General features: G+C 47.2%; 1 protein-coding gene across 4 annotated transcripts; it reads left to right on the plus strand.

Moving 5' to 3' along the window:
* Positions 1 to 7,086: 7,086 nt before the first annotated feature.
* ST3GAL5 (ST3 beta-galactoside alpha-2,3-sialyltransferase 5) lies at positions 7,087 to 56,142 on the plus strand. 4 transcript variants are annotated; one of them, XR_010378833.1, is made up of 9 exons: positions 7,087 to 7,204; positions 25,499 to 25,622; positions 26,239 to 26,350; positions 35,570 to 35,913; positions 37,812 to 37,998; positions 39,153 to 39,311; positions 42,996 to 43,322; positions 49,675 to 55,321; positions 55,463 to 56,142. XR_010378833.1 is itself a non-coding variant. In XM_064481947.1 (7 exons), the coding sequence occupies exons 1-7, from the start codon at positions 7,102 to 7,104 to the stop codon at positions 43,242 to 43,244; spliced, it is 1,278 nt and encodes a 425-aa protein (XP_064338017.1). In that variant the 5' UTR covers positions 7,087 to 7,101; the 3' UTR covers positions 43,245 to 44,250. The 4 variants fall into 4 exon arrangements, 1 of the variants encoding a protein (XP_064338017.1); XR_010378832.1 differs by having other exon boundaries at positions 49,675 to 56,142; XR_010378834.1 differs by lacking the exon at positions 7,087 to 7,204 and adding an exon at positions 7,442 to 7,767 and having other exon boundaries at positions 49,675 to 56,142.
* The last annotated feature ends 15,120 nt before the right edge of the window (positions 56,143 to 71,262 follow it).

A 71,262-nucleotide genomic window follows, 5' to 3' on the forward strand; every position in this document is an offset into this window, starting at 1 on the left:
TAAAAACATGCTTTTAATAGTTTCCCCAGCGTCTTAGGGATTTTTGACTTGGCAGGTTTCTCCAGAACCTAGTCTGCTGTGTTGCTGGAAACACAACACTGACTTTCCTATCTTCATTTTCCAATAGTCTCTCGGAATCCTTTGCTCATCAAATTTCCTCTTCCTGGATTGATCTTCCTCATCTTCTGCATTGGCTAAATCTGACTGTGGGAGGCAGAATTCTAAGACGGCTCCCCAGATCTCTAGCCTCCTGTGCATGCACACTTTCTCCTGGTTATTCAATCAAACAGTAACCTTGGTGTTGCTATGAACAGATTTTTCCAGATGTTATTAACATCCCAAATCAGTTGATCTTAAAATAAGATTTTTTTTCTGCATGGGCCTGAATTAATCACATGAAGTTTTTAAAAGCAAAGACTTTTTCGTCCAGCAGGTAGCAGAAGGGAATGTCATGGAGCTATGCTCTGGCTGGCCCAGGAGAAAGCAAACATCCGCGTTGTGAACTTCCTATGGGCAGCCTCTAGGAGCCGAGGGTTGTCCTTGGCCGACAGCTAGCAAAAGAACACGTAGACCTCAATCCTGTAACTGCAAGGAAATAAATTCTGCCCAGACCAGTAAGCCTGAGTAAGAATCCGGAGCTAACGTGAGAATTGCAGCCCTGGCCAATTCCTTGATTAGCATAATACCTGGCACAGAATAAGCACTTGGCAAATGTTTGTGCAATGAATATATGAGTGGAGGATGGATGGAATGAGAGCCTGCAGACGTGCTTGAATCTACGTGTGTGAAGATGTGTCCTTTTAAAGGATGCAGTCTGTGCAGAACTGTGTCCTTAATCTGAGCCATCCTTTGTCCATTGATAGCCGCCCCTGATGCTTTTGTAACAATTCTTTTCCTCCCTTTATTGCTCTCAGGGAACATTCCTACAAAAACCTCAAGGGATTGACTTCCTCTGTGCTTCGGGGCAGCAGATGGGGTATGTGTTCTGTTGGCTACAGCTGTGCTCCAGCCCCTGGGGACTGAGGGAGACACAGCACCTCAGGAGGACCGGGGTGGGAGTCAAACAGAAGGTGAAGCCCACCAGGGGGAAAAGACAAAGACAGTGCCTGGGCTGGAACCCCCATGAGGTGGTGATGGTGGTGCAGGTCCAGGGATTCCCGACCCCCCACCTCATACACATCCTCAGTCTCAGCTGCTACAACTTCCTTCTCTCCTTTCCTTCCGGCCACTTACAAAATAGTCACATCAGCGTCACCCCTAACAGCTCCAAAGATGCCAGGCCCTGGGGAAGGCAGAACGTCTGTCTTGGTGTCAGATGAGAACCATTTGGCAGGCGAAAAGAAACAGGCCATCTGGAGAAGCCTCTGAGACCGTGGTAATTTGAACCAAGGACTTCCTGCATTTTTATTTATTGTAAAAAACAACATTTAGCAACATGGAAGTACATTTCTTAAAAGGGAAGAAAAGATGACTCATGGTCCCACCACCCTAACACCACAACTGGTTTCTTCTTCCAAGTTCTCTTCCAGTTTTTGACCATGTACTGGAAATTCGCATCCAATCTGTATCCTCTTTTTTTTGTTTTCACTTAATGTTACATCTGAAGCCTTTTCCAGTGTTTACATAATCTTCACACTGGTCTTACTCTCTCTCTCTGTTTTTTAACTGCAAATATTCCAGCCAGTTTGCTTAAAGCATAATTAACGATTCCTTAACCCTTGGGGATGTTGTTCATCCCCTTGATTCTTTGAAGTTGGCTCTTGGCAAAGCTAGAAATGAAAGGAAGTTTATTTACTGGGCCCATCTGTATACCTTACAGATCTTCTTTCTTCCCTGCTAGCAATTTTAGCCCAAGAGCTCTCTCACCATAAGAGCAATCTGCTCTCCAATCCCAACCTGCTCTCTAAGCTGAAGCCTGCATTCAGTGGGGTATTAAAAAAATGATAGTATAGTACTATTTTTTTTTCTTAATGTATCAGCAGTACATGCGCATGTTGTCCAATTTGGGAAAACATAAAAGCAAAAGAAAATAAAAATATGCTATAACCTTGCTATTCAAGATCAGATGCCACTGGTCCTTATTGCCCTCAAAATTGTTGATGGCACTTTTGATGCCACTCAGCTGTGCTAGGTTTCCTTCCTCCTTCCAACTTCACTTTAGAAACTATTTTGTGTTGCAATGATGATGGCTGAAGGAGTAAGCCCTAGAAGGGATATTATCCTGAGGCCTTAGCACCTACTGTGGGGAAAAATATGCCCGAACAGTACATAGTGCATCAACTGGGGCACCTGAAGTTGGCTAGCTTACCCACAGTGGAATTCATAAAACTGGAACATACAGAGGTAAGATGGATTAAAGACTTAAATGTAAAACCTAAAACCATAAAACGCCTAGAAGAAAATCTAGGCAGAATACTCTCTGACATCAGTCTTAGTAACGTTTTGGGGGGATATGTCTCCTCAGGCAAGGGAAACAAAAGCAAAAACAAATGCATGGGACTAGTGCAAACTAAAAAGCTTGTGCATGGTGAAGGAAAGTACCAAGAAAACAAAAAGGTCACCTACTGAAAGGGAGGAGATACTTGCAAATGATACAGTCAATAAGGGGTTAACATCTGAACTATACACAGACAACTCAACATCAAGAAGACAAATAATCCAATTAAAAAGTGGGCAGAGGATCTGAATAGACATTTTTCCAAAGAAGACATACAGATGGCCAATGGGCACATGAAAAGATGCTCAGTCTCACTAATCATCCGGGAAATGCAGATCAAAACCTCAATGAGATATCACATCACACGTGCCAGAAAGGCTGGCATCAAAAAAGACAACAAATTATAGGTGTGAACAAGGATCTGGAGAAAAGGGAACCCTCGTGCACTGCTGGTGAGACTGTAAATTGGTCCAGACACTATGGAAAACAGTATGGAGATGCCTCAGAAAACTAAAAATAGAACTATCATGTGCTAGCAATTCCACTCCTTGGTGTTCACACGAATAAAATGAAAACGTTAATTCTAAAAGATATATGCACCTCTATGTTCACTGAAGCATTATCTACAATAGCCAAGATATGGAAGCAACTTAAGTGCTCCATCAATACATGAATAGGTAAAGGATGTAAGACACATATATGGGACTTACATGTGGAATCTAAAAAACAAAACAAAGGAGCAAACATAACAAAACAGAAACAGAGTTACATATACAGAGAACAAACTGGTGGCTGTCAGAGGGGAAAACATTGAGGGAGAAAGGAAATAGGTCAGGGTGATTAAGAGATACAGATTTCCAGTTGCAAAATAAAGGAGTCACCAGTATGAAACGTACAGTGTAGGGAATATAGTCAATAATTATGTGATGGCTTTGGGACAGATTATAACAGGACTTACCATGGTGATCATTTTGAAATGTATAGAAATATCAAACCACTATGTTGTGTAACAGTATTGTAGGTTCATTATACTTTAAAAACAAACAAACTCATAGAAAAAGAGACCAGATTTGTGGCTACCAAAGGTGGAGGATGGAGAGAGGGGAACTGGATGGAGGAAGTCAAAAGGTGCAAAGCAGTTGTAAAATAAGTGCCAGGAATGTAATGTACAACATGATAAATATAATCAACAATGCTGTACGTTATATATGAGCATTGTTAAGAGAATAAATCCTGAAAATTCTCATCATGAGGGAATACTTTTTCTCTATTTCTTATGTATAATCTAATTTTTTCTATTTCTTATCTATAATCTAATTTTATATCTATATGAGATGATGGATGCTAACTTACCTCACTGAGAAAATCATTTCATGATGTATGTAAGTCAGATCATTATGTTGTACATCATGAATTTATACAGTGCTGTGTGTCAAGTGTATCTCAATAAAACTGGAAGAAAATTTAAATTTATTAAAAATAATACAATTATTCATTAAAAAAATAAAATTACATGTTAACATAACATGTTGACCAAAAAGCCTATGTTTTCCAAAACAAAAAGATGGTGAGAATAATGGCTTTTTTAAAAATAACATATTTGCAAGTCTCTTTAAGTCTGGCTTAACAGAAGACAGCTGGATTTTCATATCTGCTTCTGCATGCAATCTGTTGCAAATTGTTTTAGTTAAAGAATATGAAGAAAGTCTGCTTCACATTGATATGTAATTGGAAAAGAGAGTAGTGTTTTCATAGTCTTTTAGGATAATTGTCGATATTCTTTGATACTACACCAAAACTCTACAAGAGGTAATTTCTTAAAAGCTTGTTGCACTGTGGAATCTGAAACCTTATCTATAAACTTTTCATATTGTTAAATTAATATCCATTGTCTGCCTTGCATTTAAAATGTATCTTTTACCCATGTATGATTTTGTAACATCATGCATCAGCCACTTGGAAATTTTGGTTCACTGAGTAAATGCAGGTCTTCCAAATGTTGGCACACAACACATTACCCAACTTCCAAAAATCACATTCATTTATATCACCACTGAGCTGATCAGAAAAGTCCTTAAATATTGAGAAGCTGTCAAGCTGATGGCAATGCAAGCTTCCAAAATTCCAAGAAAGTTGAAATTGGTCATCATTAGCAACAAACAGTCGATTGTTTTCCTTGAAGAGACAAGCTCACTTAGTTCATTTTCAAGAAAATGTCTACCAAATACCCAGGTTGAAATAACCATAATTTGTCAGTTGTTTTCTCAAGTAAAAATGGTATTCCATGAAAACAAACAAACAAAAACAACCAGCTAGCTCAGCTTACAACTCAAATGATTGCATGAGTGCTTCTCCTTAGACAACCATCATATTTTGGTTTGCAGCAAGAGTATTTTACGTGCAGTTTCCATTTTGTCATATAAAATTTTTTAGAAAGATTTTAAAATCTTAGGGGTTGAGATTTTAATTAGTTGATCACATTTTTGCCGCTCCATCAGAAACATTCTTAAATGCAACCGCATTTTTTTCCACCATGAGTTTGTGGTGGTGCAAACACTAGCACAGTCGGGTGCCATTCCCTTGATTTGGGAAAGCATCAGCACATCTTTTACATACTTTTGCTTTTGGCACCATCAGTGAGAAAAGTAAATAATGTCTTATATTATAATGAAATAATTTTGACTCCAGAGATTCTCTGAAAGGTCCTCAGGGACCCCCCCCACCACCACCAGGGGTCTTCAGACCATACTTTAAGAACCACTGACTTAGACCAATCAGAGCCCAGTCATAGAGCTAAGAGCGGTGGAGACTTGAGTTGCATCCAAGAGCGGGGAACTGGGATGGATGTTGGGGACAACCACAATGCCTGCTATGAGAATGATCAAAGTAATGAGCACAAGTCAGCCTCTCTCGTTACCAAATGTGAGTGAGGTTGTGGGCAGGGTGAATTTAACAGCTGTCCTATTAGGCTCAGATGCAGCTTCAAGCTCCCTTTCTTCCTCACTCCTACCATACACCCACTCTTCCAAGCCAGGACACCGCCGACCCCCACGCCAGCCATAAAGGGTGTCTGGGCTTTGCCTGTCTCCGGGCTGGCTGAAGTGTGGTGGTGGATGGATGGGGCCCTGCTCAGGAAAGGAAGACAGTGGTGCTCAGGTCTCACCATGGTTCTGCTAGTGGTGGAGTAACTGGAAGTTTAAGTGTTTCTGTTCTAAATAAATACTTTCAAATAAGGCCTGGCTTTATGGACAAGGAGTAACTGGGAGAAAAGGCGAAGAAGAGCTGAGGCAAGCAAAGACTGGCTGATCAAGCAGGCAGGTCTCGGGCTGGTCTCCAAGTGAGAGGGGGTATGAGGTCCTCAGCTGTCACTGATCCCACTGAGCCAGCCACTGCTCTGCTGGCCAGCCTTGGCCAACACACTGGATTTAGATCTCCTAGTGACAGGGTTTCCTCCAATAGTTTCAAAATGCTCAGGTGTCCTCACCTTAGAATAATCCAGAAACATTTTTATGGCAAGATCCCTTTGGGAGGTGTGAAGGCAGAGTCCTTCCACCCTTTCCTTTCCAGGATCTCCCCTCTGATCTTTGTTACCCAGACACCACATTTTTCCCCCAGCACCCCTGCCTTCACGGGCGGAAGAACACAGACAACGTCAAAACTTGTTTGCAAACCCTGTGAAGATGTTGCAAAAAAAGTGACAAGACTGTCAGTTTATGCGAATATATTTTGCTCAGTGTCTAGGATTTTCCTTTTCAAATTGGAAAGGGTACGGACATCACAGGCACATGACTGCGATGCTCTGTATTCGTCAACCCGGAAGGACATTCTGGGAGCAGACCAACTTTACTAAAGAGTCAACAAGTCCAACGGCGCAGAAATGTCGCAGGTAAATCAGACACACTCAGCTGTGTTAACGAAATAGCGTATCTGTGCTTTCAACTCTTTTTCATTCCTGAATTCTGGGATTCACTAATATTCATGCTTTTAAAAACTGTGTGACATTTTCTCTCCGGAATCACGGGGGACTCAGGAGGTATGGAATTAGGCGCTCCAGGCGCAGGTTCTGATCCTGGCTCCACTCAGTGCTCCAATGATGTAGGGTAACTGCTCTCTGGGTCTCAATTACCGATCTATGCAATTAGTGCTATCTCGCTTTTCTCTGACATGTGGAACAACATAAAGCTGTTCTGCAAATCTCAGACACACTTAGGCTGCCCCTGAGCTGGTCTCGAGGCCTCTGGGAACACCGAAACAGCGTCGCCTGGGGGGGGTTCTTCCTTGAGAATGAAGCACGTGACTACGTAAAGCCCGTTCATTCAGCGGCTCCGCATCGACGAGTGCTCTGCGCAGTAAAAAGCCTATAGCGAGTCTAAATACATCTTTTGTTCCTTCCACCATCCAACCGCACGCAGAGCTCCCAGGGGCAGTGGGTGTCCGGGACCCCTGCCCCGGCCGTCCGGCTGAGGGCGCCCGGCTCCCCTAACCCCGCGGGGTGGAGGTTGCGCGTCCAGGGAGCGGGGCCGCAGCGGGAGCCCTCGCGCGCTCCGATTGGCCTCTCTTGTCCCCGTGACGCCAGGCCCCGCCCACATCCCGCCTCCGCATCCGCGCCGGGGAGCAGACGGTCCCGGACTGAATGGGCGCGAGCGCGGCGCCCCCTCCCTAGTATGCGGACGAAGGCGGCGGGCGGCGCCGAGCGGCGGCCCCTGCAGCCGCGACCCGAGGCGGCGGCGGCGGCGGCGGCGGCGGCGGCGGCACCTGCCGGCCGAGGTACGTGGCGCAGCCCCCTCCTTGGCTTAGCCGGGCCCGCGGGCCGGGGGCGGCGGCGGCGGCGGCGATCCGTCCCTGCCCCCGCGTGGCTGGGCCCGGCGGCTCCGCCCCAGCCCCCGCGGGCCGCGGCCAGGGCTCGGCTCCCCCAGATGCGCCTCGCGGGGTCGCCGGCGGAGAGCCGTGGCCTCGCGCCGAGTGGACTGGCGGGGGACGCCGCGGCCCGGGCAAGTGTAGACACGGTGGAGGCGGAGGGGTGAACGGCCGGGATGTGGGGTCCAGCCGCAGTGGCCCTTTCCCCTCAGCCTGCCGCAGCGGCTTGGGTTTTAATTCATTGCTGGAAGCTTCCGAGCCAGGAGAGCCGACTTAATTCATTTCCCTGGGACAGGATTGGGGACTTTTCGCGGTGTGGCTAGCAGATCCCGAAACTGCCCTTTGCACCTAGCGGGAAGGCGTGATGTGCGGTGTCTGCAGATGGAAATTCGCCCTTGACCTTCCCTGCCCCCTCTCTGCGGCCAGCCCTGCGGAAGAGACAAGTTTTGGTGACTTTTAGTTTCTCCTGAATTGTAAGCAGTGCCTTGACGTGGGCAGGCATTCATTTGCGCCTTTGGGATGTAAATAAGGCAAGGTTTTCGGAGAGCTGCTTCGGGGAGCAAGTGAATAGGAAGAGGCCAGTGACTTTGGCTGACACTGATCCCCCTGTGGGGCTCTGTCTCCTGGTCTGCACAGGGAGGCTTGACCTACTGATGGCCGAGGACCCTTTTAGGCCCCTGGTTCAGTGGTTCTAACTGCAGAATGCGTTTACCAGTGAAGAGGGTCCTGCAGAATCACTAGCTGACTTGAAAGACAAATTTTACGTCCTAGTGTCTTAATTCATGTATGTGGCCTTTGCTTAAGTAGGTATCGGTCCTTTAAAGGGGGAATTGGTTTTACCTGCTGGGCTGCATCTGGCACCCTTGTGTTGCCTGCCCGTTGGGCCAAGCACTGTGCTGAGTGTTGGGATTACAAAGAGGAAGGAGACGCATCTCCTGCCCTCTGGTGTTAAACCGAGCCCTCCTCTGGGCTGATGACTGGTAATCCTCTTCCACAGAAGGATGAGTCCTGAAACTGGAAGAGGAACCCACGGCTGCTGAGTGAAGGGGCGCAGACTGAAAAACGGCCAGGATAGATTGGGGTTTCACTTGTATAATCTTGAATGCTTGACAGTTTAGAAGAATAGCTTACATTTCTAGTCGTGGAGCCAAGGATCACCTAAAGTCCAGCCTGTGCTTGGACGAGGAGAGACTGATGTGAACTAGGAGAGTCCAGGCATCAGAATGCCAGGGACTTTTTCGCATGTCTGTCCATTGTTCGAGTGCTGCTGGTCCTGTAAGATGAAATGAACCTTGCTTTGTTCCTCCAGGCAAGAAAAGAAATGGGTGGGAAGACAGGAAGGTGTTTATGGAAGAGAGAGGGAGAGGACTAAAAGACCCAAGTTCTAAAAATGAGCTTTTATGACTGCCTTATTTGGAAATGCTTATAATTTTGGCACAAACTGCTAAATTGTCCCATACAATAAAAATAGATTAGTATTGGTTTTAAAACTATATTCAAGGTGGAATAAGAACAAACCCTTTGTTCTTTGATGTGCCTCCTCTGGTCCTTCCCTGCCTTCTCCAACAAGACTGTTTGGCAGGAGTCTCTTGGAAGGTGAACGGGCAATAAAAAAGGTTCCGGGTCCTCAGTGGGCATCCATCCAGGTGCTGGGGACAGGCGGGAGTGTTTCGGAAGAACAGTTAAGGCTCACTTTCCACACCTTTCTAGCTCCCAAGGAGCAATTTAATCGATTTAATCGGAGCTGACCGTGGAGACGTATTGAGATCACTCCCAGAGGGCGATCTCTGTTTTTGGTCTAGCTGGGAAGCCTTGGCGGAATTAAAGCAACTGGGATTATGCGCATATTAATGATGGTATGAACTCCCTAACAGCTGAGGAAGGAGAAGCAAGGGCCGGATGGATATGCGTGGTGTAGGTTAGTGGAGGCATCCGAAAGTGGGTGAATCTCTGGCCTGGTGTGGGAGGAAGCCATGAATGTGGCGGTGACGCATGGGCTCTCCGGAGAGAGACCAGCTTAAGCACACGGGCAGAGACGGAGTGAGGAAGATGTTTCAGGGAGCAGGAAAAAACGAGGTTAGAGTGGGTACGAGGGAGGACACTGCCAGGCTTGTCCTACCTGGAGAGCTGTCTCTTTTTCTTTTTTCCCTAAGTATATCATACATACTAGAAAAGCAGGCACACCGTAAGTGTGCTGTTCAGCACATTTTCCACACTCAGCATACCATGCCCTCAGATCAAGAAGCAGAAGGCTCCCTTCTTGTCCCTACCTCCTCAAAGATAACCCCTGCTGGCTTCCTATGTGGAGTCCTGCACTGTCCATCTTCTTTCCTTATGAGTTGAGTTTCTGAGCTTCACGCCTGCCCTTGTAAGGTGCTCACTCTCATTGCTGATTTGGCCAGTTGCGTGGATTATATACCGTATATTTGTGTGTGCCCTGTTGATGGCCATTTGGTGACTGCTTTTGCATCTGTCTTTGATATCCATGCATACGCATTTCTGATAGGGGTCTATGGAAGGGAGTGGTTCCTGGGTCACAGAATCCAGCGTGTGTACTCAGCTTTGGGAACCACGGGCAGAGCTATTTCATTCCAGTTTTGGAATAACTGCATTGGTAGTTCTTCACTACCAGCTGATGATTGTGACATTGACTTTCAGTGGAGGAGACTGAGGCAGGAGTTGTACCAGGAGCCGCGGTCAGTCTGTGCTTGGCTGTGCCCTGTGTGTTCTCAGCATGTGAAGTCATCCCCCGATCCCAGGGACAGGGCGAGCTGTGGGGAGCCCTTTGGTTTCATGAGCCATCGTGGTGAGGGGATGGTGTCTCTGGCCAAACTGCTGCAAACGCTCCGGGGACCTCTCCTCGCTCAGGTTTCCTGACGCCGCACTTTCCCTACTTTGTTTTTGCTTATGTGGCTTCCCTGTACCTGTGGATTCCTACGTAAGAACTCTGGTGTGTCCTAGAAGAAGGACCTATTTCTTGTTTTGTCTTTCGAGACCATACAAGACATGTTTGTGGAAAAATATCCAGCATTAATTTATTGGATGGTTCACCAACTCTTAAACAGCCATGAATTCTTCCCCCTTTCAAGTTTTTAATATCTGGAATGAATGGTTCAGTATCATGGGATATGATCTGATTAACTTAAAGAGAGAAACATTGATACAGATAACAAATTTGAAAAAAGGTCTTCTTTGATGGAATAGTACGTCTGTGTTTTGAACATGAAGGCTGTCTTTGAGGCTGGGGCTCATTGTCATATTTAAAGACTTCTATGTATTGGGTTCAGAGCAGGAGCAGTTTTTCTGTTATGCAGAGTTCCTTCTTCCACAGCCTTCTTCTCTCCTCAGCTTCTCCTTTTTCTTTCTCTTCTGCCTCGTTCTTCACCTCCTTTCTGCTTTTCACAAACCTCTTGTTCTCATTTCTAATCTAGATCCCAGCAGCAAGAGAGGAGGAGAGAGTTGGGGTACTTTTACAAGGCCACTGACACCCTCTTCTCTTTGCTTGTCATTTTCTGCAATCAAGTCCTTTGTCCCCCAGGATTTGTGGCTGGTTCAGGCTTCTTGCTTATTCTTCTTCTGGGCAATCTCTGTCCAGTGGAAATATAAGCCAAGCCATATATATATAATTAAAATTTTTCTAGTAGCTACATTTTAAAAGTTAAAAGGAAACAGGTGGATCAGCATTTCAATTTCCCAGGAAGATTAAAAACTTCTGAACTCCGATGTGCCTAATAATACAACTTCAAACTGTATAAAGTAAAAAGTGACAGAATGACAAAAAAAAGTTGACAAATCTGCCAGCATAGTGAGAGATTTTAGCATACCTCTTTCAGTAACAAAACAAGCTAACTAAAAACCAATAAGGGATTGATCCAACAAACAGCACAGTTAACACATTTGATCAAACTGATTAAATAGAAAGTATAGTTTCAGCAAGTGAAGATTATACTTTTACAAAAGTTGAACATACACCAGGTCATAAAGTAAGTCCTAACATGTTTAAAATAATCAGTGCCATATAACCCAAGTTCTCTGAACATAATGAAGTTAAATCATGTATCAATTAAAAAATATAATTAAAAAAACATATTTGAAAATTTGAATTAGAAAAATTTAGATTTGCTTACAAAAAAGAGACAAATTTATTTACAAAACAAAAACAGACTCAAAGAAAACAAACTTATGGTTACCCAGTGGGGATGGGGGTGGGAAGGGGTAAATTGGGAGTTTGAGATTTGCAGATACTGACTAATATATATATAAGATAACCAACAAGTTTATACTATGTAGCACAGAGAACTATATTCAGTATCTTGTAACTTAGGGTGAAGAAGAATATGAAAATGAATGTATGTATGTTCATGTATGACTGGAGCATTGGGCTGTCACCAGAAATTGACACAGCATTGGAAACTGACTATACTTCAATAAAAATATATGAAAAAGGAAATATTTATATTTGAATGATTAAGAACTAGTAACAATGAAATATATATCAAAACTTGTAGAATGAATTGTACACTTAAAGCTTGTGGGATGTAACTAAATCATTATTTAGAGGGAAATGTGTGGCCTTAATTACTCCTATTAGCAAGAAAATAGGCAAAAATTAAATGAGCTAATTGGCTAAATCAAGAACATAGCAATTAAAATAGATCCACGGAATCAGAAGGAAGTTTTTTTTAAAAAAAGGTGAATTAATTTTAATAATATATTTTAGTTAATCCACTATGTGCAATATATTATGAAATCAATATAAATATAAAAATTATTAGCAAGCTATTGTACATTTTCTGGTCACACTGTCTCCAAAGCCTGGTGTGCATCTTACACTTGTGTTAGAGCACATCTCAGTTTGGTCTGGCCATGTTTGAATCACTCAGCAGCTGCACGTGGCTGGTGGCATCCTAGCCTATAAACGCTGAGGAGATCTATCTGGATAAAGGGGACAATTCAGAGCTAGCGGGTGGGATTTAGTTATTTGCCAAGTGAATTGAGGGTCATGGGAACCTAACAGTGTTTTGTGGTTGGCAGAGAGAGAGTGGACTCTTGGTGAAACTCTTATACTACCCCACCGCCCAAACAAACCCACATGCTACAAAACAAGAGACAGGACAGAACTGAGGATAAATACTGTACAGACTCACTTTATCCTTACCTGCTTTAGACACTTCTATCTATCAGTTCATGAAGTTTTCACAAAAGCCTTATGAGTGTGGGACCATTATTATCCCCGTTTTACAAATGAGGATATTGAGGCTCAGAGAGGTTAAGAAACTCAGAAACTGTGGTACAGAGACAGTGGGGGTTCAGACTCAGGCCGTCTGGCCTGGGGGTGATGGATGAGGCAAACACATCCCTGTCTTTGCGGGATACAGTGCGTTCCCACGCTACCCCTCAGAAGGGCTCCTATTGAATTCCTGGTTGGATTATCTGAAGTGGCTGACGTGGTTGTGTTCCCTGGTCCATGTTCCTGCGCTCCCAGGCACCATCATCACTCTGCTGAGTCTCCATGGCAACCTCCTCACTGGTCCTGCCTCACAGAAGGACTTCCCCATCTCCAGTCTTGCCTCAAGAAAAGTCTCTCCAAAATCCAATTCCAGTTTAAATCCACCCCCTCCCCGACAGTTGCTTCTTTTCTCTTAGGATAATATTCCAGCCCCCCATGGCGTGGCCTGCTTCCTTTCCCCGCCTCTCGTTCATTGTTCCCCTGCTGTCCGTTGTTCCCTGCGGGGCAGGACCTTCAGACACTCCCCTCAATGCCTGCTGTCCCTGCTCAGGCGGTACCTGCCTCTCCAACCCCTCCCTGCCCAGCCCTACCCATTCCTTCCTGGAGTCAGGAGCCTTTTCTGAGCCGCCTTCCAAACACCCACATACACAGATGTACCCCAAATGTATCTCCTAACACTGACCTCAAGTCCCATGTAGAATAAGTTAAAAAGAAAAACGAGGAAAATAATTGCATTGGTGATAGAGCTACTTGTCTGATTTTTAAAATGAGAAGAGAGCTTTCTGCAGAAGAGGCTGTCTGTATTGCTTCTTCCTCCATCCCCCGGCACCTACTCCATGCTTGACTAAAACCCAGTTACAGGAGTCATGGTACGCCTGTTTGGGAGCCTGCCCAGGGGCTGGCTCTCACATTCTTGGAGCAGAGAGTAAAATGGATGTGCGTGATCGGGATGTAAAAGGAAATTGGGTGTTTCCACCATGCCCCTTACAGACTGAAGTACCTGCTGTCGGTTTTACGAATTCAAATGTGCTTAACTTGTTCTGAGCTTGAAGTGACCCAAACACAACTTTCCTTTGTCTCCTGTGATTGCCGGTTCTCCTTCGGTCTCTCAGCTGCCAGGGCCTGTGTACTTCCAGATCGTTCCCTGTCACTGTCCCCCTCAGTTCCATCTCTAGGGTCATGAACACTTTCTGATTTGGGGTTTTGTATGACTAGTTTTGTTCTTCTGTTCCTAGAGGACAAATAGAATTATGGAATACAGTCAGCCCTCCATATCAGCCAACTGCAGATCAAAAGTATTCCAAAAGGATCATTTCCTGAAAGTGCCAAAAAACAAAACTTGAATTTGCCGCATGGCAGCAACTATGGACGTAGCATTTACATTGTAGCAGGTGTCACAAGTAACCAAGAGATGATTTAAAGTATACAGGAGGTTGTGCATAGGTTATACGCAAATACTACACCATTTAATAAGGGATTTGAACTTCTGTGGATTTTGATATCCGAGGAGGGTCCTGGAACCAATCCTCTCTGGGTACCAAGGGACCACTGTACCAGATTATTGCCTAAACTGCCCAGCAAATCCTTCACCTTTCCTTCCTCATCCACCAGCCAGCTGCTCCCCGAGGAATATTTCTAAGATCTTGTTTGGTGATGTCACTTCATGATCCCACTTCTTAAGAACCCGTACCCTCACCCTTTCTTTTGGGGGGTGGGGTCTTGGTTACTTTTAGAGTTTTCACACACTTTCCCATCATCTCATACATGGTGTTTCCCGTTATCATCTGGTTTGGGGGAAGGTCCCTGTGCTAGAGCTTGTTTATGTTGGGTCCCAGAGTTGCTTTTATGTTAATGTTAGTTCTACTGACTTTCACTTTCTATTAAGCTCTATTTCTTCAGCCCATCTCCTCGTATGTCCTTTAGCTAAGGGGGAAATCTTCCATGAAAGAGCTGGCTTCTAGATTTCGCTTTATTTGTGGCGCTTGTGGGGGTGCCACAGACGTGTTCTGCTGTAGCGCATGCTGCGTGTATAACCTGTCACATGAGGGCCCACCACCGGAGAGCTGCTACGGAAGGAGTTTTGTTAGAGCTTGGAGGAGCCCACGGAGGACAGGCAGTTGCACAGGCAGCTTCCTCAGTTTACCCCAGTGTCCTGTCATTTCTCTGGCCTCCTCCTCTTTGACAAATGCCCCTACCTCGGCCGTTAAATCATCTCAGAGGATGGTGGGATGGTGGCAGCTGATGGTGCCTTCTTGCAGGCTTTGCTTTGCTTCTTTTTTAAAAATTTTCCCCCATTAGCAGCTTGAATTAGTTATGCAGGCCAGATCTCCACTGGCTGGTGCTAAAAGAACAGCCCCTGGCAGCCCAGTCACCAAGTTCTGTGTCACCTTCTTCCTTCACAGCTATTGTCAGCTTCCCTCCTTGCTGTCCCTGCTGCGACCCGGCTGCCCCATCAGCCCTGGCTGTGGTGGTCACAGCAGCCCCCTGACCACGCCCTCCCACGGCCTCCCCACTGGTGTGAGCTCTTCACCTTCCTGCTTAAGAACCACTTGGGGGGGAAGGCTATAGCTCAAGTGGTAGAGCACGTGCTTAGCGTGCACAAGGTCCTGGGTTCAATCTCCAGTGCCTCCTCTGAAAAAAGATAAATAAACCTAATTACCTCCCTGCCCAAAAAAAGGGAACCACTGAAGGTTGCCTGATGCCACCTCCTCTTGGTCCAGTTTGGAGGGCCTGGTTCCTTCTTTGTCACATCTTCTGCCACTTTCCGCCAGATTCCCTGTCACCTGGCCTCAGCAGTCCTCTCTGAGCATCTTGGCATGCCCTTCCTTCCATCCAGAATGCCTGCTCTCTCTTCTTTTTGTCTCTGAGCTCTTGCCCATCCTTCAAGGACCCATTTACACATCACCTCCTCAGGGAGGCCTCCCTGACTTCATCTGATGGAGCTGGTGGTCCCTTGCCCAGGGCACTCCAGGTATCCTATGGCTCCTCTGTTATTTGGCTTGTTGAGTATTTAGGTATTTTTGCTTTCCCTGGCTGGATTTTTCATTTCAAGAGAAAGGCTGTGTCTTATGTTTTTTGATAGTCGCAGTGCCTGGTATGTACTTATTAAATGTTTGTTTAAAGGATTATTAGGTGAACAAAGCAAATTACACAACAGCACAGACCAGCCTTCCTTGACTGGGGCTCTGCAAGAGAATTAAGCCCTAATGCTCAAAGGCCACCATTGTATGTTATGAATGAACTTCTCTCCTCTGCTTCCGGAGTGATTCTAATTATAGACCATCGTTGGGAGAATTGAGAAAATAGAGTCTCAAATCCTCTTCCATAGGGCTTAATCTCTGGTGGAACCCAACCTGAAGAAGGCTGGTATAGATACTATGATCCCAATCCTGATAAAATATACATGTGCAAAGAGGAAAGGCAGACGGAACACAGACCAGAACGTTAGCAGTGGCTGTCACTGTGTGGTAGTGTAACAACCAGCGTGTGACTTCAAAATATTCTTTCTGAAGTTATGTGATAACAGAATTTTTTAAAAACATATTTCTTGAATAAGCCAAATCGAAGTTCCTAAACCTGGCTGTGCCTCGTATAAGGCAATGGAGAGCTGGAGTTTTGTTTTTAAGTATAGCTCCCTGAACCGTGCTGCAGCGGATCAGAAGTCACCCAGCTGAGCCCATCGGCATTGCCCCGGGAAACCCGGGCCTCTGTGCGGGGGACTAGCTGTCAGCCCTCTGAGCCTGGGTGTCACCGCTGGACACCTTGTAAATTGAAGGGCTGAGCTTCCAGCAGACGTGGCTCGCCGTAAGGGAGGCTAGTATAGTCGTGAGGACTCACCGATGCTCTGCAAAGGAAATCCAGAGTCTAGTTTTTTCCTTAATGACTAAGAGTGGACATTCCCTGGGGTTATTTGAATTAAGTCTGTTAGAGGCGACTCAGTGCTAGTTGCTGCTCACCTGCTTCAACGAGCCCTGGCTTTTTCTGGAAGTTTGACCTTGCTTGACCTCACACAGAACTTAATCCTTATCCTGGGTGCTGAAACGAGTCGGATGAGGAACAGGATAATTACTTAGTCTCTAAGTATCTCCCATCAAGTTTAATTACCAAGGGAAAGTAGTAACTTGACAGTAGATAAACTTGCCTTACACGACGTTAACCATCACCCGGCACTGGGACAAAGCACCATCAGGTGCCTCCTGGGAAAATGCATCGAGAAAGGCCAGCACCGCTTCTGTGATATTCCTGCCCCAAATGTAGGACTTGGATCTGATCATGAAGAAACAGACAAATCTCAATGGAGGGCCATTCTACAAAACAGCTGGCCTGTTCTGTTCAAAAAATGCCGAGGTCATGAAAGACACAGGAACTGTTTCAGATTAAAGGAGGCTGAAGAGACAGGACAGCTGAATGCCACATGTGATCCTGGACATGTGATCCTGTTTTTGTGCTAAGCCCATTATCAGGACTGCTAAAGAAATTTGTCTGAGGTCTTTAGATTAGATAATAGTATTAAAGCAACCGTAATTTCCTGATTTGTATCATCATGCTGTGGTTGTGTCTGGCAATGGCCTTGTATTTAGGAGATACTAAAATATTTAGGGGTAAATGGCATTGTGTCTTCAGTTTACTTTCAAATGGTTAAAAAAGCAGTACGTGCATCGTCCAATGGAGTGACCAAGCCAGTGGGATGGGCGGGTAACAGGTGGGTAGTCTGGGGGAGGGCAATTCTTTGTGCTCCTCTTGCAGTCTCTCTACGTTTGAGATCATGTCAAAAAATAAAGCTTAAAAACCCGGAAGCCTCCAGGTCACGGTGCTGCGGCCAGTCTAGCACTGGAAGTCAGGGCTCGATGTAGATCCCTTTCCGTGGTCAGTACTGAAGTCATTTCTGGCAGTGCTGAGCTCTCTTCAGAATTGATTTTGCAGAAAATCAGTTGATTTTGCAGAAATCAATTGATTGATTTCCCAGAGTGTGGCTTCACCTGACCGGGTGGTTCTTCCGTTTGGTGTTGCTGTCATTGCTGCTCCTGTCCCAGAAGGCGAAGGCGTCACTCCTGCTGGGCGTCCTGGGGTATCTGGTCAACCAGCTCCGAGCTACCCATTTGCCTGGTTCAGACTAAACCTACAGCTGCCCTGCAAGAGAGGCTCCCCAGGAAGCGTGCAACTTAATTATCACCCAACCTGTTTCTTACATGTTAACAAACAGCCTCAGAAACATGAAACAGCCAACAGCCAAGCAGTTAAGTATTATTATGTCTCTTTCCTCTTCTCTTAAAAAACAAAACAGATCCCAGTTGCTCTTTTATTTTCCCATGGTGGTGGGTGGGACAGTTGTTTGATTTTGTTTATCTCCCTTCCTTGCCACACAGACATACACAGTGATTCTTGTTTGAGAAGGGATTCCCGTCCCTGTTTTGCACGTGCCAGATGTGCTCCGGACACGTCACAAACGCCCAGCGATGTCTGGACTCCTGGAAGGGTCCAGTCTTCACGTCTGCCTCTCGTTAGGACCTTGCTGGGTTTGGTTTAGCTTTTCTGTGGGGCTCTGGGTGCAGGCTGTTGATCAGTGCATTCATTTATTCATTGAATCATTCATTCCATAAGTATTTAAGCGTCTCTTTCCTGCCAGGCACTGTTTGAGTTTCCGAGGTTACAGCAGTGAACAAAGTCGACAGTCCCTCCTCTCGGAATTTTGTATTTTAGTGGGGAGAGCAGACAGTAGACAAATTTGTGTGAGTACTAATGAGTGTATGTGGTAAAATAAAGCAAGAAAGTAAGTAACGGGGCCCGGGGTGGGAGTGCTGTGTGACAGAGGGTGGTCAAGGAAGGCGACTTGTGAACAGAGACCAAAGGATAAGGGTAAGGATGGTACGGGGGAACTGGAGGCGGGTGCGAAGGGCGGGGAGGGGACTCGGGACTTGACCCTGTACGAGTCACTGCCCTCTTAATATCTTCTTCATTCCAGTAAAACCTTGGAGAAATACCATCTCTAGTTGCCAGGCATGTTCTCGTTTTGGAGAATGTTTATGAATTCCAAGGGCTCAGGTTAATTGCCTTTAACACTTTTAAACATACAAAAAGCAGGCAATTGAATGATAATACTGATGTATTCTCCACGTTAGAGGAATACCTGTTGATTAGACGTAATTTAAAAAGCACACCTCAGAATCACTGAAGTGCGTGCTTGTTGGTAAGTGGTCAAAATTAGTAGAGTGTAGACTATGTATTTAAAGAGCAACGCTTTTATTTATCCAGGAAGGCACGTCCTCATAACTCTGTGCAGTTTGTAGGAGGATCTGAAAATCTTTAGGCTAAAATCCATTGTTAATTACAACGGTGAGAAGCTGGCTGGAGAGCAGGGTTTCTCAAAGGGCCGCACCCACAGAACTCGGGGGAGCTTGTTCAAAATCACATTTGGTGTCCTCACCTGGTCCTGCCAGGTGGGACATTCAGGGGACGAGGTCTGGGAGTCTGCAGCAGTAAGTGGTTCTTGTGCGTGGTCAGGTTGGAGAAACGCAGGCCAAGTCGGGGATGGAGGTGTTGCTCGTTTAAACTAAACAAATAATAGAAGATACGGGGAGATAGCCGGCATGGTCTCACCAGCACGTTTGTTGTGGTTTTGACATCGTATGTAAAATTTCACATTCCTAAAATAGAAATGAGACACTGCCTACCCAGTGAAAACAGGAAGGTACCCTATAGTGGAGGTCTGCACCCTTTGCTGATGGGAGTGGCATGAGATATTCAAAGTGATTTGCTCGAGTTGTGTGGATCCAGGAGCAAAAGCTGTCCTTCCCCCGCCTCCCCGCCGTGTGCACCTGTGAACCTTGCAGACGGGTGTGTGAATGCAGCCTGTGCCTGCCTGTTGGTTCCTGTCCCATTGTACAGGTGAGAATGCGGCCACGTATCTTGGTGAATCAAGATTTCTCGAGATTATGCAACCCAAACCTAGAAAAAGATTAGAAACTGAAGCTCAGGGATCATCCATCCATTTTAACCCACAGTCTTTGATTTTCAGTTTTTGCATTGTTTAATTACCCAAAATCCTTTCAAAATACAGCAGTCTTGGGATTTTAATACATACAGTGACTTTATCCCAATGGGTAAAGTCGGGGACAGTTTTGTCCACCAGTGGATGATTGGCAAGGTCTGGAGATATTTTTGGTTGTCACAACTGGGAGAGAGGGGGAGGACCAGAGATGCTCATAGCATACGGTGGCTAGAGGCCAGGGATGCTCTGAAACACTCCTCAATGCACGGGACAGCCTCCTGCCACAAAGAGTGACCCAGCCCCAAGTGTCAGTCATGCAGAGGTGGTGAGAGAAACCTTGCAAAAGATCAACTGAATGCCTCTTATCCGTGTTATATGTTAGGATTCTCAATGGATATTCATGTTAAAAAAAAAAAAAGTTCCACAGCTAAAGCTGATTTGAAATTAGCTACCGCGATTGTTCGAGGATGGTGGTCTGCGTGGGTGGACAGGCAGCACAGGTCGAAGGAACCCCGTGAGCCCCAGGTCCGACCCCGGCAGGTGTCTCCTGAGGATTCTCAGCTAAGTCATGCTCCCCCGCCCGCCACTTCCCCTCCCTGTTGCTGCTTCTCAGCTGCTGGGCCCCGGCCCCGCGGCTTCTGTAACAGTGCCCCTGGGTGGGCTTTGGTGAGAAGGCCTGGGGGTCACCTCTGACCACGTAGTGGCCGCAACTGTGCTGGGTGTCAGACGCCACGCTTCTGAGCAGCCTCCTTTCTTCGGCAGCCCTCCCCACATTGTAGTTACTTTCTGATGTCATTTCCCTGGACCTTGGGCTTCTAGAAAGCAGGGACTCAGCCTGTCACTCTGCATCCCCACAGAGCATGTGGGAGGACTCAGTGACATTAACTTCCAGAAGCCTTTCTTGTGTGTACAGTGGGGGCACCCAAGTTACTTTTTTAGGTTAAAACACTTCAAAATGCATTTTGTTTAGGAACTACTGTGCTCTGTTCTTAAATAATTGAACTTCAGAATGTTAGGGAACCGTTCTAGGCTTGGAATTGTCACGTCAGAGTCACAGATTTCACTTAAGATTTCCTTTGCTGATTTCCAGCAGTGTCTCCTGTCCTACCGCCTCTTCTCCCCCAGCTCTTGAAGGCTCTGTCTTTTTTTCTTCCCCTTGGAGATCGTATCTCTTCAGAGCAGACATAAACTGTCCCTTTATCCACATAGCCCCAGGCCCTTAGCTCGGCTGCAGCTGGCCCTCACTGTTGCTTCTTAAAGGTTCCCTCTCTCCTCCTTCCTTACCGGCAGACCCTAATTCTGTGTGGGGAAGTAGGCTGCCCTGCGTGTGCAAAGTTCCTGGCTCACTTTGCAGCCGCAGGTACTCATGGGATGTGGTCCTGGCCAGAGAGAGAGAATTGGAAGTCTGTCAGGGATTTCCAGGAAAGCTTTTCCTCTCCTGATGTGGAAGCCTCACCTTCCTTTCCATCTCATCCTTCTTCTTGTTTGGAGTTTGGAGCAGTGGCTGGCCGCGTGCTAAGCTGGGGAGCAGAAGCTGGTGGGAGCCAGAGACACCAATGGCTCTGCAGAGCCGCTGCGCCATCCCTGATCAGCTTGTCCCCAGACTTCCTGTACTGTGAGAATAAAAACACCCCCACTTCGCTGAAAGCCTTGGCTGGTCCCCAGGTTTCTGTTACGTGCGGCCAAGCGCACCCCTGACTGATATTCCAGCTCAGATCCCTCCCCAGGGCTCCAAGCCTGGGATTTATCAGCCCGATGGCCCACAGGCGTTTGGAACTCAGCAAGGCCACATGTCCTTCTTGTGGCTGCAAAGGGCTCCAGCATCATCCCTGACACTTGACTTCTCTTCCTTCCTGCCTGCCTGCTCGCCACCCTCGACCTGTCTCAAGCCCTGTGGGTTCTTGCAGCCGGAGCCCTCCCTGCCCACCTGGCCAGCATGCCAGCAGCCAGGGCACAGGGTCTGCTGCTGGGTGCCGAGACAAAGCACCCCCAGCCCCGTCTCAGGCTCACCACCACCTCCATGGCCCTGCTGCTTCCCCAGGGACTCTCCTCCACGCCTCATGACCCCCCAAATCAAATCCTTGGGGACTTCTGATCGTCCATGACCTTCTGCCATCACCTGTATGTTGACCCTGCTGACCTGATGGCCTGTCTTAGTTCAGATTTCCTAGAAGGAGAGCCGAAAACAGGAGTTCAAGGGCTCAGCTGTCAGGAGGTAGGGAGTAAGAGAGGAGGGGGCAGAGAAGGAGCAGAGCCCTGGTCTCAGCAGCTCCCCAAGGGAGCCCTGTGGCTTGAGCCACTCTCCCAGGGTGATCCCACCCAGAGGCCAGAGGGCCAGTCTTTGGTCCCTGTCAGTCGGTTGTTGGCTGGGGACAGAGGGCAGATCCTCTGAGAAGGGGGCAGCTGTGGGCTGTTAGCAGTCCACACTCACAGCCGAGGTAGGGCCCCAGCCCTGGGTGTCCAACAAGACCACAGTATTGCCTTTAGCTTCTCCACACCCCCGCAGCCCAGGCCATTCTTTCTCAGCCACACCCGGTCATTCACTGCTCCCCGAATTTGCCAGGCCTCTGCTTTGCTCCTCTGTTCCGTCTCCCCACGGTGGGGTCTTGCCTCGTCGCCCAGTCCCTCTGGCGCTCCCTTTTCCTGCTGTCCTTGGCCCTGTGAGGTGTTTAATTGCTGTGTGCCCCGAAGCCATCTTCCCCTGCCGAGGCAGGCCTTCTGTCTTGCTCTCTGCTCTCCTTTCCCAAGTAGAATTCTTCATGTAAAACCCCAAACGCAAACATGACTTGAGCGACTCTCTCCTCCACTTTCCCGTGGAGGGTGTGTGTCTTGTACAGTCCAGGTTGACAGGAGGGAGGTTAATGTGTTCCATGCTTCACTCGCTGGGGCTGAGAAAGGCTGGCTGGAGGGGTGGCTGTTCCGGGGAGCCCCAGGCTGCATTTCCAGCCGCTTCCTGGGTGCCTCTGTCTAGTTATTTACCATCTCCAGTTCATCACGTCACCATCCCTAAACTACAAAACTGACTTCCATTTCTGTGTCTTCCCATAACGGGGACCACATTCATCTCAGCCTGCTTCTCCTCATCACCAGTCTTCTTTTCATCGTTTCTCGATAGATCTCTGTCTTGTCCCTTCTCCCTCCCCAGGATGGGCCTCCGGCTCCTCTTCTGCCTGAGCATCCAGTGCCCTGTTTCGCCATCCCAGGGCAGCTGAGCCCTGACACTGCCTCTCCTGAGAGCCTCCCCAGTGTGATTAGAAAAACAAAACAAAACAAACACAAAAGTTTCTTTTCCTTCTTTTCTTTTTTTTCCCCTGTGCATTTGAATGATGTGTGAGCGTGTCGTGTCGCGTGGCAGCGGTGGTGGGAAGAGGGAGGGCTCCAGGACTGCAGACCCTCCTCTCACCCCCAGAACCCCTCTTTTCCTTGTTCGGTTCCACTTTCCTAAAAGCAGTAGAAGAGAGTTGGCTGATGTCCCACTCGGTGTCCAGCAGGAAACCAGAGAGCACGGAGATGCTTGAGGCAGAGAGGCCTTTCATGCGGGGCATCGACTGCAGGGCTCGTCGGCAGAGCACAGCGAGAGAGAAGTGTTAGCCAGGGACCAGGAGCCCCTGTCACGCCGGGCCGAAGCTCGTCCTTGTCACAGAGCTCCTGGAGGTGCCATCACCTCTGTCGGGTAGAAACCCGGGATGCTGGAGGCCCCTCGCCCCTGCTGGAGGGCACCTCCCTCCCCTCCTCTCCTGTTGCATCGAATCAAGGGAATGAAAGGCTGCCGCCTCCCCCTGCCTTCCAGTCTCCCCCCCCACCCCCGGACGTCCCACGGTCACAGCTCAGCAGGAGGCCAGCTGGCACAGGAGAGGGTCCGGGAAATGCAGTCTGCAGACCTGCAGCCTGAGGGGCAGAGCAGACGAGAAAGAGGGCGGAGTAGAGCCGAGGGCCCCCAGGACCGTCCATCAGGCCGGCTGGCGGCAGGGGTGGGAGCCCGGTTCTAATGCTCCCCGCCTGCTGTGCTCTCAGGAGGTCTGCTCAGGTGTGAAGTGAGTGTCATTCTGCTCATAAAAGCACAGGCCTCGTAGAAGCTTCCTTTTCGTAGCTGCCCTGGTTCCAGGCAGCCCGCTGGGACCTGCCACTTGGCTGACTGTGCATCCTAGTAACCACAAAGTTGTGGTGTTTGAAAACCTTCCAGGGTTATTGGTTCTCACTTCCCATTTGAGAATTCAGTAGATTCTTCAGCAAAGGTTTACTAGCGAGGCCCTGGGCACTATTTTTTGAGACGATGAAAATGGAATGATGCACATCTATAAAAGTTCTCACACTCTGGTGCTCTGTCCGTGGTTAGACTTGGAATTGAGAGAGAGAGCAAAAAAAAAAAAAAAAAAAAAAACAACAAATACTTGAATGTCAGTTTGATGAAAGATATTTTTCAAAGAAAATGGCATGACCCTAATGGGGGCAATGAAGTGAATAGTGACATATAACTTCCTCCTGGCTGCAAGCTGAAGTATAGTAAAGACATTGTTTCCTAAATCAATATATAACTGTATCATAATGCAATAGGTGCCTACATTAGTTGAGATTTAATTAACAATTGCTTAAACGAGGTGGAAGTTTATTTCTCCGTCATGCAAGAGTTCAGAGGCAGACCGTCAGGGATGGGAAGGAGGCTCTGTCCTTGAGGTGGTCCAGGGACCCAAGCCCTTTGTCCCGTTGCTCCTCCATCCCTTGGGTGATGTGCTGTGTGGTCCAGAGTGGCTCATCATGTGTCGGTATTTCAGCCAATAGGAAAGAGGGGATAAAGGATAAAGGGGAGTATGCCGAGGAATGCACCCTGAAAGCTGTACACTTTTGCTCGTAGCCCATGGGCTAGAACTTAGTCACAAAGCTATGCCTAGCTCCAAAGCCATGTGCCCAGATAAAAATTCGGAGTTCTTTTCAATTGAGAGAAAGGGGGAAATTGACGTGGGACGAGATGTATCGATTTCTACTACGATACCCCTTGGAATATTGTTTAGAAATTGGAAATTTGAGAATTAAACTAATTTAAAAGAATAAATGAGCAAGCATACCCAAGAGCATATATATTTTTTAAATTTCTTTTAAAATTGCCTTTTTTTTTCTTTTTTCTTAGTATAATTCTCTTTTTCTGTTTAAAAAAATTTTTTTTTAATTTTTATTTATTTATTTTTTAATGAAGTTACCAGGGAATTGAACCCAGGACCTCACACATGCTAAGCACATACTTTACCACTGAGCTCTACCCCCATCCCCACCTCTTCTGTTTTTAATGTAACAGCTTTAACCTTTTTTATTGTAGAAAATTTCAAATAGTATTAAGAATTGTAAAAATGAGCCCCATGTACTGATTGCCCAGATTCGACAGTAGTTTAAAGCTCACCTTGTCTCAACTGTTTCTCCCACACACTTTTTTTTTTTAAGCAGTTTTCATTTCTCCTGTTTCATCTGTAAGTAGTTCCGTATGTATCTGTAAAAGGTAAAGACTCAAAAAAAAAAAATCTGACTTTTAATTCGGGGATAATTGTAGAGTGTAGGAACACAGATTACTCACTTCCCCCAATGGCAGCATCTTGCAAAAACACCGTAGAATCTCACAACCGGGATATTGACAGGGATACAGTCAAGATACAGGATCTTTCCATCACCACAGGGACCCCTCATGTTGCCCTTCCACAGCCACACCCACCACTCCCTCCCTAACCCCTGACGACTGATGATCTGTTCTCCACTTCTGTACCTTTGTCATTTCAAGAATGTTGTATAAGTGGAATCATATAGTGTGTAACCTGTTAGTATTGGCTCAGCTTCACTGCCTCAGGATTCATCGAGGGGCTGCGTGTATCAGTTGGCCGTTCCTTTTTATCGCTGAGTAGTATTCCACGGTACCACTGTACCACACTGAGGCTCTTTAAAAACGTAATCTGCCAAACTCACTTCCTTCTTTCCCTCCTCCTGCCCTCTCCTCTTGTCCCAGCAATGCCCAGTGAGTACAACTGTGTGAAGCTGAGAAGCGACTGCTCGAGGCCCTCCCTGCAATGGTATACCCGAGCTCAGAACAAGATGAGAAGACCTAGCTTGTTGCTGAAGGACATCCTCAAGTAAGCACCAGCTCTCGGGCCACAAGACACCCCTGGTTTGGGTCTGGGAGGAACTGGGAGAAACTGGGAGAAGAGTTCAGCGAGAGCCCTGAGGATGGCGCTCACCCTTGGTCCCTCTCGGTCAAGGATCTCTGTAGAGGCACATCCGAGGAGAGGTGCAGAGCATCCCCGTCCCGGATTCCGGCGTGGCTCCAGCTAGGGAGCCGCCCAGGCTCTGCACCTTGTGCACAGCCCTTCCAGCTGCGGTCTAATAAAAGAGGGCTTTCCCTTTCTCTATTTTTAGTGAACCTACAAATATGGTCAATTAAAGTCCCCTGTAGGCGTTTGAATAACACTGAATACTAAAAAGGATGACAGGTGTTTCAGCCCGGTCACCTTTACAACTTACTAAGTGCAAGAACTGTTTAAAGGCGGGACTTGTCAGTTTCATTTGGTAACAAAGACAGTCATAAATGACTAATTTATCTTGTCATGAAAATAAGAAATGGTGCCATAAAAGGTCAGCTTAGACTGTACTTCTATGCCGAGAGGGTTCAGTTTTCACTTATTTCACGTGGTCTTTCTTGATTATCACTTGGATGCATCATTATAGCACATCCTTTTTTTTTTTTTCCAGGTGTACTTTGCTTGTGTTTGGAGTGTGGATCCTTTATATCCTCAAGTTAAATTATACTACTGAAGAATGCGACATGAAAAAAATGCATTATGTGGACCCCGACCGCATAAAGGTTAGATATTCCATCAGTGTGGGTTAAATTAGAATATTCCCAAGTGTACACCTTAACGTTAATATGGTCTCTAAAGTGTTGTAAATGAATGTTCGTGAACAGCGTAAACAGAAAGGAAAACACTTAACACTTAGCGCTTCGAAACACATGCCTCACTGTTCTCCCCCGTTTACTGAAGTTGCGGGGTGAGGTGAGTTCCGTTTGACCCTGTCGGACACCTTTCACGGAGTTAATATACTGTGATGCTGTCGGTGTACATGTTCTTAAAACAAATCAGGAAGAAATTCTTTTAGTATCATTTGTCACTTCTGTGTTTTATTTTTCGTTTTAGTGATTTCCCGTTGTAGTTCAAGATTTTTCCTTCAGTGTGTATTTACTTTTTAAATCAGTTGACATATTAAATGCTCATTTCACTGATTATCTGATAACGTTCAGCCCTGGACAAGAGACAAAATGATTTTAAATAAGGTAGCATGGTAGTAATGATGACCGACACGTATACGTGCTTCACGTCAGTTATCTCATTTAATTATCATCAAGACTAGGAGGCAGCCCAGTGTTCTCTGCATCTTGCAGATGACCACCTGAGAGGTGAAGCTGCTTACCCAAGTTCACATCTAGTTTAGTTAAATCATTTAGTTAATGTAGCTTAGTATATACTATGTAGCTTTTCTGAAAATGCTTTAGCAGTATAAACTCATTCAACCCTTGTAACAGTCTTGAGGATATAGGCACTCTTGTAACCCCCATCTCATAGCTGAGGAAAGGGAGGGGCAGGGAGATTAAAAACTGTCTGGGGTCTCAGCTAGTAAGTGGTGGAGTCAGGGCTTAGACCCAGCAGTGTGGCTTCAGAGTCCAGGCTCCTGAGGCCTCTGCTCTCTGCCTGGGTAGGGAGCGTCCGCAGAGAGGCCAGGAGTTACAGGCAGCATGATGCAGAGAGGAGAGGGCTTAAACTTCTGACCCAGATTCACATCTTGGGCAGGTTACTTAATTGTTCCGAGTCCCAGGTTTCTCAGCTGTGAAACGTAAACATCAGTGTGATGGAGTGTTCATTAAATTCGAGTAAGCAGATACACACAAAGCTCCTTTGCTAGTCCCTGATTGTTATTCACATGTCCCTAATCTGTATATGCTTTGAAGTGCCTCCAATTTTTTGTAGCACAGGCAGGTATAAACACGAAAATAAAAAAGAGCATAGTTAATAAATGCACAGCTTGGCCTGTGCAGAACCCGGTGTCTCAGGGCTTTTGCGATCACGGAGCCTTCCTTTCTTGCTATGTCTGTCCTCCGATGGTCGCCGACCCAGTGCATTTCATCAGCATTAGCACCTCTGCTCTGCTGGAGCAGGATGTGTCCTGTGTCCTCTGCTCAGCCTTCCCCTCTCTTCCCAAATGGCTGGCTTTGCAGACATCCCCAAATCCATTTCCATTCCAAGGCCCTCCACAGTTTGCTTGGATCAAGTTTTTCAGACATCCTGTCTCTGTTTTTTTTAATCTCCTGGGAAAGGCCTGAAATGATGGCACATGACATGATTGCTGGTATCTGTGAACTTGTCCCTGTGTCCCTTTGCCACAATTCTCCGCATGCTCTGAGCATGCTCTGTGTCCTGTCCGTTTCTTTCATCATGCCACTGACCATCTGACCAGTAGTAAAAGTAATTGCTCTCCAGTCTGGGTTAATTGAAGAGAAATGTGAGCTGTCTCTGCGAGAGCACGCCATGTCACAAGCATGGGGTGGAGAAGATGCGGTTTAGCAACGCCGTAGGGGAAACCGACTTAGTGCTCTCGTGCCTGGCCAGCGCCGTCTGCATCGACGTGCGCTGAGGCTGCTACAGCTGTTTCTCTTTAGCTACGTGAACAGACCAGGGATGGTCTGCTCATCCCTGCAACGTTCAGGCAAGTGCTCTGGTCACTATGGCTCTTTAAGGTTCCCCAAAGGAATCCTAGTGACTTCTGAGAATGAGCAGAGAAGAGACTCAAGACCATGTCCCTGAGGAACCTTTGAAGGGACGGGAACATTTATATCGAGAAGACCAGGTACAGGACACATGGCAGCTGCTGGGGAAGGGTCAGCCTGCCCAGGTGACCCCACCGGCAGAGCTGCAGATCCAGGGATGGCAGCCAAGCTGAAAGGAGAAGGATTTGATGGTCCACGTCATCCAGAGATGGAAAAGATGAGCTGCCTTGGTGGCGAAGCTCTGGAGGTCTTTGAGCAAAGCCAGGGTAACTATTTTGGGTCCTGCAGTAGAACTCAGGCATTGCACAGTTGGTGGCTCCAGGTCCTTCTGATCGCTCCCCGTGCTGGGATTTCCATGGTTCTCTGCAGTTGTACTAGCACCTGGCTGGAAAGCATAACCTGCTCTGAATGCAGGCACATGGCTCCCCAGTCCCCAGCTCGGTAGTGTTCAAACTGAACCTCAGTAGTGTTTGAAACCCCTCTGAAACCTACCAGATTCCATCTGGTATTATGATAATTTGTGTAAGCTTTTCATTGTCCATCTAAAGTATAAGTTATTTGAGAACAGGGGCTGTATAAAAATACATAGTTTCTGGAATTCTGGAAAAGGAATCGTGATCGAATGGTTGCCCTTTGGAATCCTCTGTCCTCACTGTTGCCGCAGTTCGGTGTCTCCTCACCTGCCTTTCTGCGTCCTCTGTGGCTGTCGTAGTATTTCCATAAAGATAAATTAGTAAACCTAACTACCTCTCCCCCCACAAAAAAAATTTTTTTAACATTTTTTATTGCGTTATAGTCAATTTACAATGTTGTGTCAAATTCCAGTGTAGAGCACAATTTTTCAGTTATACATGAACATACACATATTCATTGTCACATTTTTTTCTCTGTGGGCCACCACAAAATCTTGTATATATTTCCCTGTGCTATACAGTATAATCTTGTTTATCTATTCTGCATTATGCCTGTCAGTATTGATAAATTTTGAACTCCCAGTCTATCCCTTCCCAGTCTATCCCTTCCCACCCACCTCCCCCTTGGCAACCACAAGTTTGTAGTCTGTGTCTATGAGTCTGTTTCTGTTTTGCATTTATGTTCTTTTTTTTTTCAAAAACATTTTTTAAAGATTTTAAAAAAAGATATTGTGTGTAAATATATATATATATATATATATATATATATATATATATATATATATATATATAATGGAATACTATTCAGCCATTAAAAAGAATGAAATAATGCTATTTGCAGCAACATGGATGGACCTGGAGATTATCCTCCTAAGTGAAGTAAGTCAGACAGAGAAAGACAAATATCATATGATATCACTTATGTGTGTAATCTTTAAAAAATGATACAAGTGAACTTATGTATTTCAGAACAGAAACAGACTCACAGACATAGAAAACAAACTTATGGTTACCAGAGGGGAAAGTGGGGAGTAGGGGTGTAATAAATTAGGAGTTTGAGATTAGCGTGTACAAACTACTATATATAAAATAAACAACAAGCTTCCACTGTACGGCACAGGGAACTATATTCAATATCTTATAATAACCTGTAATGGAGAATAATATGAAGAGGAATATATACACGTATAACTGAATCACTGTGCAGTACACCAGAAACGAACACAACATTGTAAATCAACTCATCTTCAATTTTCAAAAAAAAAAAGTCCCCTGTAATTGGGTGGAAAGAAGGAGGAATAGGGGCAGTTGTGCAAGTCAAACATGGCTATGCAAGTCCCAGTTCAGAAACTAATAAAGTAGAAAGTGGAAGTCTGCTCTGACCATGGTGGAGTTAGGGGTTCTTTAATTCTGTTACTTGAGACATTTTTTTTTTTTTAGTGTAGCTTTTTAGCACTGTTGACTCTGTCAAAATGCCCTACTTTTCACAAAGCAATTTTTTACAAAGTACTTCTGCAGAAAAGGACGTGTCTCAGCAGGCTTTGCAAAGTAGAGGAAGAACAGAAGTTAGACATTGCTGAGGATTTGGGGTGGGGGATAGCAGGATGTGAGGCTGAAAATGAGACCGGACCACAGCATGAAAGGCCAACTTGAATGCCGCCCTGAGCAGCCCCTAAATTTGGTATCTGGTCCCGTGTCACAAAACAAGAAGAGAAATCCTCTCTCAAGTCCCAAGAGTAAAGGCTATGGCTGGGGAGGCCGACAGGTGTGGTCCTGGGGTTCTGAATGGCCAGGAGATGGTGTTCAGCGTGAGCTCTCCACAAAGAAAACTCGGTCTCCAGGCTGTTGATGGAGGTCGGTTCTTACTACCAAGAGCATTTGGACGAATCTGAATTACTGTGGCTGGATATTAGCAGAAGAGGGTCTCAAAACCATGAGGATGGGGCCCTGTTAGCTTTGCTGACAATGTTTAGCAGCTTGCAAGCTCAGCAAGCCTGCTGGACTCCGAGCGTCTGGTTGCATTCTGCCCGCATGAATACATCAGAAGTGTGGCCGTGGTGGTTGTGGGTTTCATATTTTCTATTTAAAGATGTCCCTTAACGTGCCATTTGTGAACAGAGCCTAGCAGTGGTCTCTGCAAGGATGCTTAGATGCTCTGAGTGTGGTGCGGATGTGAAACTGCACGTAAAAGATGTTTGAGGCGAGACGGGGCACAGCACATTAATTTAGGTTCCGGCTGTGGGGTTGCAGCGATTTGAACTTGGCCCTCTCTCCTCCCGGGAGCTGACGACCACGTGTCACCCTGAGGACAGCATTCTGTGCTGCGTAGTTCATCATGGCCAAGTTTACGTCTCCCCTCTGACTGTATACACCTACACGCACGTCTGTAAAGTAAGCAGAGGAACCCGGGGCTCAGTGATTAAATCAGTGCCGGCATTCGCACTTCCAAACCGATTCCTTTCTCTCCTCAAGGCTACCCTGGATTTTCCCCAGATCATCCTTGGATGTCACGGAGGTGAGAAACCTGAAGCCTTGACCTCAGGTTAATGCTTTAACCAAGTTTACACGACCGATGAAGGGACCTTAAACAGGGTCTAGATCCCGATCGTCTGATTTTTTTTCTTCCTAACAGCGCACTGTGATAAAATACACATACCGTAAGATTTACTCCTTTTAAGCATAATGTTGGAAGAGTATTAGTCAGTTTATACAGTTATACCACCATCACCACAGCGCCACCCTGGGCATTTCATCACACAAGTTCATTTCCACTCACCCCTTCTGTGGGCAGCCCCTACCCTCAAGTACCAGCCTCAGGCAACCACTGACTGGTTGAGATTTTACTATGCTCGTCTCTCTGTGACTTGGTTATTCAGATTTTTTCTGCTTTTAACCAGGTCAGAGTTATAGACAGCTAACTTCCATGGGACTTAAACATGGCTGTAGCCAGTGCAGAGGTTAGTAACGTGGAAATGAAAGTTTCATAATGTGACTCACGCCCTCAGTTCACGTGGTCCGTGGCTGAGGCTGCTCCTCCCCAGGTCTGGTCAGTCCAGACCCAAAAGTCTCCTTCAGCCTGAGGGCTGCGCCCTGCCCTGGATAAATAAATAAAAGAGAACGTTGCCTTTTACTCAGAATTATGCCACTCATCTGTATTTCTGAGAAGGATTGTCCTAAAAATTATAGAGTAGAGATGGAGATTTTACTGAGGGAAATGCAGTTTTTTAACACCCCTCAGTGAATTCTCACGTTGTGGTTTTTCATGGCAAGTCGGCACGTCATTGACAACTGGAACTGTCAGATGTCTGCTCATTCTCGACTGTAGGCAGCCAGCGAGCTCAGCCTGGAGGACTTTCAAAAACTGGAGCCCTCGTTTCCAGGCCTCATTTTGAGAGAAGAGGGGGTTCCTGTATCTTTGATGAGAGAGTCACCGGCCCTCTGCTTCCCGGTGGTCCTCACCCTGGGTGGACGCCATCTAGACCTCGCCGCATCCTCCTCACCAGCCCAAGCTGGCTCCCGGTCCTGGCGCTGTCGGTAGCAGAGAAGAGGAAGGTCTCAACGATTCCTGTCTTGATCACAGCTCCGCAAGGCGAGCTCTCCTCCCGGCATTTTTCTTCTGAGCTTTGAAGCCTGGAAGGGGAAGGAGAGAGGTGGAGGCACTTCTGGGTGGAAGAAATGATCCTGAGGGCTTTCTCAGGGTGTGTGACATCTTTAAACCGGTTGAGACAACAGAAGACGAGGAATTGCTGCGGCTTCAGACATTTCCAGGGGCATTTAGAACATTGTCACTTGGGATCGATTGACTGCACCTGCTGTGAAGGAGGGACAGGAAGCGGGGGTCACAGTCAGAAGCTGCTTTGCTCATCGTCTGGAGAGTTACATGTGAAGCCTGGGTTGGATCCCTTTGCCAGAATGGAAATGGAATGAAATTTCACTCCTCGCAAGTGAGACTTCCAAAGAGAAACTTTGGCAGCCCGGGAGAGTCGTGCGCGGGTTTCGGCTCCGTCACCCACCCCTTTCTGCTCCTGAGTCAGTCCCTAAGCTCCTGTCCCGGGCGATTAGTAAAACCAGATGCTTGGGATGTCATCCTACAGTGGAGAATTAGACCCTTTGTTCTCTTAAAAACTCTTACTTATAACCCTCGGGCCTGGGGTCTAGAGACAAGGGTGTCTGGTACACGTGGCCCCACTGCGTGCCCTGCCCCGCGTCCACACAACCAGGCTTACGTGCCCATGGGTGCGGGGGGTCACCGGCTTGGAGGCCCCGTCAGGGCGAGCTCTCCATTCGGGGGCTGCTCTAGGTCATCACTAGTTCCTGGCTTGGCTTTCCCGCCGATTGCGCACGGAGACGCCAATTCAAACGCTTATTCTGAGCGGTGATGCTTGTCAGCTGCTCCGTGTGTGCGGAGGCTGGGGTGGTAGGAGTTTGGGAGGTGATCAGACCAGGTGGGCCTGCCAGCTCAGCCCTCTTCCTGGGTGTGCCACGTTGAGCCCACAGAGTGAAGGCACTCAGGACTGTCTCGCAGGGCGTCGTAGGTGTCATGCCGTGACCTGAGACAGTGACGGTGCACTCCCCTTCTTCAGACACAGGACCAGACCCTTAAGATGTCGACGGTGTGCTCTTCCCAGTACTAATAACTCTTTGAAGTTATAATTTAAAGAAAAAGGGTGTTCTGCTATAGTAAGATACTGTTTCTACAAAAATTTTACTATACAAGACTTTGAGGAAAACAACCATATATGGCAATAATAGTGCTCATGGTAGTACTGACACAGTTCACAAGACATTCAATCCTGAAAATAAATACCCTGCAAACATAGGACTACACACACACACGCACACACGCACACACACACGCACACACGATGGCCAAGACTGCTGGATGGGGCGATGGGAACACAAAGCACAGTGATGAGGGAGAACTTCCTCCCAGGGGGTCCTGAGGCATCCTGTGTCCAGACTGAGCCGAGGGGAAGACTGGAGCGAGTGGGCATCTGTTCCACGCTCATCTGTGTCTTGCTGCGTTCCGCTGGGCTAGCGTACTTGGCCTTCAACGGTCATTTCTTGTTGATACAAAACAGTAACGTGCAGGGGAAATTGTATACAAACCCAGGGCAACTTCCTTGTTGACATGGCATTGTTCCAGATCACGCTTAATTTCCATCCCAGACCGTGTGAAGCTCATTACCCCAACTGGTACATAAGCCCTTTCTCATCCTACTAGACATGAACCCGAAATAAGAAGTCTTTGTTTTTTAATTGCGGGGAAAAGACACATAAAATTTGCCATCTGAATTGTTTTAAACGTGTAGTTCAGCCCTGGTAAGCATATTCACATTGTTGTGAAACAGATTTCTGGAATGTTTTCATGTTGCAAAACTGAAATTTGACCCGTTAAACAGCAGCTCCCGACTTCCCCTCTCCCTAGCCCCCGGTGACCACAATTCCACTTTCTGTTTCTATGAATTTGACTACTCTAGCTACCGTCTATCAATGGAGGTCATACAGTGTTTGTCTTTTTGTGACTGACTGACTTCACTGCGTATAATATCCCAAAGGTTCATCCACGTTGTCGCACGTGTCAGGATTTTATGAAACATGAAATCTGAAACATCTCGAAGTATGTTTTTTAACCCCAAGTTTATTTCAACAAGTTTCAGCGGGATGGGGGGTAGTAGGTGGGGGTCCTTCCTGCTTTACTTGTGCGGTGAAATAAATATTCTTGTTGAGTTTCTCTCTTTGTCATGTGATTCTCCCAGGTTTTTCCTTCAAGTTTTTATCATAACAGCTTTTTTGGTATATGTATATTTTTACTGAAGTATAGTCAATTTACAATGCTGTGTTAGTTTCCAATGTACAGCACAGTGCTTCAGTCATACATGAACATACATATATTCGTTTCATATTCTTTTTCACCATAAGTTACTACAAGATACTGAATATAGTTCCCTGTGCTGTACAGCATGAACTTGTTGTTTATCTATTCTATGTGTGTGTGTGTGTATATATTATATATATATATATATATAATATATATATATATATAATATATATATATATATCAATTAGTATCTGAAAATCTCTACCCATAATTTATCCCCTCCCACCCCTCTCCCCGACTGGTAACCACAAGTTTGTTCTCTATATCTGAGAGTCCGTTTCTGTTTTGCAAATAAGTTCGTTTGTCTTTTTTTAAGATTCCACATGTAAGTGTTATCGCATGGTGGTATTTTTCTTTCTCTTTCTGGCTTATTTCACTTAGAATGACAATCTACAGGTCCATCCATGTTGCTGCAAATGGCATTGTTTTATTATTTTTTATGGCTGAGTAGTATTCCATTGTATAAATATACCACAACTTCTTTATCCAGTCATCTGTCGATGGACATTTAGGTTGTTTCCATGTCTTGACTATTGTAGATAGTGCTGCTGTGAACATTGGGGTGCATGTATCTTTTTGAATTAAGGCTCCCTCTAGATAAATGCCCAGGAGTGGGATTGCTGGATCATAGGGTAAGTCTGTTTTTAGTCTTTCGAGGTATCTCCATACTGTTTCCCATAACAGCTGCACCAAACTACATTCCCGCCAACAATGTAAATTAACTCTTAAAAGCAGATGTTTCAGGAGGAGGGAAATAGCTCAGGGGTAGAGCACATGCTTAGCATGCACGAGGTCCTGGGCTCAATCCCCAGCACCTCCACTGAAAAAAAGAAAAGCAGATACTTTGTGTTAAAAGACAGTCGTCAGTGAGGAAGCTGCGTCAGACATCGCAGGACAGGGTGTCGTCTGTGCGAGTGTGTTTCAGCGCCTGCAACCCTTTTAAGCTCAGATCTGTGTGATTCGTTCCAGAGAGCCCAGAAGTACGCCCAGCAGGTGCTGCAGAGGGAATGCAGGCCCCACTTTGCCAAGAGGTCAATGGCACAGCTCTTCGGGCCCAGGTACAGCACGGACTTACCGCCCTTCGTGAGGAAGGGCCCCAAAGGGACCGAGGCCGAGTACAAGTACGACCCTCCTTTCGGATTCCGCAAGTTCTCCAGTAAAGTCCAGACCCTCTTGGAAATCTTGCCTGAGCACGACTTCCCTGAACACTTGAAAGCCAAGAGCTGCAGGCGCTGTGTGGTGATTGGCAGCGGTGGGATCCTGCATGGCCTGGAGCTGGGCCATGCCCTCAACCAGTTCGACGTTGTGATAAGGTGCGTTGGTGTTAAACCAGCCTTTGTCCTCTAAGAGTTGAGTTCACGGCTGTGGGTCAGGGCCGCTCCAGGAACAGGGAGGGACCCACGCAACGCTCCGTGTCCCTGCCTTCAGGGGACTGACTGTTGAAATTGAAACAAAAATGTGAAGTGACTGGATGCCCCAAACAGTGCAGTGCTGACCTGAATTTGGTAAAGACCTTTTCAGAGGAGGTGAGGGATGGAAGGATGGGTAGATTCAGGTAAACCAGGAAACGAAGAAGGCGGTGCTGTCAGGGCCCAGAGGAGGACACAGTGTGGGGAGAGTGAGTCAGTGGGGTACCCGGCTTCCGGGAGCAGGGCTTGGTGGGTGGGTGAGCCCTGGAAGGCAGCACAGCCTGGGACTGGGAAGCACACAGAGGGCTTTGAACGCCACACAACGAGCACTAGGCAATCATCCTTGGTTCTTTTTGGTTTAGCTGGCTAAAAATTATTTTTCTGATTATAAAAGTTAAAATGTATTCATTCTTGAAGATTAAAAAAAAATTCAGAAAACTATAAGGAAAAAAATACCACTCACAGCACAAATAGCCAGCCACTGTTAATTTTGCTGTATTTTTCCCACTTTGGTTCTATACACATGACTGATGAGGGCATTTATATTCTTGTAAAGTATTTTGCTTTTTTGACTTGATACGTTGAACAGTTTCTGAGATCATTAAATATTCTTTGGAAAGCTAACTTTACTATGTGCTGAATATTCCCTTCAGCAAGGGTATCGCAAGTCCCTCAGCTGCCCTCCTCCTGGGGGATGTTTAGCATGTTCCCAGTTTCTTTGCTTTTGTGGAAATGCTTCGTGTGTTCTCAATATACATGTCTTTATGTATATCTCTACTTATTTCTTTGGATGTAATTCCAAGAATTCTTAGAATTGTTGGCTTTAAAGGTATTTGAATGTTTTTAAGGATTTTGTTACCTGTTAGTAAATGGTCCCTATCGTAAGGGTGTGCAGAACCAAGAGCATGTTGAAAGTTGGGTCCTAATTAAGTTTGTTCAGCAGCGGTACAGGAGTTTGGTTGAAGGCAGGAGAGAACATGGACGAGAGCCTGGGTTTAGAGCTTACAGCCAGGGCACGTCATAACTGGTCCAGGACCATGCCTTGCATTCAGCTGTCACATCTAAGAATATCTTTTAATAATCCAGGGGTTAGGTATCTGAGGTCTAGAAGAGGAAGTGGCAGTGGAATGGAAAGGAAACATAATACAGGGAAAGGACCAAACAGACTGCTTTTGAGATTTCAGAACTGTGTAACTGGGTGAGTGGTATTGCTTCAGGAAGAATTCTTAGCATTTTTCCCCAAAGCAACCACCCTGGCAAAGCCTTTCTTGATATAACAGTTAAGTAAGTGCCCCAAATTCCTGCTTTAATTTCAGGCCAGGTTGCACTCGGGCCCAGTGCCCTCCTGGGTCCCAACTCTGTCCATGTAACTGGTTTGTGTCTACCCTGCCCTGGTTTCTAAGTTTTCTTTCTGATTACTTTTTTGAAACTCTGGCAAGAACCACTAACATCCAAGCACAATGGGAAGCTCTCAAGGAAACATTATAAGTGCCCAGAGGAGGCTCCCAGTGTGGTATGTTTGGATTGGCTTAAAATGGCAGGACTAGATGGAATTGCTCGTCATTCAGAGATCAGATATGGGCGTCCCTAGTGGACTGAAAACTGCATTCTTCAAGCACCTGGAAAGGGCAGAAGGGAGGGATGGCGAGGCGGCTGGGAGGGACAGCCTACCCCCAACCACACACCGGTTCCCAGTCCTAAAAAAGTGTGGACAACGCGATGCAGGAATTTTGCATGATGTGATAGAGTGGTTGGTTAATGGCTTACTAGTCAGTTTATCTTTGTCTTGTTTATTTGAATAGGTTAAACAGTGCACCAGTTGAAGGATATTCCGAGCACGTGGGCAATAAAACTACTATAAGGATGACTTATCCAGAGGGTGCACCACTGTCTGACCTTGAGTATTATTCCAATGACTTGTTTGTTGCTGTTTTATTTAAGAGTGTTGACTTCAACTGGCTTCAGGCGATGGTCAAAAATGAAACCCTGGTAAGCACCAGAAATTCAGTTATCAAACATGGCTTCGTAAAAAGTGATCCAATTCTAATTCTAGAATTACCCCCAGGAAATCTTGCATCCAGAACTTGATTGAACCACAGGTGGAAACTGTGATCGTAACTTAATGGAAATAACAAATTTGGGACCAAAATTGCCCTTAGAGAAGTTGATCACCCACCTTATTCACCAGACTTGAACTTAACATGGCTGTTGACTATTGCCAGAAATTAGATTTATATGAATGAATATAAGCCATTATTGAGGATATTCAGAAGAATATACATAAACTCTCTGAGTATTCTCGACGAGATTCTCCAAAAATGCTTTGATTGGTGGTGTTCTTGCTGGAGTCAATTCACAGCGTTCCAGAGAGGCAGATGTGGAGGAGATGGCCTTTACTTGGTCACATTCCTTATGTTTGTCTTTATAACAATCAATTGCCTTACTTTATAGTCCCACCCAATAAGTTGAAACAAATTTCAGAACACAACTTTTGAGTATGTGTGCATTTATATTCACCTGAACAACCTAGCTGGCTGTAAAATTACTGCAACGTGTCAAACGTCTCACATGAGCCTCACTGTGATAGAGAATTTGTTTCTCCCAAGCCTGATTCTGAACAGGCCATTGTGGTCTTCGGGATTTTCTGTTGGGGGTGGTTCCAGGCGAAAGAGGAAGCCCTGTGGAATGACTTGCAGTCAGTTACCAAGAGGCTTCACAGGACTAGGAAACGCAGTAAGTTGAGAGGGTGCAGGCTGAGGACCTGATCAGAGCAGGGTGTGCATAGCACTTAATGGCCTTGAAGTGGTCTTTCCTGGGCAAAATGGTGGCTTTGGATCCTAAAAAGCCTCACTATCTGAGGTCATTCCCTGAGGAATTTCTTCCCCAAACCAACAAGAGCTGCTTCTGCAGTTCCTGTCCTTGTCCAGAGCCACCTTCATAAATCAGATCCTTAGAGCTGCTTGTCTGAGATGGGGTCCTGGGGTTGCAGCGATCTGTGACTTTGCTGCAGAACGCAGCATACGAACCCCTACGAGGTCACACCCACGGCCATTGGCCCAGCCGGCGGGGGATGCATCCTCACCCTCCACTGAGAAGATGACTCTGTTCAGTACCCCTAATGATTGCTTGCTTTCTTTCCTTAGCCTTTTTGGGTACGACTCTTCTTTTGGAAGCAGGTGGCGGAAAAAATCCCACTACAGCCAAAACATTTCAGGATTTTGAATCCAGTGATTATCAAAGAGACTGCCTTTGACATCCTTCAGTACTCAGAGCCTCAGTCAAGGTTCTGGGGCCGAGATAAGGTATTTCTGTTCCTACTGAAAGTTGACTGTTCTCTTCTATGTTGGAAAGGACACATTTGTACGACTTTCACTTAGGCTCAGCTGTAAGCCAGGAAGCATCTTCCAGTGGCGAAACCGAGTCATTGATCAGATGTTCCACGTGGGTTTCCCCCTTTGTCACTCTACTTCGGGGCTCCTCACTGTTTAATTGGCTTTCCCCACCCCCCACCCCCCGCCCCCCTTCCACCCCACCATGCCTCATCTCTTTAGTATAGTCAGCACATTAGCACTTAGGTCACTGAGATATTATTTAAGGTCTCCTTACTCCGGGACTCCACATCATTAGCTGCAGGACGCTGAAAGGCACTTCAGTGGTCAGAAAAGTTCTTTCCATTTTAACTCTACAGGCCCCTTAGGTGGAAATTGACCGTTGTCCTCACTGTATAGGTGACGGTGAATAGCCAGTCCTCTAGAGCAGTACTTTCCAGATGATGCTCGGGTCCCACCCCAGATATTCTGATTTAATCTGTGCTGTGGTCTGTATGTTGGGGCTTTGAAGGTTCCCTGGGTGATTGGATTTTGCAGGCTGATTTGAGAACCTCTGTGTTGGAGGCTGCTCACTGCGGTTGACTCTTTACCTGAAGTTAGCCTGTGTTACTGCCTGGGCAGATGCCTTTATTACGTGTTTCTTCATGATCTGAATAGCTAAACCTGTGTCTTTATAAAAAAGCAGTGGAGATCATTTTTAAACAAAATTTTAAGCAAAACCTTTATATCTAAAGGAAAGCCAGGAATTTGAAATGTGGGGGCTGCTACCCACACGGGGGGCCTGAGGTACCTCCTAGGAGGTGGGGCTGGCCCAGGAGGCAATTTGCAAACACTGAGCTGGACTCAGATGTCCTCAACCAACAGGCAGATTAGCAGGTGCTCCTGTTTGCCCTTTGAATCAAGTTCTAATTTAAAAGATTCTTTAATACCACTCTGTAAATTTTAAAGGAGGAATTCTGTGGTTATTCAGGAAAACACATACCTAAATAGTCTCTTTGAAAACAAACACCTAGTTCTTCACTGTGATCTGTAAGAGCTGAATCCAACTCTGGCTGCAGCCTCAGGCTTGGATACCCGGCTCGGGTGAAAGTTCCAGCTCGAGGGAAACGCTTCACATAGTAGAAGCTGCTCCCTTCGCAGGCCGCCATTTTCCTCCGGGCTCTGGCCTCTCCATCCTCGGGGAGCCCTCGTGGGCCGTGTTGTTTCTGCCCATTGCAGAAGCCTGTCCAGGACCAGTGGTACATGTTCCCTCTCAGAGGCGAGCAGCCCTCCCCCTCACCAGTGACTGTCAGGTCTGTGACTGGCTTTAGCTTCTCTCTCCCACACGAAGCACGTGAGGTCCCCCAGAACGTGGGCTAATAACGTGTAACCTGTTCGCATCACTTTTAACAAAGCATTTAATTTTTTGAAGACTTAAACATACTTTGGCAAGATTCTTAAACTAAGTTATAAAGAGGTTTCACCATAAATATACTTGAGTATCTTTCAACATCTTTAGATTTCTGTATTTTTTAAACTGTCCTGTTTCTTTATTAAATTTCATAGGATTTTTTTTAAACACAGGCAAATGCTCATTTGTTGGTTTGCAGGTCGATTTTATTTAAAAAGTAGCCTTTAAAACAATGGGCAGGTTTAACTGCATAAAAGATGAAACTGCTGAATGGCAGAAGGTATCAGAAACAAAGTTAGTGGGAGGAAATGTATCATGTATAAGACAAAGTAAATGCTCTCAAAGCATTAAGAGATCTTACTAAATGAAAAAGAAAAAGATGAGCCAGTAAAAAATGGGGAAAGGATATGACCAGATGTTTCACAGAGGAAATTAACGCAGCCAAGGAACACATGATTAAGTGTTCAACTTCTCCAGTAATCAAGTAAAAGTGAATTAGAGCCACGATGACATTTTTCACCTGTTTTTTTTTAGCACAGATTTAAAAGCTTGATCATGTCCTTGTTTGGCAGGAATGTGGGTAGAATTATAAGTTGGCCCCTTTTCTGGATGGTAATTTGGCAATATATATCAATTTTAAAAATGATTCTTTGACCCAGCCGTTTGACTCTAAACATTTTATTATAAGGCAGTCAGAGAAAATTTGCACGGCTTCTGTAAGATGGTCCCATCGCATTAATAAAGGACTGAAAACAGCCTAACCATTCATTGTTAGAGGATTGTATAAACATATTATGGCATCGTTGATGCAATATTGTGTGACTGTTAAGGATGAAAAAAAAAATTAATGGATAGGAAAACACCTCCACAATATATTAAGCAAGAAAATCAAGTTAAAGAACATTTGTATAATTCCATTTTTATTAAAAGAATAAAAATGTATAGACAGATGTGAAGGAAAAAGCTTGGAAAGAAACACCCAGCCATGGAGAATGCTCTTCTCTGGGGAGTGAGTCTGCAGGAGACTTTTACTTTCTACTTTATAATCCATTTCTTTATCATTTGAGTTGAATATTTGCTTATTTTTATTACTGTCAAATGGTATTTTTCCTTTGGATAAAAACAGTAACTCGAAAGATGATGTCTGATGTAAAACTACATGCGCAGAAGCTTCCTCACGCGTATGCCCTCCCCGCAGAGAGAGAAGACTGTTGGATGATGAAGGGGGATCTTAGGGGGTGTTTTCTGGAGATAACAAGCTTTGGGTGGTTTTTAATAGTTCCTGAGTTTCTCGCCATACAATTACCCCGCTACACTCCTCCGCAAACAATGATGGGCTGTCCCCACACTGGGTGCTGGGCTGGCCACAGTGGAGAAGACGGAACCCTGCCTTAGAGTCTGGAGACTCTGTGTCTATTTCCAAACATGCAGAATGACTGTTGAGTTCCTTTTTAACAAGGGAGGTTGGCTTTGAGAGGTAGAAGCGATGCACTGGGGAGCAGGGAGCAGGTTTTAATGAGTGGTGGGTTCAGTGGGTGTTCCTTAATCCAGGAACTCTGAAGGCTTCACTGTCGGTCCACTTTACAGAGAAAGAGAGTTTGGACATTTGGTATTCTAGGCCAAAGTCAATAAGGGTACATTTTGGAAAAAACAAATGTGAAAGCCCCTAGTTTGGGCCTGAAAATACACTTCCCTGAGCAGAGAGTGAGCAGAAACTGGCTGAGCAGCTGTGCATTGCAAATGGCCTGGACGTGTTATTTGCCAGAAAGGCAGGTGGGGGCTTTAGGCCGCAGGTAAGCAGTGGACAGTCTTCACCGGCGGGAGTGGAGTCTGCTCGGTTCTCAGCCAGAGCCTGAACAGGAGCCAGCCAGGAAGGGTCGGGCTCCAAAACCGTGTCCCGAAAAGGGCTGTGGCCACTTGTCCCAGAGCAGACCTTGTGGACGTTTGTCACGTAAGAGAGGAAATGGGCGAGTTTCGCTATCACGGTCATCATATGTAGGACCAGTGGGCAGAAGCTTTAGAAAGAACACCTTTCAGCTTGGCGCAGGAGGACCTGCCAGGCTGCGTCTTGCTGGTGTGTTAAAAGAATTCACACGACACTAGGTTTCAGAGGCTAGATTCCTGACTTGGCTGGAATTCTGTGATGTATGACATTGTGTGGTGTAAAACTGCAGCCCCAAGGCAGCCTTCATTGCTTTGCATGGCACGTGGGGCGCTTGTAAGCAGTGACTTGTGCTTAGCCCTTTTTGGTCTTTTCTCCTTTCCAGAATGTCCCCACGATTGGTGTCATGGCTGTTGTCTTAGCCACGCATCTGTGTGACGAAGTCAGTTTGGCAGGCTTTGGCTATGACCTCAACCAGCCCAGAACACCTTTGCACTACTTTGACAATCTCTGCATGGCCGCCATGAACTTTCAGACCATGCACAACGTGACGACGGAGACCAGGTTCCTCCTGCAGCTGGTCAGAGAGGGCGTGGTGCCGGATCTCAGCGGAGGCATCCATTGTGAATTTTGAACCCAGGAAACCTCACTTGAAAATGCAGCTCTGACCCGGAGGGCTGTTTCTCACAGCCTTCTAGATGCATTTCATCCCGTGAGTACTTTGAAATGCAGCTGGTGTTTTTAACTTTTAATTTAAAAAACAAATCAACAGAAAAAGTTCAGCCTCTCCCACTTTTTTCCCCTATTTATTTGAAGTCAGTGTTTTTGCATAAAATTTTGTAAGTTAATTTTGAGAATCCGGAAGACTTTCCAGGAGAATTGTGTAAAATGATGTTTTATTGTATTTTAAGAAAGTTATTTAATTGGTAAAAAGTCTGTCCATGTCGACGGCACACAGAATCCCAGGTAATTAAGTGGAAAGAGAAGGGAGGTCACTCCTTTGGTGACAGCCCCGAATGCCTGATGCTGGTTCTCTCTTAGTGTGTTCGGTGGGACAGACTGCGGAGGCACTTTGAGGATGACGTGCTCAGTAGCTCAACCACTGGTGTTAGGTTTGGCCCTGCTGCTGTGTGAGGCCGGGGCAGGTGGGAGAAGTTCCCGGTCCTCTCTGTTGGTCTGCCTCCTGCGCAAAGACTTGCAGGAATCAAGACTTGCAGGGAAGCTGTCCTGCAGGTCTCTGGCCGAGGAGGGACCCAAAGACATTTTCTGCGTCCCCTGAGCATTGCAAAGATGCCCTGGGCTGCAGACGCCACGGTCTTCCCCGCAGCTAAGACAACTCTTGGATTTCCCCTTAAGAGTTTTGTACTTTCCAAACCCTTAAATGTTACTTCAGCTTATTCCACTGTCTGTCTGAGGTGGCTTATGAAAATTAGGACAGAGCCTCTGTTACCAGAGTCATAGAGGAATAAACTCTTTCTAAGAATAATCATGTTTTCTGAAACACTGAAATGAAGTCCTCCCGGTGTTATAAATTGCCTATTTGAAAATATATATTTTTGAATGCCTACTTGGCGGTGTGTGCCAGGCAGTGAGCTGGCTACACACACACAAAAGGAATAAAACCTTTTGAGGAACTCTTACAGTCTAGTTAATTTGAGTGCTTTTTTTTTTTTAAGAACATAAGTTTACAAGTCTAGCTAACATGTCCTTGGATGCCACGGCTGAGGCAGGACCTCACCGTGGGTACCAGTAGCGAGGGATGGAGGATGAAGGAGCCTGGTTTCTGCCGCTCCCCTGCTCCCTCTCTGCTGTCTCTGCTCCAGCTCCCTGACCGCTGCTGCCTCCCGCTCTCTCAGTTCTCACTTTCCAGCGGCCCCGGTGCAGCTCTGACTCCCAGCCCGGGGCTGATCCTCCAGGCTTCTGGGGTCGGGCTCAGCGCAGCCGGTGTAGGTAGCCAAATAGGATTTCTCTAGTTTTATGTCTTTTCTTAAAATTTACTGTGGATTTTGTTTTCTCCTCCAGAAGATACTGTTTGTTTAGGAGAAAATGCTTTAAAATTCTTACCAGTTAAAGGGTGAGACTTAGCTTTGAAAATGGAGACTCGGGAAGGTGGTCCACGGCTGTGCTGTGGTTCAGGTAGGGCCAGGCCTGCACCACACGCCTCCACCCCCTTATCCACCCCTCATCCCTCAGGGGCTAGTTAGAGAAGCCCAAATATTTATTTAAAAAGACAGGATGCAGCCAGGGTCTATAACACTCAGACAGCTTTCCCGGTGTCACGCACATCTCACAGGTGTGTGTGGACCCGTGTTCCCCTGCCTTGCATGGCAGCTGGGAAGTGGCCAGTCCAGCATTTTCTCAGCTTTCAGCAGGTCTCAAGCCCGGCCCCATCCCACCCCTCCTCCTCTATGTGTCATTTTTGCATCTTTGCATTGCTTTCAACATCAAATTGCACACAGGCAGTAAGTGCCCTAAATGAATAACAAGGTGTATATTTTTCAAAGACCTTTTATGGAGTCCACCAGCCAATTGGAGTTGACCAGAGACCATCTTTGAGAACTTTGAGAACTTTGGCAATTTTTGTTAGAAGTTACTTCTTTGCTTCAGGGTTGTTTCTCCCTTACCCAGCCCAGCCCAGCCCAGCCCAGCCCAGCCCAGACCAGACCACCTCACCTGCTCTTCTTAAACAGACCTCCAGGAGCCTCGGGTGTCATAAGATTGGTCTCCAATAACCAGGATTCCACCATCACATTTCCGATTTTGGACAGCTTTGTAGGCACACAGGCAAATCCTATTACGTGGATGTCATCGCTGGTTTTGAGGCAACTTAGAATGACTTAGACATGTTCTGTCTTTTAACACACTTCTCACTGGAACTTGGAGCCACAGAAAAATGTCAGTGAGTTTTAGTTTTTTGTTTTCTCCCACCAAGAGCTTGTTCTCGCCAGAAATCTCGGCTGGCCTTGGAAAAATGTTTCGGGGACTTGGAAGCATAGCTCCTCATGACAGGCCTCATGTTTTTAGGCAAAGCTGTAAATGGGGATCTTCTGAACAGCATCACCCTTGCCTTCTGCACTGCTGCTTCTGTGTCACGCTGGTTTTTTAAAAAATTTCCCAACATGTACTAATAAGGCATTGGCCATGTCTTCCCACAAATTAGGGGGCGTGGGGGGAGGGGTCTCATCATTTGTTGGACCCATTAATTAAAATAAATTTTCAGACCAGCTTTTTGGGCTGCTTTTGTTGAGTTACGACCTCTCAGCTGGTATCAATCAATCTGGTTTGTGTGGCAGACGTGGGCTTCGCTGTAAAATGAAAAAAGCCATGGTGACACCCTAGTCTCCCTGGGTTATTGGAAGATTTCTGTAACCAAGGACCACTTTGTTTTAACCGCATTCTGAGCCCACTGCTTTGGGACTTGATGTCAGACGGACTGTTGAATTTGCCTTATTTCTGTCTGAGACAAACCTTTCAGACCAGTGTCCTGGGAAGATTTAGAAATGGGGTTTATTCTCCTTGGCAGATGTGTAACATCCAAGTGTGAGTTATTTTTTCATCCTTTCCTGGGGATGCTCCAGTTAATCCATTGAGAAAGAAGGGAAGGACCAGCTCCGTGATGTAGCAGAAGTCCCCTTAGAATGAGGTCAGCTGTTAGAAGACTTGTGTAAGGAGCAGGGCTGTGCGATGCCCAGGCCCGCCTCCCATTCACACACTTGGTGACATAATGCTTTCCTCATACAAAGGACTCTGAATTTACTGCCCATGGGACCCACACCCTCATCCCAGGTGCTCACGCTCCACAAAGGCCACTCAGATGACCACGCCCCCGGCTCTCAGACTAGAGAGCAGACAACAGGAGTAGCAGGTCCAGGACCCAGCGCACCCGAAAACGCGTCTCACCCCCTGCCCTTTCCTGGCCCAGCCTCCTCAGTCTTTTCCTCTCCTGTGTCCCCAGGCCATCTTAGCCTGGATTTGTGTTCGCAGAACAAGGTATTTATATTTACCTACCACCGACAGGCAACATAAGACCAACATAAACTGGGAAGGAGAACCATTCATTAACACACACGCTCAAATGTTATTGACAAGAAATTAATGTTCCCCCCAAAGGAAATTACAGTCCTGGTAGTTAGACTTTCATTATCGAAATGATTAGATTTGAGTAACTACCAATATTAAATTTCAGCCCACTGGCAGACAGAAACGGCAGCCACGTTGGCGGGCCGTGGTTAAACAAGAGTAAATGACGTGCTAGGAAATTCAGTTGTGTTTTTTTAAAAGCGGCTTTCCCCAATGAGCTGTGTCAATAAAATACATAGAAAGAACAACAAGTTTAGACATTTCCTTCTGTCTGGAAGGAGTCAGATGTCAAGGTCTGCTCTGGTGTCAGGCAGCCATCCACGACTGGGCAGACGATGCCATTACAACTTTTGTGTAGCTGGAAATGGTAACGGTGAATTTTCAGAAAATGTAAACATTCAGAAACCGACTATTCGGTAGATCTGTCATAGCAGCAGTACTTTTTACTGAAAATTTCTAACTTCTAAAGGAGCAATATATTTCCACCCTGTTCTCAGTTATCTGGCTTTTTTTTTTTTTTTTGACTTATCAAAGAAAATTAGTTTCAAGAAAAATGATGTTAAAGACAATGAATTTATTTAAAATGTTGATTAGGTCCTTGATATGAAAGACTGCGCCAAGTTACCAGACGGTGATAGATGAGTAAGGACAGAGAGTGCGCAGTGAGGGCTAGTTAAGCCTGATTAAGGACAGTAGTCAGCGGGGAGGGTAGAGCTCAGTGCTGGAGTACATACCTGCCATGCACAGGGTCCTGGGTTCAATCCCCAGCACCTCCATTAAAAATAAATATATAAAATACACCTAACTTCCTCCCCCTCAACAACAAAAAAATTTTTAAAAAAAGAACAACAGTCAAACTCAAAAGTAATTTCACTTTGTTACTCATAACATATCAAGATGCCCTATCAGGCTGACTCATTCGGGGTGGGACTGTTTTTGGGCTATTAGTCCAAAAGCAATGAGAATTTGAGAGCACATCTGTAATTAAGTTATAAACTCTCTAAGTGATAGAATTTTAAACACTTTATTCCATCTATAGCACGCATAAGAAGACCTTGCCAACTGTAGGCATTCCATAAATACGTTTGATTTTATTTGCTATCTTTGATGGAGTTTAAAGATGGGCAGCGGATGGTTTAAGATTGAATATAATGGAGAACTCTTGGGTGTAGAGGCTGGGTTAAGGGACTCTTTTATGCTAAGGAAGGGAATACAGGTAACTAAAGCAAGAAATGAAAAGTCATTTTTTCTATATATAATTGTCTTAGTGATTTAAATGATAAAGGATGTGTCAAAAGCTTATCGAGTCTGTTCAATGACTGTAGACATATCCATACATTATGGAAAACCAACTTATTGCTGAAGTTCTAAAATAGACACTTATCTGTGTCCCTTATCTTTTCAAAGACCTGCCAGGGGATATTATGGCATAAGTCGGGGTTTCAGACTGCTACAGGGGGCTCCTGCCTCAAAGGCTCTATGTTCTGTATTTAAGGCAGTCTCAGGGAGTTTATTATATGGAAGTTGGAAACCAAGATAATATATCTCTATTTTATCTACACATTGCTCTGCTTTTCTTTTCTTTTCATTTTTTTTTTTTTGTCTATACATTGTTTACTTGAGAAAGATTATTTTTTTAAAGATGGTAATACTAAAGATCCCATCATTTTGAACGGGACAGCCCTGTCTTTAAAATGACAGTGGACAAAACAGCTTCTGACTCGGAGGTTTGGTTCTGGAGCTGCTTCCTCTTCTAGGGTGATATTCAGCATGAAAAGTGAGTGAGATTCAAAATACATGTACACACAAACACACTCCAAACAAGGGAAACTGTAGATTCTAGTGTAAACCAAGAGTCTTGTCCTAAAATGAAAGGTTGAGTGGACTGTCACCGCAGTGGCCTTTTCCTCCCCGTCTTTTGCCTGTGGCTCATCTCTGTCCCTTTTTTCTTCAAACTTGACCTGAATTTAAGAACGCAGCGTGCACTGTGATCCCAGGGGGTGAGCTGAGACGTTAGAGGGACAGACCCTCTGTCCTCTTACTAACCTCTCCTACTCTCCCAACACAGCCACTCATCACCTGGGAGCCGGACCAGGAATGAGGAACCATTTGGTCGAACTCTTGCTTCGCTGTCGAGCATCAGGGTTCACATGTACCATGCTGGCAGAGCAGGAGAGGAGCTGGTGCCAGGAGCCACAGGGCAGTATCTCTAGAACAGCCCTGCTGAGTACTAAGATACAGCCAAGAGCATCTGTCCAGAACCATGGGCAGAGCATCAACTGTTTTCAACATTTAAACAAATGATGTTCAGAACAGCCTGGTCTGCCAGAATGGTTAGGCAGAGCCGCAGGATGGGGTAGGCAGAAGGGCCCCTCACCGTCAGTCTCACTTCCATATTCTAGGAGCTGGTATATTTTAGGGTGTTTAAAAATAAAACAATCACAGTTCCGAGTTTTGGAGAATGTGGGGCTGCGTTTGGAGCAGGGCAGACTCAGCCTGGCCTTTGTTCTGGCCTGGTCAGAGCTCTCCCAGAGCTGGGGGCCAACAGACGCTTGAGCCAGACAACGACAACAGCATGGGGGCCCCCACAAAGCTGAGGGGTGGACAGGTGCCCCGCCATGCATCACTGTGGGCACAGCGACGTTGAGCTGTTGGTTTGTAGGACCAACACTTCAGAGTGTTTCCTTCTCTTTTCTCTCTTGCAACAAAGCTGCATCAGTGGGTATTAACAGAGGTTTGGGATTTCCCCAGTGCAGAGGCCAGTGGGAGGGCTGCTTACACACAAGGTTGTTATGCCAAGGAGGTCCTCTACTGTTTACTGACACAGAGACTTCAAAAAGGCTTAAAGAAATGAAAAATGATCTAAGTAAGCATTTCTCCTATTTCATATCTCAATGTTAAATGATATTTAAAATGCTGTTACATTTTTTTCAGGGGTATTCAAAATTGAATTCTAGAAATTGAATAGTCCTTTGTTTCTGCAGGAAGTTTTGGCATCTGACACAGAAACAAGGCTGTCGTTTTTGAATCTGGCTCCCTGCTCCAGGCCAGAATCTCCTCAATCATCAGCCCAATTGTGCCAACGTCCTGACGAGAGAAGCTAAATCAATGTTCAATACAGGATGTGAGCAGGGGGTCGGATGAGCCGAGAGGGGAAGAAAATCAGGACTGGCTCTTTATGGACAGAGGTCTGGGGAAAATTCTGGAGAGACTCTGAAGCAGCTGCATGCTGAGATGCAAGCGGTCAGGAGAACCCCTTCTGAAAGTTACTCCAAATGTCTCGGTATAAACACTTTTTAAAAAAACACAAAATAGGTCACTGGGAATAAGTCTGTAAAGCAATGAGTATGATGATTATACTGTTCAAAGTCAAAATCAGGATATTTGACCTGCTAACTGGACAGCGTAATTGGAACTGAGACTGCCCACCCCTTCCCTTAGTCCTGAAAGACTTCTGAACCCTAATGGACAGGCTGCAAACAAAACGGACCCTGCCCTACTGCCCTGGAGCTCAGCCTAGGAGGGGGAAAGGTAAGAAAGGCGTGAACAAGACAATGCAGGCGTTAGAGCACAGAGCATGGAGCATGGCATGAAGGGGAGGTCAGGGACGTCAGCCTGAGACCAAAGAGGTGGTTAGAGGCTCGGGGAGGAGCAGGGAATCGGAGCAAACAGGTGGGTGGAGGTGATACATTCAGAACGACAAACTTTATCAGAGCAAACCCAAAAGGCAAGTTCAGATAGGCTCAGGGTGAATCCCCGCGGGCCAGGCTAAAATGAACGTACGGGGAAAGAGTCATTTGGAGCCACTAAGGAGGTGTTAACGGGAGAGTGACTTGATTCAACGCATACTGAAACACATCTTTGTGGCTGCAGGTGGAAGGAGAATGCGGGTGGCGGGGGAACCGGGGACAAAAAGGATGGGGAAACCAAGGAAGGTGATTTCACCGCGGGCAAGACTGAAAAGTGGGCGGTGCTGGAGGGCGGGACCTGGTGGGCAAGGAGGTAGCCCTGCCTCGGCTGTGGTAGCCCTGTATGCTTTGGGTATCCCTCTCTGGGGTTCACATCTGTTAATAAACAGGGCACTGGCGGGGCCCCAGCGCACATTCATGTCTCTTTAATAAAGAAGCCGCGGGGAGAAAAGGAGTGGCTGTTAGAATGGGCCACGGCGCCACCTAGTGTCCATGCAGTGTGTGCACAGCCCTCAGGGCACCGGCCCCAAAGCAGCCCGTGTGGGACCCACCGCTCTGCAGGCCAGGCGTCCTCAGCCGCTAGGGCACTTTCCTCCTTTCTGCACTATCTCTGACCACTTCTCAGGCCGCCTTGCTCCTCCCAACCCCCGGCCTTTGATCCCTTTTCTTTCCCCTTCTCACCACCCGCCCCGTACTCCTCCTGGGAGATTACTCGCCCCGTGGGTTACACTTTGATACTGTCTCTTTATTCCCATACCCAGGTCTGCAGTGGAGCAGAAGGAAGGGATTTGGACGGGGTCCTGAGTCTGTGGCCCCAGGACCAGGGACAGAAGGCAGCCTGGCATTCCCGTAGGGCATCCAGAAGGAGAGTTTAGAAACTCAGAGAGACCAGAGGAGCATAAGCATGAGGGAGGGCTGAGGGCGCCTTATTTTCAATGTGCAGGTTGGACGGCAGCCAGTCAGAATATCCAGAGCATTTCAGTGCTTTACAGAGCCAAGCAGACAGAATCTTCAGTCTCAAAACTGTCTACCGGTCACCAATCTTCTCCAGGCCCTGTGCCAGGCACTTTGCAAACATTATCCCTAAACCTTACGATAAAACTAGAAAGGTGATGATACCCCACTACACAGATGGGAAAACTAAGGCCCCGAGGGAAAGATGACTTACCCAAGCCACCCAACTGATGGGCTTCAAGGTCAGGATTCATTTTACAGACGAAGCAACAGAGGTTGAGAGAGGTGACAGTTCTTGCACAAGATCACACAGACGCCAGAGCTTCGGGATTTGAATCAATGCTATCCCTTCATGCCATGCATGATGTATAGATGTTCCACTGCCTGACCAGAGACTGGGACTCTGTCTCATCCACCCCAGAGCTCAGGAAGGCCCTGCAGAAATTGGGGAACCACAGGAAGGGTACAACCAGCTACTGACCTTGATCTTGTAGCAGTGGGCAGGCAGCGGGGAGAGATCTGTGACTCTAAAGAGATCCAGCTATCCCAAGCCAAAATGTTGCTAGACCCAAGCTGGTATCTGCTGCCAGAGCGCCAGTGCAGCAGTCAGACAGTCTGAGAATCCCAAACTTTAATGGTAAATTTAATTCTATATGATTTTTGCGATAATAATGATAATAATAAAAGAATATTGAACTTCATTGCAGCATTGTTGAGAAACAGCCAAAAAATTGGAAATTACCTAAATGTCCAACAATAATAGCCAATATCAGTATTCTGAGTACTTTATTACCTTATCTCACCTAATTCTCATAACCTCCTAATGAGGTAGGTAATATTATTATCTGCATTTTACAGCTGGGTAAACTGAGGCACTGGGAGTTTAAGCAACTGCCCCAAAGTCTGCATGCCCAAGCTGGGATTTGCAGTCTCCTTCCAGAAGCTGGACCCTAAATACTGTTTCAGTTGTTTCAGTAGGAGTTGATTATAATTTGCACCTTAAATTTAAAAAAATCTTTCCCCAGTTGGAACTATTTGAATTTTTTCTGACTTAAAGTGGGAGAAATCCAATTACAGAATATTATATGTAGCATTAACATATATTTTGGGGGATGTGTGGCTATTCGGGAACACAATCTTATAATACTTCGTCAGATGCAGTGTGGACATACCTACGATCTATGACAAAGCAGTTTCAGTCATGGGTATATATTTCTACTGCAGAGAAATTCTCACACAGGTTTTAAAAGGGGACCATGTATAAGGATATTTTTCACAGCATGTCAGGTGGCAATCTGGGTGTCCACCCTGGAGGAGGAGGTAGGTACAGTGCAGTTGATGCACAGCCCACGAAACACTGTGCAGCAGCAAGAGGCGACAGACCTGGGGGAGAAGCTACAAGATGAATTTAGCTTAAAATCAAAGAGCTGAGCCCAAGAAGCAAATGAGAGAATGAGATCTGTGTCAGTCCCATCGGCAAAATGGAAAGCACCATAAACATTTTAAACAGAGGGGATTGAACACAGAGCCTTAGTGATAAAGGGGTTGGAACTGCTGTAGGAACGAGAGTGGAAATTCAGGCTACCTCCAGATTTGTACCTGCAAGAAGCAAAAGGGCAGCGTGTCACCGGGAGCCCCCACTCCCCAGCTGCTGCTGTCACTACTGCCACCACTGCTACTGCTGCTACTGGGAGAGCTGCTTGCAGAAGCCCCCACCCCCAAAAAGGCTTTCCCCATCTCCCCCTTCCAGTCTCCCACCACTGCCTCTCATCGGCAGAACCTAACAGGTAGAAAGGAAAGAGAATCAGGGAATACGGTTTTCTGATTTCCAAACCCCGCAGTGGAGAGGACGGTGTAGACAAGCAAGTGGGAGACAAAGGACGTGACCCAGCCCAGCCCACCCCTTTCCCCTCAGCATCCCTACAAGCCGTGTGTAAACTTCCGAGTGACAGCGATCACGGCGCCCCCTGCTGCCGCCTCGCAGGATGCAAGCGCCACTCACGCTCTCCACAAAACATTAGACCCCAAGTCCCTCTGGTCACTGCCTCCATCTCTGGGTGATGTTAATCCGTCTTCTAGTCCAGTCACCAAGTCCCGCCTGCATTTTCTGTGACCTAGAAATGATACTGGAATGTTAAACCCCACTGACATTTCTTGTGTACATCACTAGGGGAAAGACAGCGAGGGAAAAGGAGCGATGCAGACAGCACGGGCAAAAGTACCGCAAGGCTCCCGTGGTTCATGCCTGGAACTGGTCACCAGGCCGTGGCTAGTACCAGAAGCTCTGTGTTTGCAGGGCACAAGTATGTGGGAGTTCCCAAGTGGTCCTCTGGGGTTCTGGTCAGGCCACTCAGAAGTCCCTTTCCTGTTTCTGCTGAGCATCAAAGCGGCCGGGCAGGTGGGGGTGCTAACAAGGTCACATTCACCGGTAGAAGTTTGGGAAGAGTGAGCCTTTCTGCAGGGACCTCACTGCTGACCATGGGCACGCAGGCCCCAAAGAGTACCCAGCACGGCGGCCACCAGTGCGGTTTCTGGAATGGGAGAGCCAGCTGAATTCGGGCGCGCGCTGCCTCCTAGGTGTGTGGTCTGGAGCGAGTTCCTGACCTCCCAGGGGCTCGTCTGTGATGGAAGAGTGAATGAGATCATCGCGTAAAGCACTACATCAGTGTTAGCTATTCGCTTCATAGCGGTCACTGCAAACTGTTTTTTTTTTTTTTAACAGCTGAAGGCAGTCCAGAAAAGACTATTTACAATCACTTAGATTTAAAATGAATGCTCCTTTCATTAAAATAGAAATAACCTAGTTATCCTTAAGCTGTTATGCTCAGTTTACAAATCTTTTTATTCTGCTTATAAATATGGCAAGATAAGAATTTTTGACATTCAGTTTTCTTTGATTAATGATCTGTTAACTCCACTTGAATACCCTAAGCTCCTTTTAAAAATCATTTGCAAGGGGAAGGGCATTTGCAGGGGTAGAGTGTGTGCTTGGCATGCACGAGGTCCTGGGTTCAATCCCCAGTACCTCCATTAATAAACAAATAACTAAACCTAATTACCTCTCCACTCCCTCCCCCCAAAAAAAATCTAAAAAAAAAAAAAAAAAGAAGTAAAAAGAAAATCGTCTGCAAACCTAATTAATTAAATTTCCCTAAACACTTTGAACTGCTTTTATAAATTACATTTCCTTTGTAAGCACTTCAGTTGCCCAACCAAGCAAACCTACGGCTCCAACAAGCAAAATATCTCCAAGTAATAAACTCTTATAAGCCTAGGAAATAAAATGTATTAATATAGTGAAGCCCTCGTTTTCTTTAAAATCTCATAATATTCACAAAAATGGAGTCAAATTTTCTTTTCTCTTCCAGCTTAAAATCCCAGTTCTAAATTCTATGACATATTTAAAATGCATCAGGCTAAACTGTCCGTCTTTAATGTGTTAGATGCTCTTAACTATTACAGCATTTTATTTATTTTTTTATTTCAGTTTTTTTTGGGGGGGGGGTAATTAGGTTTCTTTCTTTTCATTTATTTATTTTTAATGGAGGTACTAGGGATTGAACCCAGGACCTCGTGCATGCTAAGCATACACTCTACCACTGAGCTATGCCCTCCCCACTTATTACAGTATTTTTAAGAAACAGCTACACACAGGCTACTCCTAAACTTAACATGATCCCTAGGGAAGTTTGATCCCTAGGGCTGAATTTGTTTTATCATCTTCATGTTTAAAACTAAACTCTCCCAAGTTGGAAGACAGTTCTTGAAGAAGCTGAGGCACCATCTCCAGCAGCCCAAGAGCGCCACCCTCAGGGAATAGGTGACACTAGGCTGGCAGCTTACAGCCCAGCTGTGGATGTTTTGTGGTCAGAACTTAAAAACACTGCTGTGGATCTGGGAGCTGCTGAGTCCAGAGGGCCACAGTTGGACCCGCCAGGTCCTTCGTATACCGAGATGACAGCAGGGACCTCAAGTCCGTTCCTCTCAGGTAGGATCAGCTTTGTCATCCAGGCTCCCTGGGCATTTATCCCCTTACCCAGTTTTCCATAACCTGTTTTTAACTTTTATCAGTTTAGTTGGAACATGAGTTGACCTGTTCCGTTCCTCATGACCCACCCCTTTCCCCCAGGTGTCTTCAGTTGGATTCAGCCAACCTGCTCCCTGTCAGAGCCACGTCTTGTTGGCTTCAGCTGCAGCGCGAAGGTCACTCCAAGGACGCAGCATTTTCCCACAGGCACAAGTGGCTGCCAGGCGGAGTTGGAGCTGCAGGAACTTTTCCTGAGATTATCATTTACCACTTGTTCTTGATCGATTTTCCTCCTCTGATTCAACCTACCTTTCTTGCTTTTATTTTCAGGACCCTGAGCAATGCAAGGGGACGGGGCTGGGGGTTTGGGGAGAGGAAAAGAGGTGCTTTGGGGAGAACTGGGTGGCCTGGAGTAGCTGTGCCCACCAGGGAAGGGACGGGACTTCAGGTGGCAGGGCTGGGCCGTGGGGGGCGTCAGGGGAGCACACAGGCACAGACCAGGCCCGAGGGCTGCCGGTCTTGGCAAGGAAGCCCAGGGCCTCCCTGAGGCTTAGACACTGAAGCTCTCACGGTGGTCCCGACACACTGAAGGTCTGCCGTCCCTCCACACCCTGCCCCCTTTTCTGGAATCATGTTAGGCTTCTGCATCCTTGCAGGGGCCAAGGGAAGAAGCGCCCCCTCCCGCCTCCAAGAGCAAGTAACAGTGACTTTTCCTGCGGCCCTGGCAAGGTGGGGTCCCATCTGACTTGTTCGTAATGAAATAAAGAAGGACGCTATTTCTAGCGTGCCTGAGTTCTGTTATATTTGCATAAAATGCTCCTATCTGCAGTAGGAGGAAGAGCCCTGCAGGGTGGGCCTGGCTCGGGCATCCTTACCTACTTCACTTCTCCAATCCTTCGCTTTCTCATTTGTAAAGTGGGAGTGGGCTTCCCACCTACCAGAGTCCCTCCCGGGCCGGGGCCTGGCTCCCCTGCCCAGGCTAGGGCTGTGAGGTGCCGCCCGTGGGTACTCGGGTCTCCCTTGCCCTGTCCCAAGGCGCAGCCAGTGCCACCGCTGCCTGGCCAGCAGAGGGCGCTGTCACACCGTGCAGGCTGTTCCTGCCTCAGCCTGCTGGAAGGGACCAGCGGCTCAAGACCACTGGTTCCCAGGGCTGCAGGAGCAGGATGTGGCGTCCAGCATCCACTCTCTTTTCAGTGGAGCAATCTTACAGCTGAGACCGGGACAGCTCCCAGAGTATCTGGAGGGTCCATGTCACCCCCACTGTGTGTCCACTTAAACACACCAACACTCCAACTCCCACGGTGCGCCAGGTCCTCTCACACCTCTTAATCTCAGGGAAATGAAATAGAGACTGTCACCTACATGGAGACAGTTAAGTGACTTGCCCAAGACCTCACGAAACTGCAGGGCTGGCCCTGAAATGCAGACTCCAGATTCCAAAAGCCATATGATTTCCACAACACTGCTGGGTCTTGAGTGTGGCCACTGGAGGGGTGGGCTGTTTGGAGGGGGCAGGATGGGGCTGTTGCGGCCCAGGGGGGCTCTGGAGGATGCACTGTGCAGGTACAGGCTGGCTTGGCTCCAGGGCAGGCTGGTGTCACGTGGAGCACAGACAGGCCTGGAGAATAGATGCCTTTGCAGGCCGCTTGCTTGGGGCAGCCCAGCCAGAAGGAGCTCAGAGCCCTGGGGGGGTGTCTGTGCCTACCTGAGACTGAGCAGGGCTCCTGGGAGGCCCTGAGGACAGGACAACTATGGGGAAAGCAGAGGCAGAGGTGGGCAGCGGGATGCAGGCCACACTCTTCACTGTCCTGGCTGTTTCCTGGGCTGGCAGCAGATGTCAGGAACATGGGGCAGGTGCCCACCTGGTCCCCCATTTCCTTAAAGGAAGCTGGCTCGGGCCCCTCTCCTGCCTCCCTCGCACAGGTCACCAGCATGATGTCACCAATCAGCCCAGATTTGCTATCAGTGAAAATTCAGTTCCCCCAAAAGGGAGACCCAGCTCTGCATGTGAGCCGGTTAAACCTACAAGGGTCTTGATGAGGGACCAGAATAAGGGAGATGAACACATCCCCCCCCCCCCGATCACGGTGGCCCAAGGCCAAGGGGATGGGAGACCTGAAGGTGGGGGGAGGGGAGTGTCAGGGCAGCTCAGGGAAGGAGTGAGTGTCTCCAGGAGGGGGGGGGGGGTGGCCCTGAAGGACGTAAAGCAAAGATGACCAGCGAATGGAGCTTTGTGCTAAGAGAGGGGCTGAGCCAGGCCGAGAGGTGGGAGAGGGAGCACCGGTTCAGATCCAGGGAGATGCCTGGCGGCTCAGGGGCACTCGGCTGGGACAAAACCGGGAAGGTGGGCAGGGGCCAAGTATGGGGAGCTGAGGACGCCATGGCACACACAGCTGGCCAGCCATTCAGACTGGCAGCAGAGCACCTAAGACTGAAGCCAACTGCCTGGGTGCAAATCCCAACCCAGCCAGTCACCATCTGTGTGACCTCGGGTAAGTCATTCAGTTCCTTGGTGTTCTAGTTTCTCACCTCAAATACGATGAAATGAATTAAATCGTACGCAGCACTTAACGTGTGCCAGGCTCATAATGGTGGTGTTACCATTATTTCCCATAAATAATAACAATGGCTACCGTCTGGTGAGCACGCAGGATGTGCCAGGCTCTGAGCTGTTTCCCTCTCTACATCATCTCTTTAATCTTCAAGGCAAACCTCTGAGGTACCATTATCTTACCACTAACGTACCCATTTTACAGATGGGGAAAGGGAGGCCCTTGCCCACAGGCACAGAGCTGCAAAGTGGTGAGCCGGGTTCCTCCAGCCCCCCAACCCCCCAACGCCCCCTCACCCAACAGTCCCCTACCCGGGCCTGCCTGACTCTAAGCACCTCTAAACCATCTCCTCCGGTTGCATCCTTCTGCCAGAGAAAGGCGCCTGGGCCGTGCACTCTGTGGTTCATGGATCCTGGGGATTCTGAACCCAGCTCTGTGTGCCTGGATGTGGAGGTGGGAGAGAAGTTCAGTTCCCCACCCCCATCCCAAGCTCGCCGGCTCTGCAGACCCCTCCCCAGACCCACGCCCAGGAGTCGCGGTTTTAGGCAACACATCAGTGCTGCCTGTTAAAAGCAGAGGGGGGGGGGGAGGCGTGGAGCCCTTAAAACAGCACAAATGTGTCCCTCGCCGCCGCGCCTGATTCTCCTGGAGCCCCCGGCGCGCGCAGACAGAAGTTGTGTACACAGGATTTTAGTATTTCCTCTCCGGCTCCAGCTCCAATTTGAGGGCCTGTAAAAGTTTGAATGGCGTCCAGTGCGGCGTGGTTTGCCTAAGCTGGGCTCCCGGCGCGGAGTCAAAGCAGCCCACACAGCGATGGGGCGCCTGTGGGGGGCCCTGGGAGGCAGGAGGGGACCCACGCCTCTGCCGACATCCAGGCCGCCCAGCCTCGGCCCAGCAACCCCCGCCCCCAGCCTGGGTGCCCTGAGTGGGGAGGCAGGGCCGGACTGTGTGACCCGCTTCTCCCCCTGGCCTGGAGGGCAGAAGGGCGCGCTGGAAACCTCCCACGTGTCCTGGGGCGGGGGCGGCCGGCCCTAGGGCTGGGGGGCGGGTCCAGGCATCTTTTCTGAGGTCTGCATGAGGGGATGGGGTGGGAGGCTCGTCTAGTGCCCCCTTTAAACTTGCCCCCAGCTCCTCCCCACGCCCCTGTCTGAAATCACCCAGTCCCCTTCTGACTAGCTGTGTGAGCCTTCCCAACTCACTCACCCTCTCTGAGCTTCAGTCCCCTCATCTGTAAAAGGGACCGGTGGGCTCCATCTCAGACCCCAGCCAGCTCCGACCCCGGCCCCAGCTCCAGCCTCTAAGGAGATTGTGAGCAGCCCAGGCAGCAGGCAAGGTGCTCTCTGAGGTTGGGGAGGCCTGAGCTCCTCTTCCAGGGGCTGTCCCCTGCACAACCAGTCGGTCAGGGGACGGGTGTGTTTCAGGTCCAGGAAGAGACACTCCAGGACCCTCCACACTCGGGGGACTGGCCCCGGGCCTTCCGGGGGTCACTCACACCTGAGCACAGTGGCCTGTGTGGTGTGCCCAGGGCTCCGCACACACAATCACTGCTCTGCAGCTCCCAGACACAAGAGCTCGGCCGAACGTGTGTGCCCCTGTGCACATGTGTCACATCCGGGGCTGCACCTGATCTGAACAGATCTCACTCAGCAACTTGAACTGACACGACAATTTTAGCCCGTGTTTATCCCATTTCCTGCAAATATTCATACGATGCATTAGTGAACATTAATATTAATGAGTTTGATGATGGGGGCTGCCCTGGCCCCAGCTGGTGGGGAGGGGGTCAGAGAATAAACACCATAGCACTATATTACTTTTCTAACACCCCTCAAAAAATAAAAGCCTTAAAAACTTCCTGGCCCCAAGGGGTTTCAGACAGAAAGCTGGGGACCAGTGCAAACCACAAAAGTAAGGGACAGAGTGAGAGAGAAGCTGCCATGGCAGTGATGCAGGCGGCTCTCCCGGCGTTCCACACAATGGCAGGCGCGGGTCTGATCCCGGAGGCATCGTGATGGGAGCATCTTGCAGATGAAAGAGTGACTTTCGTGTTTAAATACACGGACAGTGTGGCCCTACAGCACACTTCTTTATGGCTGGCTGAAGAGGCTTTTGTGGTTTTGGGGGGGAGGTTATTAAGTTTCTTTCTTTCTCTTAGTGGAGGTACAGGGGATTGACCCCAGGACCCCGTACATGCTAAGCACGTGCTCTACCACCCAGCTATACCTTCCCTGCTAGGAGATTTTTTTAAAGTCTTATTTTGAAATAATTATAGATTCACGGGAATGTGCAAAGAAATACACCTGGAGGTCCCTGGCCCCCTTCCTCCAGCCTCCCCCAGTGGCAACATCTTACATTACATCGTATGATATCAAAACCAGGAAACCCACATTGCTACGATCTTCAGCACGTACTCAGCTTTTACCAAACAGGCTCACACTTACTTGTGTGTGTAGCTCTTTGAAGTTTTATCACATACGCAGCTTTGTGCAATTTGCCTTTGAGGCTCTTAACACAGACTTTGGCCAAGAAAACCTTTTCATTTGAATGAGGCCCTGTTTATCTATTTTTCCTGCTTAGGTTTACATCCCAAAGATTTTCTCTTATGCTTTTCCAAGTTTCACAGTTTTGTGGTTAAGACCACTGAAGTCTATGAGCCATCTAGAGTTAGTCTTTGTATACATTGTGTGGTTAAGTTGAGGTTCATTTTTGGCCTGTCAGTAACCAACGGCTGAAAGGATGATAAGAGCCGTTTTGACCATACCCGGTTCCTGTCTTAGGAGCCCCACGTTTACATGACGTAGATGAGAGATTAGATGACTTTCCCCAACTTACTATGGCCATGCTGAGGGCTGCTCACTCAACCCATCCCACTCTCTCCTCTGGGCACATGGCAGGATCACACCGTGGGGCCCCGTGTGGTTGGGTGGGGCCAGGTGACTGGTGAGTGGTGAGTAGAAATTATGTGAGTCTCTCCCAAATTGGGGCATTTAAATGCAATTTCGTGACCCTCCAGATCTTTTCCTTCCCTCTGTCTTGGCAATCAGCAAGTTCAAAATGGTGGTCATCCATCAGCCTGCATCCCAGAGTTGGGAGAAATGGAACCGAGCCCCAGTGGACTCATGATGGACATTTAGAATGAACAAGAAATTAACTTTGTCTTTAAGGCATTATGCTTTTAAGGCTACTTGTTACCACAGCATGACTCAGCCTATCCTGACTGATACAGCCACCAAGCTGGACTTTGGAAGAATCCAGAGCCTTTCACTCCAGGGTAGGTAGACCACGTACTTGCCAGGAGAGGAGACCAACTATAGTGTTATATGGACAACATGGCCCCTAAAGCATATGGCTGCTATTATTCTCTGCTGCTGGAACACCAGACTCCAAGCAAGAGCTGCCCCCAGACCCCCTGTACCAACTCAGCTTGGAAAAGACCCACAGGGTATTCAACAACCGTGCTTGTGTCAAAGGACCCAGGGGGACCTCCCTTCTCTGCTTAGCGCTAATCACTCCCCCAACACAGGGGCTGGGTCTACTTCTAAGGGCCCCTCTGAGGGACACAGGGACAGACTAGGACCCACTGAGGCAAGTGCCTGGAGTAGAAGGGGGGACACACAGTGGACTTCAGTGTCAAGTCCAGAAGATGGAATTTCAGAATTCTTGCCCTGTCACCAGGGGCTTCATTTCAGAAAAATGAAACACAAACAAAACAAATTACCCTTCTAGGCTCTGCCTGGGACCTGCCTGGGTCCCTGCTGCAGACACTGCTTTTGCCTACCATGTTTGTTTCTCCTTCTTCCTTGTTGACAAACTCAGTTTGTTTGAGCTCGAAAAGCACTGAGCACCAAGTACATGATTGGTGCTGGTCTAAACCAAGCATGGAGAGCCGATTCCTCCATTCTCAGTACATCCAGGATTGGACCATCGTAAGATGGTCTGCAGTGTGTGTGTGTGTGTGTGAAGTAGAGTTTCTGCTTTCCTGATAAAAGGGGACAGATTCAGCTGGTGTGGCCCTTCTCTTTTCATCTTTGTGTCTCTGTTTTCTCTTGAATGTGGGTATGACACCTAGAGTTGGACCAACCGTGGGGAAAGGCCCAAAAGAAATCTCAGAGTTGTTGGCTAGGACAGCAATGTTGTAGCCACCACCTCTTTTTGTTATGAGAAAAACTGGTACAGTTCCAAGCAGGGGAGTTGGAAGAAAGGACTTTTTCTGGTTATCAACTCCTGTGTGTCTCCCCTTTCCTTACCTGGGGTCAGATGGCTCCCAGATCAGTTTTGTCACCAGAAGTTGTCCCCTGATCTATTCTGACCTGCAGCAGGAGGTAAGATTTCCTGGGCTCTGCAGCAGAAGATTTTTGCACCTTTCACATCAAATCCGGAATTATCTCCCCAAAGCACAGATCTAAACATGGCCCTCCTCTATCCTCAAATCCTATCAGCTTCTCTCAGACCCTAAGAATGACATTTAGATTCCCTTCCCAAACCCTCAAGGCCCCTCCCACCCCAAATCAGCTTACCTTTGCAGCTCTAAATCCCTCCCTCCCTCCCCGGGCCCCATCCCTTCTAAGCCATCCCTGTCGCCCCACATCCACCATGGGCTGATGTGCTTAGTCCCTCCTTTGCAGTCTTTGTCCCCACCTTTGTTTCAGTAAGTGCACTTCACCTTGTTTGTGAATCTTTCCTTCCAGAGATTGTGCGTTCTGTGGACAGGGGCCGCCACTTATTCTATTATTATGGGCTTTAGCTTCCAGAAGAGCTAGCATTCAAAACACAGCCCGTTGAATAAATAAAACCCCAGTGGTTTGGTTATTCTTTGGATATTAACTCTGAGCTTTCTCTTTGGGCCCAATACGTAGCCACTCTTCAGGTAACCTGTGAAGTTTCCCATTATAAGGAAAGGACTTGCTCAATTTCCTATTAAGCAGTATCTCTTGAGCACCTACTATGTGCTTATATAAGTTAGCTATGAACTCAATCATGCTGTGTAACAAACACCTGCAAAATCCCCGTGGCATATAATCATAAGCACTCATTTCTCACCTGTCTTTGGATTGGCTGTGGGTATCACGAGGTGTTACTACAAGCCCCACTTTTCAGATTAGAAGACCAGAGGTATAGAGAGGTCAAGTAACAGTCTAAGTTTGCACAGCTGAGCAGAAGCAGAGCCAGAATGAAGACCTAGGGAGCCTGGCTGGAGTCCGGATTCTCAACCATTATGTTGCACTGCCTCTGCTATAGACGGAACGTTTGTGCCCCAAATTTAATTGTTCAAACCTAATCCCCAATGCGATGGTATTCAGAGGTGGGGCCTTTGTGGGGTGATTAGATCATGAGAGTGGCGTCCTCGTGAATGGGATTAGTGACTTTATAGAAGAGCCCCAGAGAGCGCTCTAGTCCCTTCTGCCTTGCGGGAACACAGGGAAAAGGCGGCCATCTAGGAGCCAGGAAGCAGGCTCTCAACAGACCGCGAATCCGCCTGCTTCTTGATCTTGAACTTCTCAGCCTCAAGAGCTGTGAGAAGTAAACTTCTGTTGTTCATAATCTACCCAGTTTGCGGTATCTTGTACCAGCCGCAACGGACTAAGACACTCTCCATCCTGGACAGCATCCCACCTCTGTGCATAAAGAGTTTGCTGGATTTAAAATCAGAGCCTGATATTCCAACAAATGAAGGGCAACATGCATAATGGTTTAGCCAGTCCCTACTGATGTGCGTTTAAGTTGATTCCAAACTTTTGCTGTTAACAGCAAGGCTACATGAATAATTTGTGCCCAAGTCATTCAGCCTTTGTGAATTATACCTGCAGGGGAAGTTTCTGTGAGTGGAATTGCGGGGCCAGAGTTATGTGCCTTTATAATTTTGAATGGTATCACCAAGTTGCCTGCCAACAATCTGTGGACGGTCGATTTCCCCACACCCTTCCCCACATGGTGTGCTAGCAAGCTTTTTGATCTGTAACAGCAAGATGAATGAAAAATACTGTCTCAGGGTTGTTTTAATATGCATGGTCTTCATTATAAGTCGGGTTGAAAAAATAATAATGTTACCTCCTGGGGTTAGTGTGAGGATTAAATGAATTAAGACAATTAACAGAGATCAAGTTCTTAGAACAGTACCCAGTACGTGGTAAGCACTTGATAAGTGTTTATTGCTATTACTATTACATATTGTAGGGGTGGGGAGGAGAGCAAGGCACAGAGCAGTATGTATAATATGCTATTATTTGTGAAAAAGCAAGAAGCAAGAATATATATATGTGTGTGTGCGCGCGCACCCCCCTTACATACGTATATATGAATGATACGTATGTACATATATGTACTTGCATGTATACATAACCTTTCTCAGAAAAGATATATGAAAGTGGAAAGTATTGATGCCTCTAAGGAAGGAACTGGGTGCTGGTGACAGGAGTAAGGAGAAATTTTTCACTGCATTCTCTTTGTATCACATCATATTTGAACCGTGTGCATGAAACATTTATTCTCAAAACAGACTGCATTCACTGGCACTTCTGGTAGGAAGGCTGCCCAGGTAGGGAGAAGGCTCCCCAGCCCATGGCGTTAGCCCTGAGTCCCCAGGAGGTGACACAGTCCCTTTTGCCACCTTCCTACCCTTGCCTCTTGGGGGCGCCAGACTCAGCCCTAATGACAGCATGAAAGTTGTGTTTGCCGCAAGCTGAGGCATGGAAAGGGCTGGTGTTCATTCTTCTCCATTTCTCCATGTGCTCGGAACCCTAGCACTCCATGCAGCCCCATCAAGGCAGGAGGAAGAAGGACAAGCCTGGAGACTTTGCTGCCTTCAGGACGCCACAGGAGCCAATAGAAGAATTCCTGGACTTGAGTGCCCTCATCCAGTCTCCGCTATGCCATTGACCTCCTGGGGAGGCAAGAGGCAAGACCCATCCCCTTGCTGGACCTGAGTTTCCTCGGAGTGGAAAGGGGTTATGACACCTAGCCTACACCACGGGGTTTGGGTCAAGTCCAAGAAGACACATGACACCACGTTGAAAAAACCAAAATGTGTTGTTAGCCAGGCTTACAGAACACGGGAGGGAGCAGCATGTAACAGGGTCCCTGAGCCGTCACCAAAGAGAGAGGTTTCTCGTGGGTTCTACTGGTGCCACTTCACTGGGCATCTGTTCCCAGCACAGACCTCCAGCCTGAGGGCCCTCTTCTCATCTGGGAGAGCAAAATGAAACACCTTGAACTACCAGATGTCAGACGCCACGTAGAGGATGAGGAAAGCAAAGGTGGAAGAAAAAGAAAAGCTGATCCCAGATTTAATAAATGTCAGCAGGGATTTGGCAGAATGTATTGGCAATGTCGATCCTTGATGAAAATCTGTTGATTAAAAACTTGACCCTCAGCCTTAAGGAGGAATGAGACTCTGACACGGGCAACAGTGTGGATGAACCTTGAAGACATTCAGCTAAGGGACAGAAGCCAGACACAAAGGATGAATAACGTACGAGCCCACATATCTGAGGTACCTAAATCAGCAAAGCCAAGGAGACAGAATTTAGGGTCACCAGGGGCTGGGGGAGGAGAAGTGGGGAGTTACTGTATTTATTTGTTCTTTTTTTATTCAGTGACTATTTATTTATTTATAAAATATATTTTTATTGAAGTATAGTCAGTTTACAATGTTGTGTCAATTTCTGGTGTACAGCATCATACTTCAGTCACATAGGAACATACATAGATTGGTTAGTAGTTAGTATTCGCAAATCTCGAATTCCCAGTTTATCCCCTCCCATCCCTTCCCCTACCCTCCTCAGTAACCGTAAGTTTGTTCTCTATGTCTGTGAGTCTGTTTCTGTTTTGTAAATAAGTTCACTTGTGTCGTTTTTGTTTTTTTGGTTTTTTTAGATTCCACATATGAGTGATATCGTATGATATTTTTTCTCTGGCTTATTTCACTTAGCATGACAGTCTCCTCCATAGGGCTTCTTGATTGTCCTCATGACATGGCAATTGGCTTCCCCATTGTGCTCATTACAAGAGAGGGCCAAGAGGAAGCCAACTGCCTCTTCTGTGCTCATCTTGCACGTAACACAGGATGCCTTCTGCTATGTTCTATTCATTAGAAGCAAGTCATCAATTTACAAAGACACATGCACCCTAATGTTCACAGCAGCATTATTTACAATTGCTAAGGTATGGAGGCAATCCAAGTGTCCATCAACAGATGAATAGATAAAGAAGATATATATACACACACATACTCACATACACACAGTGGAATACTACTCAGCCATAAAAAGAACAATATTTTGCCATTTGCAGCAACACAGATGGACTTGGAGGGCATTACGCTAAGTGAAATTAGTCAGACACAGAGAGACAAATACTGTATGATATCACCTGTGTGTGGATCACTTGTATGTTGTATGTAAAAAAATACAACAATCTAGTGGATATAACAAAAAAGAAGCAGACTCACAGACATAGAGAACAAACTAGTGGTTAGCAGAGGGCAGGGGGAAGGACAATATGGGGGTAGGGGAAAAAAGGGTTATTATGAGATCATGTGAAATCATGTGTGTGAAACTTTGGAAAATTGTAAAGTACTACAGAATTTAAAGAATCTTTCATTCAATAAAAAGAATCAGAAAAAAAAGAGAAGCAAGTCACTAAGTACAGTGTACACTTAAGGGGAGAGAAATTAGGCTTCACTCTAATAAAAGGAGTATCAGAGAATTTGTGAGCACACGTGAAACCAACACAGGACACATTTAAAAAGTTGTACATAGACCTCTTTTGCTTGCCACCCGCCATCGGTTAGAACTCAGTCACATGAGCACACACAGCCCAAAGAGAACTGGGATATGGCACCTTTGTTGTTGTGGCTGGGCACCCAACTAAAAATCAGTGGTCTATTACTGTGGGAGAGGAATGGGACATGAGTAAATTTCCTGCCTCCAAGGAAGGAAACATGCAGATTTGCTGGGTGGAAAAAAAAAAAAAAAAGAACCCTGAAGAATATAATTTACATTCTAGGAAAGGGAAACATGTTTCTCATCAGGGACATCCTTTAAAATGCTCCATGACATATGGATGAGTGAAAAATGCCAGCTGAATAACAGCATGATCCCATTGAAGACAATTTATATACGCAGATCTGAATGGGTGTGGAGGCTGAGAGGTGGCTGGAGGGATGTTCGCCAAAACAATAAGTGTGGTTATCTCCAGGTGGCTGAATTACAGGCAATTTTTTGCATACATTGCTGTCATTTTTCTGTATCATAAAAAAAGACATAAACAATATTTCTCCCTGTCCTTTCCAATCAACCCACGTCCCCAAGCTGGTCTGGAAAAAGGATGACAGTGAGGAATTCCTGAGTGTCCTGAGATGAGTCTTGCTGGTGCGTCCATCAGCTTTGAGGCAAGCCAAGTGCAAGCCAGGCAGGAAGGGTGGGGCCGGGGTCTGGTTAGACAGGCAGGTTGTGCCAGTGTGCATTGTGCCAGGGCACGGAATCACAGCCGAGACCACGGGGTAGGGGGCTGGGGGCAAGACAGGAGAGCAGAAATCAGAACAGAGAGTCAGGCCAAAGGTGGGAGACGCTGACAGGTGGTGCCCAAGGAGATGCGCCAGGGTCTGGGCAAAATCTCAGTCTGAGTATCCAGGTTGAGGACAGGGTTCCCAGCTCCAATGAGCCGTAGGGAACAGAAGGAAAAGAGATTCCAGAAAGTGATGCTCAGTGTCAGTGATGGGAGCCAGTGCAAGTTGAAAAGACCCCAGGAACCTCAGCCAGAGCACTTCTGGGGGGGAGCAGCCAACTGGACGGCAGCCCCAGTGCAGCCAGGAGGCCGCCAGGGAGCACATCACTGACCCAGCAAGAGAGGCCTCCGTGGGGCTGGTGCTGGCCGCACGGCCTGAGCCAGGATGGGAGAGTGGGTTTACTCTTGCCCGTCAGCTCTGATCTATGACTAGTGGCCCCCAGACCCCTGGGTTGAGAAGGGCTCTAAGGCTGAGTCTTGGCTTAGGAGGAATCACTGAAGCGATTGATTAGTGATGTCTGCCAAGGCCCAGAGGAGGGTGTTGTAGGCCAAGTGTTGATTCCAACAGCTTCTCCTCTCCTGGGAATTCACCAGTGCCTTCTCTTCCCACACTGGCCTGTCTCCTATAGCAGGGAGAAATTATCCATAATCCTCCCCCCTTTTCACTTGGACTGATTCACTGCAAGAGTTTCTATATACAGAGATCTTTTTTTATGTAGCTGTCATCAAAAAGTGCATCCTAATCGTAAATGTTTTTTCCACTTGGCATTCTAACGCAAGGATTTTCCTATGATTCTTTCTTAATATCTTTTTTTCTAAACGAACACAAGTACATTGTAGAATATATAGAGAACCAACAAGAAAAAAAGAAAAAAACCCTTAAAACCTCTTTAATTCCAAAATGCAGGGGGTACCCCAGAGCGTGTCAGGCGGTGGCAAACCAGGAGGATGTTTTCTCTGAAGCAGTAACTTCAGAACTTCTGTAAGTATCAGAGTTACCTGGGATGGTTTTCTTTTAAGAAATGAAGGTAAACTTCTCCCCCCACCCAAAAAAAAAAAAAAAAAAAGCAAAGGCGATAAATAAGATAATTCACAGAAATAAGAAAACTTCAAGTGATCAATAAATAAGCATGTTCTTCTCTAATCAGTCAGGAAAATGAAAATGAAAACAACGGGATACCTTCCCCCTCCCCCAGCACGTCCACAAGAATTCAAGTGTGAGAGCGTCCTGCACAGGCAGGGAAATGGGCATGAACTGTCGCAACTTCTTGGGCAAGTCACCTAGAGTTGTGGGTGGAAATTTAAAATACTCTATATGTATGTTAGACAGGACAACCTCACTTCCAGGATCTCCTCTACAGAGGTTAAAAAAAAAGACCATGAAGATATAGATGTACAAGGACATCTGCTGAAACACCCGTTTGTTGATTGACTCTTATGTGCCAGGCACTGTTCTAGACACGAGGAATACAGTGAGCAAAACAAACATCCTTCATCCCATGGAGTTTACCTTCCAGAGGAAGGAGATAATCACTAGAAAAACAGATACGTTTAGAAGACATCGCAGGGAGGAAAATAAAACAGGGAAGAAAGATGGAGAGAATTCCAAAGGAAATGGAGGGGCGGGGGGGGGGGCGGAAGGAGTAATCAGGGAGGGTCTCATGGAGAAGGTGGCACTTGATTAAAGAACTGAAGAAGGGGAGGGGACAAGTCATGGGGATGTTCAGGAGCGGGCCACTGCAGGTGAGGGAACAGCTGATGGAAAGGCCGAGAGGAAGGCTGGGTCTGCTGTGGTCGAAGGGCCACAGAGAGGACAGGAGTAATAGGCGATGAGGTCAGGGAGGTAACAGGGGCAAGGGATGCAGGTCTTGGAGGTCACTGCAAGGACGTGGCTTTTCTCTGAGCGGGATCTAGCCATCTCTGGGATGCAGATAGGAAGTTGGAAGTCAACAGCCTACAACAACAGCATGCAGCCCAGAGAGGGGAGACAGGAGTGGCTGAGGACGGGGTCCCAGGGCATCCCGAAGGAGGCTGAGAAGGAGCAGCCAGGGAGGTAGGGGGCAACCCAGGGAGACTGGGCTCTGTTTCAAGGAGGGTGACGGGCTGTATCAGATGTGCTGGCTGACAGGTTAAGTCTAATGAGGACGGAGGACCAACATTTCCAAAGGAGACAGACTGGGAGATGCCAGCCCTGGTGGAGGGCTTCCGTCATCGAGGAGGGGCACTCCACAAGCCCCTCAGGAAGGGAAGTGGAAAGGACCTAGAAAACAGGGAGGATCAAGGGGGTGGCAGCTGAGGAGCCGGACACCGTGGCAGGAGCAGCTGGCCAGCTGTCTCCGGAGAACAAAGCGGCGCTGTGTGTCCTTGAGCTCCGAGGAGGGCACCTTTCACCCAGGGCCGAGGAAAGCGAAGTCCCTGTTAATTAGGTCTCATCAGCTGCAAGTCGGTGCTCGCCAAGCTGCCGGGTGGGGCCCGATCCAGGTCCTGCCTCTGAGGAAGCGTCCAGGCAGCCGGCACAGGCGCTGGCTCCTTGGGAAAGTGCTCGGGCCTGGAAGAGGAAATGAGTCCCTGACCGAGGGCCTGGCCAGAGGAAGGCCACAGCCCTGGGAGGGGCCAGGGGGTGCTGGGGCGAGGCCAGGCCTGAGTGAGAAAAGCAGATGGCGTGAGATCCGTCTTCCTTCCTGCTGTGGGTGATGCCTGATGGGGCAGGGCAGGCTTAAAATGATAAATTTTGAATAGAAATGAAGTGGATTTTTCACTCAGCCTGGTGTCGAGTGATAGTTTCTAGAGAGAGAGAATTATGCACCTGAATGAGGTTTTAGTCCCCACGTCATCCAACCATATGTTTTGCAAATGGAGAAACTGAGGCTCAGAGAGGGGAGTGATTTCCCCTGGGTCACACAGCCAATGAGCTGCAGAGCTGAGAACCAGCATCAGAGCCTCTGGCCCCTGTGACAACCTGCATGCCAGGGGGTGCCTGGGAAATGTTGCTGCCATCTGAATCCATACACTGAGGAAATCAGGCTGGGAGAGGAAAGCAGGAGACAGCAGAAGCCAACTGGGCTCTGATAGGGGAGGGAGCAGAACAGAGAAGAACAGAGAGAGGCTAGGCTCCCGGCAGGGGAGAACGGGCAGGGCCAGCCCAGGTGGGAGGGGGGCTGGGTGAGAAGGAGGGTCTCAGCAGCCTCCAGACCCAGAGGGAGGGGCAGACAGGCCCTGGGAGGGGCAAACACCCCCAACCTCGGCCAGTGGGCGAGGCAATTTCCCGTGAATCTTCTGAACATCTTTGGGCTGGAGAAGCTCAGTGACTCACAGGCTTCCCCTCACTCTGACCCATCTGGCTCCCACTCCTTATTCATCTCATGCGGAGAACACTCATCCTGCTTCATTCTTTCTCCCCAGCCTGAATCTCTGCGGGGTTCTGCAGGACAACCCCATTGCTGGAGTGAGAGGGGCAGGACCCTCTGGCTCATCCTGCAGCCCCTCACCAGGGCCGGAATCCCCAGGAGCCCTTCCAGCCCAGGCTAGCAGCGCTGTACATCGAATCCTTGGGTCCTGAGGGCTGTCCCAGCTCTACCTACTCACTGCCCTCTAGGAGCCCAGGAAGATGGATGGAGAGGCAGGTAACTGTGCTCCGAGGGGGAAAGGAGGTGTCCTGGGAGGCCCAAGGCACACAGAGTTTAGACAAAGGTTAAAAGGACCTTTTCTTGAAGGGACAGGTCTGGGATGTGGGGTCCCGGGAGGTGACCTGTAGCCAGATTAGAAGGATGACCCACTCATTTATTTGTAATTTCTCTAAAGATGTTCTGTTGTTTTTTGTTTCGTTTAACAACTCTAGAATGTCTT

Source organism: Camelus dromedarius, chromosome 33, assembly GCF_036321535.1.
Source record: "Camelus dromedarius isolate mCamDro1 chromosome 33, mCamDro1.pat, whole genome shotgun sequence".
Lineage (NCBI taxonomy): Eukaryota > Metazoa > Chordata > Mammalia > Artiodactyla > Camelidae > Camelus > Camelus dromedarius.

Coding starts and splice junctions, on each gene's coding strand:
- ST3GAL5 (XM_064481947.1), top strand. CDS start 7,102: ATGCGGACGAAGGCGGCGGGCGGCGCCGAGCGGCGGCCCCTGCAGCCG. Junction 7,205..25,498: donor GGCGGCACCTGCCGGCCGAG/GTACGTGGCGCA, acceptor CTCTTGTCCCAG/CAATGCCCAGTGAGTACAAC. Junction 37,999..39,152: donor TGGTCAAAAATGAAACCCTG/GTAAGCACCAGA, acceptor TTCTTTCCTTAG/CCTTTTTGGGTACGACTCTT.